This window comes from Schistocerca americana, chromosome 8, assembly GCF_021461395.2.
Source record: "Schistocerca americana isolate TAMUIC-IGC-003095 chromosome 8, iqSchAmer2.1, whole genome shotgun sequence".
Lineage (NCBI taxonomy): Eukaryota > Metazoa > Arthropoda > Insecta > Orthoptera > Acrididae > Schistocerca > Schistocerca americana.
The window spans coordinates 203,285,120-203,357,208 of NC_060126.1; the positions used below are offsets into that span (position 1 = coordinate 203,285,120).

General features: G+C 43.4%; 1 protein-coding gene across 1 annotated transcript; it reads right to left on the bottom strand.

Annotated features, from left to right (window-relative positions):
• Positions 1-16,333: 16,333 nt before the first annotated feature.
• On the bottom strand, positions 16,334-28,719 carry LOC124545367. The gene is made up of 3 exons (XM_047124278.1): positions 28,638-28,719; positions 19,847-19,946; positions 16,334-16,762 (listed from the first exon to the last, which is right to left on the bottom strand). Exons 1-3 carry the CDS (start codon positions 28,647-28,649, stop codon positions 16,452-16,454), a joined length of 423 nt encoding a protein of 140 aa, XP_046980234.1. The 5' UTR covers positions 28,650-28,719; the 3' UTR covers positions 16,334-16,451.
• Positions 28,720-72,089: the final 43,370 nt, after the last annotated feature.

A 72,089-nucleotide genomic window follows, 5' to 3' on the forward strand; every position in this document is an offset into this window, starting at 1 on the left:
GCTACGTTTTATATGTGACCTCACATGTGTAAAAATACAGCGGCAACGCTTTAACTAGTAGAACTGATGTGAACAAAACCCGTTTCTCATTTCTGTAAACCTTTTTTGCAAGAGAATAACAAACTCATATTAAAAAAAACTCCCTCAGTAGTGATTTGTATTTCTTAGAGAACGCCATTCTTTTGATGAGATGTTGCAAAATATACTACTGGCTCCATGTGATGGTTTTAAAGAACTGCCAATATCGAAACTGTTTAAATACATTAACATTTCTCCATTCTTATGTTTCGTAGTAATATTTTTTAATTGCTATTTGAGTTGGATGAATATAAGACATTTTGATAGTACTGCATTTGGTGATCTTCCACGCTTGCATTGATAACAATGTTTCAGCAGCACCTTTACAATGAAAGAACTCACCTGTATGCAGTGGAATTATATGGTACCGGATCGTAGCTTTAGCTGGCTCATTAATCTTGTCGAAATTTTGCAGAACAAAAACCGTGCCAACTTTACTTTGTTTCTGTTATTTCAAAATCTCTATCTCAGCTCATCAGGAGCTCGAGTGTTATATCTTCAAACAATCCCATGCTAAATGGGAGAGATCTAGGTGCGTAGCACTTGGAGCTCCAGAGGGAAGCACTGTTGACAGAATGACCAGGCATAGTCTAGTACTGAATATCTGAAACATTTTTTCCGTGATTTGACACTTGGAACAAGGCTAATGGCATGCAACCAACTACCAAGAACACAACAGCACTGAAAACTCGTTTTATGAAACAATAATACAACGTTTGACATTTCCATTCTTCGTTTAACTCGTGATGTAACCTACAATTTTACATACTGCCAGGCTATAAACGAAAAATTCATAACTGTTTTTTCACTGAATATTAGCAAACGTACAGGGCCTTGTAACGGAGATGCTTCCTGAAGTGGGCAAACGTCTTAACCATAGCAACACCAACGTATGTTCCATAACGTCTTCTACTGAACAGAGAGAAAGGGTACTTTATGTCCACCACAAAAGAAATTTAAAAATCAGATTTCATTGACTGTCATTAAGTGTTATTAAGAACACACGTTTCAAATGAACACTGGTGTGTAAGTAGAACCAGAAAATATCTTTCAAATAAATCTTAGCAATACCACTGCATTTTTCATAATCAAAGGGTGATACTTTATGACCACTGAAAAAAATACAGATTTCATTAACTGTCTTGACTTTTGTTCTCAACATACTTTTTACAGATATACAGATGTATAAGCAGTGTCCTGAACCTGAAAAATATGAATATGACATTCGTTGCGAATGGCGGAGCGGGTCCTTATCAGTTGAAGGGCCCAGGCAACAGACAAGCAAGGTGTGCTGCCGACCTCCCTTCAAGAGCACAGATCAAAACATCGCCAGTGGATGTAAACATCAACAGACTTTCCGCATAAACACGAAACTACTTCGTTAAAAGACATGTGAGAGAGATCCACCAATTGGAACTAATATGACTACGTGCAGCACTCTGCTGAATCGGCGTTATAAGCGCGCCAGCAGAGTCAGACCGGCATTGTGTACCTACAGCTAGGACAGCTCCGGCCAATACCTGCGCCAGCTCTAGCATAGCAGACACTCGCCGTAGGCTTTAGTAGAAAGTTATATTTTTGTAATTGTGTGCAGTGGTACTTTGGTTATTATTTTCTCCTCATTGTCTTGTACTCCTGTCTGGCTTTTGCCACCACAAGAATTGTTGTACCTTAACTTTTTAGCAACAGTCGGTCCACAGGTGTATCGTTTAATTCATCAATAACACCCTGAGCAGCCACCTCGCGATCTCTCATTTGACCGTATTAAAGGCTGCCTCTTTGAGTATTTTGACACGCTAATACACGTCACCTTCGTGAGTCAGACTTCCTTTTCTTGTCGAAAGTCCCCAGGTCAGACGTATCTGGAATGGATTACGAAGCTCCAGTGTCTCTCCGGCGATAACAAGTTCCCGTGCACCAACGTTGCCTGCAAGCAGTCTTAAGCCTCTTCGTTGATTCGGGTTATGGTCGTGTTTCATGGACCAAATGAGGGTGTTTGGGCTGATCTGTTGAAGTTACAGGACCCGTCCTTCGACACCTGTCTGCCGATCATTAGTGCGTTTGGACAGTCTCACTGGCTACATCCGCCGTGTCTTGATTAGGCTCTTTTTGCAGCTCGTCAGTTGCCTAGCGCCGAGCGGGAGTCTCGTCGGTCCGTTGGTACGTCTTGTGACATAAAGTCATTCGCAAGTTATCATGTCCGGACTGTTTCCGGGCTCACCAACGGCCGGTGTGCTCCTACCGGCGAGCAAGGTGCACGGCTTGCAGCTGAACGGGCCACATCGCTGTCGTGTGTCAGACTTCGCAGAAACTATGCGTAGGTGCCACACTTCCTGCGGAGGCACAGGCTCGTCACGAATCATCACCGCAGGACCTGGACTGCCAACATAATTTCCCTTGTCCCCACCGTCCCATTTCCCCTGTGTCAAACGGCCGGGCAGAACGTTTTGTGTGGACATACAAGATCCAGCTCGATAAGCTGCTGCGTCATCACCCACTGGAGAAGGCCCTGCTTCTTTCTTTGGCTATGTACCGCTCTGCTCCCCCATGCCGGTAAAAGTTCAGTGGAGATACTTCATGGTCGATCATAACGCCCTCCCTTATCTGTCCTTGTTCCCGAGACTTCCCACCGTTCCCCCCGCCCTGGGGGAGCTGCCAGTGCCTGTCAGCAGCTGCCCTCTGACGGAACCTCCGCTTCCGCCTCCGCCTCAGCCGCTGCCTCCGCTGCCAGCTGCCCCTGCTGCGACGCCGTCTCCTGCTCCTGCCGGCCACGAACCTATGAACGTCGACCAGGACGCCCCTACTTCTATGGTCGCTTGTGGTGCTGTGCATTCTTTTTCCAGGGTGAGAAATGTCGAAGCGGCCCCTTAACAGTGAGAGGTCCGGCACAACAGACAAGTAAGGTGTGCTGCCGATCTCCCTTCAAGAGCTCAGATCAAAACATCGCCAGTTGATTTAAACATCAACAGCTAGGACAGCTCCTGCCAATACCTAGGCCGGCTCTAGCGTTGCAGGCACTCGTCATAGCCTTCAGTAGAAAGTTATGTCCTTATGATTGTGTGCAGTAGTATTTTGGTTATTGTTTTCATTTCATTGTCTTGTACTCTTGTCTGGCTTTTGCCACCACAAGAATTGTTGTGCTTCTTGTTATTGTTGAGTTTGGAAATTGGTGCACGCCAAGAAGACGTTTTAGTTAAAATAAATTATGTTCAGACATAGTCGTTATTCCTTTCCTGACGACCGCACGGCACTAAAGTGAAAGTGACATCCACTACTTAGACCTTGGTACTGCTACATTTTAACGATACTTGCAAATAACTATCTGTCGATACACCATTAAAGAATGCGCCATGTGACAGAGTTGGGTGGCTGACCCCAAGGGCTTGTTCAGTCAGCTAAGCGGAAAGGACTGTCTTGTGCACCACAATAGCCCTTTCCTTCAATGTGTTCAAAAGTTGTCTTAAATTTGTCAGTTGAAATTAGTTCAATGCATAAATATTAGTCTGTTGTGATGTCATGTACCTCTTTTACGATTAGAGAAGGGAGAATGTGAAGCCCAGTGCCGGCACATAACCTACACATCTCAAAAAGCACCACGCTGACCGCCGAACTTAATGTGCATAACGATCACATCACTTTCAACAGGGTCTCATGCCATCATTCCTCGTGGCAGTTCAAAGAGGTATGGAATTTAATTCAGGTCACTGGCGCAAGGACTGATGATTAGCAAGTTTACAGCACCATCTATTCTCACCTTGTAGCCAAAAAATGACGGTGGAAATTTATTGCGCCATCATATTCGAACCGACGTATTTCCGAGGCGAGCGCCACTGCACAGGTATATGTTAGCGATCTTTTTTTATGCTAGATTAAGGGACAATGAAAAATCCGTGATCCGACCGGGATTCGATCCCGCGACGTTTTGATTTTCAGGCACCCGTTTTTGTAGCGCCATGAAAAGGAAAGACACAGCTTCAAGCTGGGTAGCGACAAGGGCTGCAGGTTTCGAATACCGCTGATTCCACACATGGTACGGGCCTTTATTATTTTTTATCTTTCTTTATTTATTTTTGTTGAAACCTTACAACTTTCAATTGAAAAAGTCAATAAACAAAATTTAATCCCACATGATTACTAATCAAACAAAAAAAAACTCTTGACAAATAGCGACGTAACACGATTTTGACAGAGAGATGACTGGGCAAGAATATTAACCCACAAATGACTGATATCAATAAAAAATTCCCGAATATGCCTTAATTTATTATTTATCCTCCCAACATCTATTGGAGGAGCTGAGTTCGCAGGTCGGAGACAGGCAAAAGGAGTGCTGTAAGTGACTGTGGGACGAGAAGGCACGTACAGTGCGTCAAAAAAATAAAGAGGAAGCCTTGGCCTGAACATCAGGGGGGCCAAATCTTATAGGACATCCGAAAAACAGAGTTTCGCCAGATGAACTTACCCGATAATTGTTGTACTTTTCGGGACATCACAGCAGGAAGGGGAATAATTTGTGTTAAAAGAGGCTTTACTCGACACATAAGTTTCAAAGGTCCGAACCTTATGAAGTAACGGGAGGGAGGGAGGCTCGTGTGCAAGGTTCGTTCCTTGAATCCTTTCAGTGTCGGACTTGCAGTTTTAACGCAGCCATCTTCATCGGACAAAGATTAATAAAAACACCTCAATAATCGGTGGTGGGCGGCTGTCCCAGTGCATGGAATCTCACGCGCGTCAAATCTCCTAAAATTGAGTAACCCACACCGCCTAACGTTAATCTGCGCACCCGTAAGACCACAGAACGCATCCAATACGTTCTTGTGCACCGGAATGTCGTCATGAATACGAAGAAGTACCGTAACGTCATCGGCATACGCGTGAACGATGAATCTTTCTCCCAATTTGACCAGCCACCCAGTCGAGCAGCTGTAGACAGTAATAAGTATTTCAAAAGTAGCACGAATTACGGCATAGATGTGCAACTCCCCTGCGTGACAGTTGGACACATTTCCATCGGGGCAGTAAGACGACCATTCACTTCAATAGACACCTAAATACCAGTAATTATAGAGGTGAATATTGGTTGTGCAGCTTCATTAAAACCAAAACTATCGACACTCTTAACAGAACATCATTATTAACTCGATCAAACGCATGTTTAAAATGAATATAAGGTAAAGTTCCCACACAGGAATAGTGGAAGCAACTGAGATGAGATCACGACATTCAGCAACGGCAGTCAGAAGCGTACGACACGGAGAAAAATTTGATAACGCTCGACAATGTCAGCAAGCGAAACTGACAAACGGTTGTTTATCGTCCACGCTGCGATTTCATAGTCAAAATTGAGTAACTTTATCTGGCTGACATGATAGACGGATAGAGGTCCCGTCTTTTTGGAAATTAAAAACTTACCACTTCGAAGGAGGGTTGGATGAGTATCCGTTGCAGCACTTCATTCACCACAGACGCTATCATATCTCCTATCAGAGGCTAAAACCGAATGTAAAATTGTCTAGAAAGCGTATTCAAACCCAGTGATTTGGAGAAAGGAGAGCGAACTACAATATCAGGTACTTCATCACGATGAAAGGCTGCCCAAAACTCTTCGTGGAGAGTTGGCGTAAGAACACTACTAGGAGGGAAGTAAAATCAGCATACAATATACTATCTGATGGCACTTCAGTGCAAAGATCGGAAAAGTACCGGGAAGTTCACGCACTATATCAGGTCCGGATGACCATATATAGAACGAATGGTACTGGGATACGTTCTTTGAGATCGCGTTCGAAGCTGAATTAGGTGATAGCAGATGAGTACTCACTGTGGAGAATCGAACGTGACTGTGAATGTAAACGAAGACCACCTAATTCTAGCTATTGAGTTGCAAAAATTTCACCTTCACGCGGTGAAGGGACATCTCGAGCACTATCATAAAGGTCACGAAGGATAGAATAGTAAAATTCCCGAGTCCTTTTCATTTGAGCCGTTTTACCAGCGTTAAAAGGTATGAGTGCAGCTAGAAATTGAGTTTTGGCAATGGCAACCACTCCATAACTGAAGGATAACGCACTTGGGAATGGCTTGTCCGCCACCACACATCACACAGAGAGGGATGCGCCAGATGTAACATATTTAGCTCCTCGACAGGACAAATGAGATGCACTCGCTCCGGGATTGGTTACGAGTAACTAAAACGGGGCAGTGGTCAGTGAAGCGAGCAGAAATTATATAAACTGACAAAAGTTGGTTACATAGGGAAGCAGACAGATAAAAACTTTCCAGTACATTACTAGAAGTAACTTTAAAACATTTAAAACACACTAATGTGCGATATCTGCAGATCCGTGCATCCTGCAGACTCAACGATGCCACCATATCATGAAGTTCACGACAATAGTTAAAACTGAGAGTCTAAAGCACAGGACGTAAGACGCAGCTGAAATCTCCACCCATCAAAAATTAAGCCGAGATCATAAAAACTACACCCTGTAGCCCGACCGTCGTCCCGAGTTTCAAAGACTGTCGACAACGGAATATCCTCCATATAATGCACGGCCATGCCAGTAGAACTTCCCGGCACAGCATTAAAACACGTAGAATATCCAGGGAGGCAAAACACATCAAATTATACTTCTTGCAAACACATAATATCAGCTTGGAACTCATAAATAAACTGTCGTAAAGCAGCAAGGCGTATTGGAGAGATTATCCTATTCACATTTAGGATAAGAAACGTATTCGCCTGCACATACAAGGTATGAAAGTGGAACTAAAAAATAATTAACCCATCAGGTCCCGTGCTAAATAATACCGGTAGACGGACACGAAGGTACAGATTTGAATCCTCTATACCGGAAGGTGTAGATTCCATATTTCGTTTTTTTCGCTGCACGCTCAGGTTGAAAACGTTTTTTCACACCACTCCGCGAAAACCTTACTTCTTGACGCGGAATGATAAGGAGCTCATCAAAGTCCACTTCGTGGAGGGAGGCATCCCCCTCCACTCAACGGAATGCGGAGAACACAACGGGGAGCGATGAACATCATCATCAGACAAAGAGGAAACGTACAATGCAGCGTCGGAAGATGTTTGCAACATCCGACTACCCGGAAGAGAATCGGTAGTAGTCTGTTGCTCCACCGTATCAGATTGGGAAAGGGATGGAATTACATTAGAACATTGTAAAGGCAGAACAGCAGACGATGTCCCCGTTAAATCAGCGGAACCCAACGGGACAGATGTTCCTACTAGTGGAGGGGAGGACGCAGATGTAACATTCATTTCAACATCAACAGAACCAGCCTCGTCGCATCTGGCGAGATAATAACCGTAGTTAGCGTGAATATTTAAAGTGTCACCATTGGAAGAAGCACCCTCCACCACTGACACGGCCACGTGGCACCACCGAGAAGCGGACCGTCATGTTCGACATACGGCTGTGGCGCAACGCACTGCAGCTGTATCAGCAATTCGAACAGCAGCTGGCACCACAGTGACACAACGAACTGTTACAAATCGGTTACTTCAAGGACAGCTCCGAGCCCAACACTCTGTGCATTCCACTGACCCTAGACCACCTTCGTTTCCTACTTAAGTGGTGTAAACCGGGAGCTCGTTGGAGGGCGGAGTTGAGGTCTCTTGTGTTTCCCGATGAATCTTTTACGAAAAATATTCCAGCGCCAAAGACAACAGTCTTTGGTTAGAAGGAAACCAAGTGAGCGCCCGCAAACAACGTGTCTATGGTCCAAACACACTGGACCCGCACCTGGAACTATAGTTCTTCCATTCCGTATGACATCAGTGGCTCTCTCGTTGTGTCCCACGCACCCTGACTCAAAATTTATAAGTCAGTCTGCCAATTCGATCTGTTGTGCTGCCATTCATGAACAGCACTTCAGGGGATGTTTTCCAACAGGATAACGCTTGCTCACATAGCGCTTTTGTATCCCAACATGCTCTGCAGCGTGTTGACATGTCGCCATGGCTTGGTCAATCACCACATCTGTCTCCAATCGCGCAGATATAGGACATCATCGATCTTCAGCGTCATCCACAGACAGCATTGACACTCCCTGTATCACCGACCAAGTGCAACAAGCATGGAACTCCATGCCACAAACTGACACCCGGCATATGTAAAAAACAATGCATTCACGTTTCCATTCAACATTCTGTTGGTTATTCCGGTTATTAACGTACCAGCATTTCACATTTGCAATGGTTTATCTCACGCTTACGTTCACCTTTGTTCTTGAAATGTTGTTCACTTAAATATGTTACCTATATGAATTATTCCAGAAATTTCATTAGACTATATTAATTACTTAACGTATTGGTGTTGAGATTTCTTTTCTGTGTATATAGGCAAAGAAGTGTGGCATGCACGTCCTGTTCGCTCTCACAGGAAACTGAAGAGAGCAGAGTTTTCTTTGCTCCTGTCCATAATAAAATCTGATTCTACATCTATACTTAAACTCCGCAATCTGTCTATTGGTGTGTGGCGGACGGTTCTTCTGGAACAACTATGTCTTCCCCCCTTTACTGCTCCATTCACGAAAGGCGCGTAGGAAAAATGAGTCGGTAAAGCTATTTATGACATATAATTTCTCAATTTTCCTGTGTGTGATCATTTCGCGAGTGATATGTGGATGAAGGTTATATTTTCTTCTATTGTTTCTGGAAGGTAAGCTCTCGAAATTTCAACAGTAGACCACTCAGTGATGCAAAAAGCCCCTGTCGTGGCATATGGCGCTACAGTTTGATGAGTAAACGATACCGAGACAAGGCACGCCCCATTTTTTGAAACTACTTTCTTCTGTTGATCCTACATGATGAGGCTCCCATAGCGATAAACGGTACTCAAGAGTCGGCCGAACAGCTAGTCTGTAAGCTATTTCCTACGTGGATGACTTACATTTTCTCACGATTCTCCCCCTGAATCTCAGACTGGTATCTGTTCTTCCCACTGTATGTTTTACATGGACGTTGCACTTTTGGTCGCTCTAGATGAATACTTCCCGGTATTTTTTGGTAGAGAATGCTTCCAGCTAGTGGTCCTCTTTGTGTATTTATAAGTGTCGTACCGCATATCTTTTTCGCTTAGGGTCAACTGCCAGTCCCTACGACAATGATCGACCCTCTGCAGGTCTTTCTGTGTTTCGCCACAGTGATCAGGCGTTTCAACCTTCCTTTATAAAACAACATCCTCCTCAACGTCTTCAAATAGTCTCATGGAGCCTCCAACGTCAACCACTACACTAACATAAATTATAAACGGTATCGGCTCTATGAAACTCACTGGAATACTCCGGATATTATATTTATATTTGTCGTTGTTTCCGTTATGAACGACTTTTGAAGTTCTACATCCAATCATAAAAGAGGGTTGTATACATGGAAGAAGCCTGGAGATACTGGCAGGTTTCACATAGATTATATAACGGTAAGACAGGGATCTAGGAACCAGGTTTTAAATTGTAAGACATTTCCAGGGGCAGATGTGGACTCTGACCACAATATATTGGTTATGAACTGTAGATTAAAACTGAAGAAACTGCAAAAAGTTGGGAATTTAAGGAGATGCGACCTGGATAAACTGACTAAACCAGAGGTTGTACAGGGTTTCAGGGAGAGTATAAGGGAAAAACTGACAGGAATGGGGGAAAGAAATACAGTAGAAGAAGAATGTGCGCCTTTGAGGGATGAAGTAGTGAAGGCAGCAGAGGATCAAGTAGATAAAAAGACGAAGGCTAGTAGAAATCCTTGGGTAACACAAGAAATATTGAACTTAATTGATGAAAGGAGAAAACATAAAAATGCAATAAATGAAACAGGCAAAAAGGAATACAAAGGTCTAAAAATGAGATCGACAGGAAGTGCAAAACGGCTAAGCAGGTATGGCTAGAGGACAAATGTAAGGATGTAGAGGTTTATCTCACTAGGGGTAAGATTGATGCTGCCTACAGGAAAATTAAAGAGACATTTCGAGAAAAGAGAACCACTTGTATGAATATCAAGATCTCAGATGGAAACCCAGTTCTAAGCAAAGAAGGGAAAGCAGAAAGGTGGGAGGAGTATATAGAGGGTCTATACAAGGGCGATGTACTTGAGGACAATATTATGGAAATGGAAGAGGATGTAGATGAAGATGAAATGGGAGATACGATACTGCGTGAAGATTTGACAGATCACTGATAGACCTGAGTCGAAACAAGGCCCCGGGAGTAGACAACATTCCATTAGAACTACTGACGGCCTTGGGAGACCAAGTCCTGACAGAACTCTACCATCTGGTGAGCAAGATGTATGAGACAGGCGAAATACCCTCAGACTTCAAGAAGAATATGATAATTCCAATCCCAAACAAAGCAGGTGTTGACAGATGTGCAAATTACCGAACTATCAGTTTAAAAAGTCACAGCTGCAAAATACTAACGCGAATTCTTTACAGACGAATGGAAAAACTGGTAGAAGCAGACGTCGGGGAAGATCAGTTTGGATTCCGTAGAAATATTGGAACACGGGAGGCAATACTGACCTTAAGACTCACCTTAGAAGAAAGATTAAGGAAAGGCAAACCTACGTTCCTAGCATCTGTAGACTTAGGGAAAGCTTTTGACAATGTTGACTGGAATACTGTCTTTCAAATTCTAAGGTGGCAGGGATAAAATACAGGGAATGAAAGGCTATTTACAATTTGTACAGAAACCAGATCGCAGTTATAAGAGTCGAGGGGCGTGAAAGGCAAGCAGTGGTTGGGAAGGGAGTGAGACCGGTTTGTAGCATCTCCCCGATGTTATTCAATCTGTATATTGAGAAACCAGTAAAGGAAAAAAAAGAAAGATTCGGGGTAGGTATTAAAATCCATGGAGAAGAAATAAAAATTTAGAGGTTCACCGATGACATTGTAATTCTGTCAGACACAGCAAAGGACTTGGAAGAGCAGTTGAACGGAATGGACAGTGTCTTGAAAGGACGATATAAGATGAACATCAACAAAAGCAAAACGAGGATAATGGAACGTAGTCGAATTAAGTCTGGTGATGCTGTGGGAATTTGATTATGAAATGAAGCACTTAAAGTAGTAAAGGGGAGCAAAATAACTGATGATGGTCGAAGTAGATGGGATATAAAATGTTGACTGGCAATGGGAAAGAAAGCGTTTCTGAAGATGAGAAATTTGTTGACATGGAGTATAGATTTAAGTGTCGGGAAGTCGTTTCTGAAAGTATTTGTGTGGAGTGTAGCCATGTATGGAAGTGAAACGTGGACGATAAATAGTTTGGACCAGAAGAGAATATAAGCTTTCGAAATTAGGTGCTACAGAAGAATGCTGAAGATTAGATGGGTAGATCACATAACTAATGAGGAGGTATTGAATAGAATTGGGGAGAAGAGGAGTTTGAGCCAGAACTTGACTAGAAGAATGGATCTGTTGGTAGGACATGTTCTGAGGCATCAAGGGATCACCAATTTAGTATTGGAGGGCAGCGTGGAGGGTAAAAATCGTAGAGGGAGACCAAGAGATGAATACACTAAGCAGATTCAAAAGGGTGTAGGCTGCAGTAGATACTCGGAGATGAAGAAGCTTGCTCAGGATGGAGTAGCATGGAGAACTGCATCAAACCAGTCTCAAGACTGAAGACCACAACAACAATAACAACAATATGCAATCAGAAACCTGGACCGATGCTCGGGAAACTCGCGTATTTTTTGCAAAATGACAGCGTGCGAACTGTTTTGAAAGCCTTCCCGAAGTCAAGGAACGCAGCATCAAACTCAGAGTCTTTGTCTAAGGCACTCTAGATTTCATAGACGAATAGAGCAAGCCGAGTTTCGCAAATCTCTGTTTGTGGAACACATACTGATTTTTGTAGACGAGACTTTCCAACTCCAAGAACATCATAAAGCGTGAGCAAAAACTTGCTTCATAATTCTACAACAAACTGACGTCGGTGATATTGCCCTATAGTTGTTCACCTCCGTCAAACGTCTTTCTTGAGAATAACCTGCACTGTCTTTCATTTGCTGCGCATCCTTCGTTGCTCCAGCGACCTTTGAGAAAGTACTGTTACCAGGGTGGCAATGTGTTTAGCATATTATCTGTAGGACATCACAGATATGTCTTCTGCCCCGTTTTCTTTCCACTCCCAAGTAGCTGTAGTTGATTTTTTATTCCGAGATGTTATCTCAATATCCGCCACATCGGCGTTCGTGCTACAGTTGAAAGGAGGAGCCGTATTAAGGACTTCCACTGTGAAACAATTTCGGGAAACTGAATTCAGTATTTTGGCCTACTCTCTGGCATAAGATCAAAACGTCTTAGGACTTTTAGTCAGACTGTTGGGCAACTGTGTTTTGAAATATTTTGAATGGTTCTCACATCGCTCTACTGACGCTCATTTTGACTTTATTCAAGTTCTGTTAGTCTGCCAGACTCTGATTTCATTTTAATAAGAGATGAAGTTCTCTTTGCTTTTACAGTAACTTTCTAACACTGCTATTGAACTAGGGTGTCGTCTTTTCCATCCCTCACAACCTCGCTCGGAACACACTCGTGTAAGAAATATTGCAATATTTTTTCGAATTTTATCCAATTGTGCTTCACACTTTCGTCCTCAGATCTGAGTAATGCTTACATAATCTGTGTTGTGGGCTGGTGGGAGTGTCAACTTTGATTAAAATCTCGCTCCTGGTAGGAGTTTGAAGAACACTTCCAAAATAAGAGTACTCAGCAAATCTCTAAGCAGGCAGTCTATATACGACAATTCTATTCACTGTTCTATTTCTACTGAAGACTAACCAGTGTTTATCTACCTGTCACTGTTTCTGTCTCACTCGAAGACTTTAAGAAACGAGGAACGTCGTACAGGAACTCCATAGAAAGATTCGGACTGACTTAACAACTTGCAGCTGACTAATTCTGTTCGTGCACTATTACTTAAGCGCACATTCTCTTTCCGGTGGCGATGCCTCTCCAGTGGACGCGATTCCGCGGATAGCGTGATTCGTTTGCGCGCAGCGATATTTCTGCTGCGGACGGACGTCCACGATACTTCTCGCACCAACTGTAGCAAACCCTGCTGGTGTGGTATCTCAGTCCACCACACTCTGCAATCATTCTCCTGTCTCTTTCTCTCTCTCTAGCGAATCAAAACATATTTTCCTCCTTTTTCTAACATTCCTTATATAGCCCGTGGTCATTGATGCTATAATGGCATCAAGATCACTGTTTGTATCCTCGGCGCTAACTTATTCGCAAAATTCGGGTCTGCTTGAAGAAATTTTCAGCAAGCACTCGTAACACTCTCACACTACTCCCTTTCTCTGGCGGCAGATGCGACTAGGGTCACAAGTTCAAATCTCCGTCGGGTCTATATTACAGTAGTATGATCAGGAAACATAAGCGGAATTTTCTCCAAGTTAACTCTGGAGTACTCTGTCAGTACAGTTCTGACGCTCGTGGTCTATAAAGGCATCCGATTATCTTGTTTAACACGTGTTTGATATTTACTTTTCCCCACATTATTTCACATTCGAAATCTGTAATAACCTCACTAGATATTATCGAATTCCTTACTGCAATAAATACGCCGCCAACACTGACGTCTAAACTATCCTTGCGAAAAACACGGTGTTCCACGAAATATGGTCAATATTCAGGGATATGGCAGGAGCGATCATTAGAAGCAGAAAAATCTACTACACATGGGTTCTGAAATGTATACCTTAAGACCCATAAGCATTTCGTCATCATCGATACTATGAGACAAATCTCTTTTGCTGCAAGCTCTTTGCTCTCCATATTTTGGGAGGAGGTAGTTGGACCAAACCAAGAAAAAATTGTCTATTAAAGACGGGCTCTAAAATGCATACCATAAGAGCTATAAATACTTGAGCGGCAGAGCTGTGTTTCACAGTAATGAACAAGTTCTCGTAGCTCTTAAAGTACGCATTTTAGCACCCATGTCTACCCCACTTTTTTTGCTTCTACCATTCGTCCTGGAATACCCTAGATAATTGAATCGGTACTTAAGATTTCATTGCTACTCACAGTTCAGCTTTCTAGTACTGCCTGGTCAGTATTACCTTTGATAAGCAGTACTAATTCTGGGACCTTTCACGAATACTTACGTAGTCCATATTATCACAATAACCTTTTCCATTACCCTCCTGTGAGAAAGAAAGTTCACTGAGAATAATCTGGCTAATGTATCTTCCTGTTCGGCTGACAGTATCACAGATCACAAAGAGGAGATCCTCAAAAAAAAAAAAATACGCCTCACGATTTGCGCTGACCTGATAACTGCTTCCAGCGCGTAAAAGGCGCATGACGTACTGACGGTCTGGGGAAGGGGATGGGGGATGGCGGGGAGTGGTGAGGGAGCGGGGGGAGGGGCAAGAATTCTCCACCCTATTGAGAACGTCGAGAACATCGCATTCCATATCGTCGCACGATCACCTGGATTCTGGATTAGACCTTCGACTCTGTTCCAAATAAAAACCAACTTTAACAGTACTTCGAGGCCTTACTCTACAGACCTTTATTAAAAAGGTAAACAATGTAGTCATGGAGACTACTTATAGAGCATTGTTTAGAAAACTATAAACTATATTACGTCACCACATCCCTCACTACTAGATTTCTTCAGCTGCTGTAGAGTTATGCCTCGTATGTTCTGTGTCCTTAGAGAGAGCTACATTGCTCAGCATTTCTCACATTGACCGAAAAAAATTAATTCCCTTGTAATAATAAATGTATGAGTCAGTAGACGAAACCTAAAATTTATCAGCATACCAATTTCTGACTTGTGATTACCAGGTTCGCCAGATAGCGTAACACTTATTTTAGCCCAAAACAGGCACGAAAAGACGTGACTAAGTCATAGAAGTATTCCGTTTATGAGTTAACTTGTTTCGCAGTTAATGTCAGCCAAGTTCACACAGTTCGTACTTACTTTCAGTTGTTATACATTAGTTTCCACAATGAGTAACATCAAATCCTTTGTTCGACATATACACCAATAATTGTGCTCCCGCCTTATATGTGTCTAAAAGGTATAGAACTTATACGACCTGTTATTGTTGTGATAGCGTGATAGCTGTGTTTACTTGACCAGAATTTACTCTGGACACGAATAATACAGTGGGTCATTTTTTTATTTGACTTTATTATTCCATATCATTCCTTTATTGACCAGCAAAGATGGTTTCACAACTTCCATTCAAGCAGTTCCAGTATCATTTCCACCAACTCTGCAAAGTTGTCAATGTTTTGTTAATATATATTACATTGGATTCGTCATACATTTTGCATAGGTATTTGTCTGTATGTACTTATTTTTATCACCCTCTTAACTGTAACAGACGACGAGGTGGCGCAGTTGTTAGCACACTGGACTCACGTTCGGAAAGACGGCAGTTCAGACCCACGTCCGGCCAGGCAAATTTATCTTTCCTGTGATTTCCCTACATCGCAGCAGGCAAATGCCGGGATGGTTCCTTCGAAAGGGCACTTTTTCTTCCACATCCTTGGCACAATCCGTGCTTCTGCTCCTTCTTTAATGACCTCCATGTCGACTGGACGTTTAACCCTATGCCCTCATCTCGTGGTCGTGCGGTAGCGTTCTCGCTTCCCACGCCGGGTTTCCCGGGTTCGATTCCCGGCGGGGTCAGGGATTTTCTCTGCCTCGTGATGGCTGGGTGTTGTGTCCTGTCCTTAGGTTAGTTAGGTTTAAGTAGTTCTAAGTTCTAGGGACTTATGACCACAGCAGTTGAGTCCCATAGTGCTCAGAGCCATTTGAACCATTTTTTTTAACCCAATCTGCTTTCTTCTGTAATTCTCGAAAACTTTTTTCTGTATCAGTGTCTGATGTCTGTAGTCAGAGCTATTTTTAATTTTCTTGCCTGCAGTATTTTATTGTTCTTTAACCTATACTAAGCCACTCTTTAAAAATTTCGAATATTGGTCACTCTTGTACATCTCCTCATTATTTTTATTAGATTGCTTCTTTTTTGGTACTGTTATCTGCAGTTTTTTTTAGTTCCAGCTCAGTTCTGTTTTATACATTATTACAGTGCCTGAAAAATTTTTTCTCTGTAGTACCACATTTTCCATTGTAGCCGAATTTTCAGATAAAGGCATCAATATTTGTGTGGAATACACAGTGCAAAAATAGACAGAAGAAACAATGTGTGTGGTGTGGATCAGGAATATAATGAGATATGGGGATATGAAGAAGATAGCATAAAAAATTTCTCCACAGTTATTTTTATTTGGCTAATCAAGTATGAAATGTTACACTAAAGGATATTGGTAATAGTTGTACAGAGCATTGATTGAATATGCAGAACGTTGTTCAAAAAGGCTTCCTTATCCAGCATAGGGGAGAACTCCAGCTGCAGCAGTATATGGGTAAACTCCAGCAGTGTACGGGTAACCTCTTAGCCCTGCACTGTAGGGGTAGGTCCCAGCTGTGTAGGGGTATGTCCCAGCTGTGTAGGGGTAAGTTCCAGCAGTGTAGGGATACGTTTTAGCTGTGTAAGGGTAAGATGCCGCACGGTAGGGATAGCCGTCAGCCAGGGTGTTGTAGGCTGCTGAATAGGGGTAGGCCCCTGTGTAGCCCAGGCCGGGGGTGGCGTAGCGGTCCGCAATGGCAGCGTAGTACGGGTTGTAGGCCGCCCCTGAAATAGAAGGTTTCGTTACTACCAGAGTAAATACGAATGAAGTGAATGGATAAGTATACCACTTAATGAGATACGTATTTTACTCCGTATGATCTGTCAGCAATGTATCAGAAATCTCCTATGTTGCTCTACAACTGGTGTAAATATTCTTTCTTTACAAGTCTTTCACTCAAATAACAAAAATCTAAATCTAATCTTCAGAAATTCTCAAGTTCGACATTTAAATTTATTCCGTTTCTGAAGAAAATATAAGTGAAATGTAGATAATAGAAATCGTAAATTTTTCGCTGGTGTTGTAAGCGTGACGGTTTATTCTAAGTGTAGATATATATATATATTGGTTTAATTGCCTTTGTTTCTACCATCTACTTTATAAGGCTGCCCTTTGAAACTCACTGTGCAATATTCATCATAAAAAATTGCATTGCACAGGTTACAATTTCACAAAATATTATAGGATGATGGCAAATTATCTCTGCATTAGATTCCTCCAATTATTATTGCTCTGCTAGCACCGATACTATAATTACAATGACGATTCTGTCTGCAGCCGGTGCCCTGACATAATAACCCAAAAAACATTCATTATCTAATACAATAACTGTGATCAGATTAAGCAAGAAAACAGAAAGAAGCTAAGGACAATCGTATTAGCTGTTGTTTCCAAAAGTGGTCCCTGACCTGACGCTGTACCGACAGCTGATGTATGCTGCTTCCCTGAAATAATTTCCTATACAGTCGTCAATATGCTTCATTATTCTTTTATTGGTATAAAAGATACTCCAAAATAATAGCTATGTGTTGAGCTGTGTAACATAAACCTATTTGAATCGTTAAGCCAAAAAATTCACCTGTTTGGATGTTTAACAGTATCTTACTTTTATAATCTCTCACTTCGTCACCCATTATGTATTAACACTAAAAACAGTATAAAATATTCCATTTCTCTGCTAAGACTTTATATTCTACTACAGATGCATTTCCTCGGTCAGCCCATTTTGAAATATAGTCGGTCTACAAATTTTCGACTCGCTGCTGAACATAAGGAAGAAAGTATTTTATTATTCTCAATCAATTACAGGAGGCTCACGAAATGCTAATGAAGTCACTTCATCTTCCCACATATTAACATTAAAAAAGAATAAAGGTTTAGCTTTTCTCCCTTGAGTTTGATATTATTAAGTATTCTATTCGCGAGAAGCCAATGACAGTTTTCCTCTTTCACTTAAACATCTAGTTATGTCTAGTCCTTTTGTTTTGCGTTAGTTGGCATCTAGATCGTTTTATGGCAGTTGTGTTTGAGAAATAATGCTATTCAACGTTATCTAAAGCCGCAAACAAACAGACAATTTATTATAGTTCTAACAATTGTGGTATGTCTAGTCTGTGTTGAGGAAATGAATGGGTTTTGACGTGTAAAGGGAAAAGAGTATTCAGGTTAGAAATATAATCTGAATCATTGATACATCTTTACAGCAAGAATCTTGTCTTGCTCAGGGACAAGTATACATCCACGCATGTCAGTTTTCGCTACTAGTTATGATACATCCTATGTACGAAATTTAGCAGTAGATCGTAATAGATGTCCAAAGAGGCCTCTTGTGCCGTTTATACCTTAAACCGGCCCTGGAGAAAAGGATACTGAATTTGATGGACTGATATGATACGAAATGAGGAGACTCTTCACAGAATCGGTAAGGGATGGCACCAACAATGTGCGACGGCCTCAGGGGGTACCTCCCGTGGTACTAAAAGAAGGTAAAGTTTTGGGGGATACACAGATGTAAGTATAGAGATCTAATGACTGAGAAATGAAATGAAATGATCGTACGGAACTGATGGCTAGGAGTCCCCATCTGGGGAAATTTAGTCACCGAGTTGCAAGTCTCTTCATCTGACGCCACACTGGGCGACTTGTGTGTCTGTGATGATGAAATGATGATGAGGGCAACAGAACACCCAGTCCCTGAGCGGAGAAAATATCCAATCCGGCCGGAAATCGAAACAGGGTACACTGCTTGGCTGTTAGACGTACTGACCATTCAGCAATGGAGGTGAACAATAATTGAGAACACTGTTTCTTTCGCTCTGACATGGAGGGATTCTACATATCTACATATATACTCCGGTAGCCACCAAGCGGTGTGTGGCGGAGGGCACAATTCGCGCCAAAGTCATATTTCCCCCTCTCTGTTCCACTCGCGGATCGCGCGAGGGAAATACGACTGTCTGAACGCCTCAGTACGAGCTCCAAATTCTCTTTGAATGGGGATCATTGCGCGATTTGAAAGTTGGTGGTAATAATATATGCTCTATATCCTCGGCGAAGATCGGATTTCGGAATTTAGTGAGCAGTCCCTTCCGTTTAGCGCGTCGTCTATCTGCAAGTGTGTCCCACTTCAAACTTTCAATGAGATTTTAAGCGTTCTCGTGATGGCTAAATGTACCAGTCACGAATCTTGCCGCTCTTATTTGGACCTTCTCAATCTCTTGAACCAGATCCAACTGGTAAGGGTCCCACACAGATGAACAATACTCTAAGACTGGACGAACTAACGTGTTGTAAGATTTCCTTTGTCGAAGGACAGCATCGCTTCAGGATTCTACCAATAAACCGCAGTTCGTCTTGCCCGTTACTTGTGTAATCTGATCATTCCATTTGAGATCATTTCCAATAGTCACACCCAGATACTTGACGGATGTTACCGCTTCCAAAGACAGGGCATTTATTTTGTACTCGTACATTGATGGGGATTTTCGCCTTATTATACGCAGTATTGGAGCAGTACATGAAATCATGGCGCGCAGCACCAAACTTGTCAGAAGACTGGTGACACACATATCAGAAAATACAACTGAAAATTAGAGTTAAGTAGATAATCTATGTTTAGGTACTGCGACTTCATATGCTAATAATGGTGCAATGCAAAAACACCGCTCAGTCAAAATGTTACATTGTAGCAATGACGAGGTTTAAAATAAAATAGCAAGATCCTACGGCACGCAAATGTTTGAGGCCGGAAAATAGCGCTTCTGAAGAAGTAACACACACACATAAGTCGATTTTGAGGAAGTTCTTACCTGTGACCAGAGGGTCGACCGCTTTCTTTGACCTCTGGACGCTGCTGTCATCGACAGAGGCGGCCAAGGCGGCGCCCGACACAGCTAAAATCACCAGCACCTGTAACATAAACTGCCAGGGTCACCTGCTGCTTCATGGATTATGCAACATGAAACTACTGTAACAGACGGATACAGAAGCAAGTGAGTTATCAGAAGAAAATTAGTAGTCGCCAGCATCCGGCATGAACTTTGTCACTAGTGTGGATATGAGGAGGGATTTCTTATCACAATCGGCCACAAAGCGCAGACAAACACTTCTCTGTAGATATGTTGTTTTGTGGTCTTCAGTCCTGAGACTGGTTTGATGCAGCTCTCCATGCTACTCTATCATGTGCAAGCTTCTTCATCTCCCAGTACCTACTGCAACCTACACCCTTCTGAATCTGCTTAGTGTATTCGTCTCTTGGTCTCCCTTTACGATTTTTATCCTCTACTCTGCCTTACAATGCTAAATTTGATGCCTCAAAAATGTCCTACCAACCGGTCCCTTCTTTTTCTCAAGTTGTGCCACACACTCCTCTTCTCCCCAATTCTATCCAATACCTCCTCATTAGTTATGTGATCTACCCATCTAATCGTCAGCATTCTTCTGTAACACCACGTTTCAAAAGCTTCTATTCTCTTCTTGTCCAAACTATTTATCGTCCATGTTTCACTTCCATACATGGCTACACTCCATACAAATACTTTCAGAAACGACTTCCTGATACTTAAATCTATACTCGATGTTAACAGATTTCTCTTCTTCAGAAACGCTTTCCTTCCCATTGCCAGTCTACATTTTATATCCTCTCTACTTCGACCATCATCAGTTACTCCCTAAACAGCAAAACTTCTTTACTACTTTAAGCGTCTCATTTCCTAATCTAATTCACTCAGTATCACACGATTTAATTTTACTACATTCCATTATCCTCGTTTTGCTTTTGTTGATGTTCGTCTTATATCCTCCTTTCAAGACACTGTCCATTCCGTTCAACTGCTCCTCCAAGTCCTTTGCTGTCTCTGACAGAATTACAATGTCATCGGCGAACCTCAAAGTTTTTATTTCTTTTTCATGAATTTTAATACCTACTCCGAATTTTTCTTTTGTTTCCTTTACTGCTTGCTCAATATACAGATTGAATAACACCGGGGAGAGGCTACAATCCTGTCTCACTCCCTTTCATGCCGCTCGACTCTCATAACTGCCATCTGGTTTCTGTACAAATTGTAAATCGCCTTTCGCTCCCTGTATTTCACCCCTGTCACCTTTAGAATTTGAAAGAGAGTATTCCAGTCAACATTGTCAAAAGCTTTCTCTAAGTCTACAAATGCTAGAAACGTGGGTTTGCCTTTCCTTAATCTTTCTTCTAAGATAAGTCGTAAGGTTGGTATTGCCTCTCGTGTTCCAATATTTCTACGGAATCCAAACTGATCTTCCCCGAGTTCCGCTTCTATCAGTTTTTCCATTCGCCTGTAAAGAATTCGCATTAGTATTTTGCAGCTGTGACTTATTAAACTGATTGCTCGGTAATTTTCACATCTGTCAACACCTGCTTTGTTTGGGATTGGAATTATTGTATTGTTCTCGAAGTCTGAGGGTATTTCGCCTGTCTCATACATCTTGCTCACCAGATGGTAGAGTTTTGTCATGACTGGCTCTCCCAAGGCCGTTAGTAGTTCTAATGGAATGTTGTCTACTCCCGGGGCCTTGTTTTGACTCAGGTCTTCCAGTGCCCTGTCAAACTCTTCACGCAGTATCGTATCTCCATTTCGTCTTCATCTACATCGTCTTCCATTTCCATAATATTGTCCTCAAGTACATCGCCCTTGTATAAACCCTCTATATACTCCTTCCACCTTTCTGCCTTCCCTTCTTTGCTTAGAACTAGGTTTCCATCTGAGCTCTTGATATTCATACAAGTGGTTCTCTTCTCTCCAAAGGTCTCTTTAATTTTCCTGTAGGCAGAACATATCTTACCCCTAGTGAGATAAGCCTCTACATCCTTACATTTGTCCTCTAGCCATACCTGCTTAGCCATTTTGCACTTCCTGTCGATCTCATTTTTGAGACGTTTGTATTCCTTTTTGCCTGCTTCTTTTACTGTCTTTTTATATTTTCTCCTTTCATCAATTAAATTCAATATTTCTTCTGTTACTCAATGATTTCTATTAGCCCTCGTATTTTTACCTACTTGATCGTCTGCTGCCTTCACTACGTCATCCCTCAGAGCTACCCATTCTTCTTCTATTGTATTTCTTTCCCCCATTCCTGTCAATTGTTCCCTTATGTTCTCCCTGAAACTCTGTACAACCTCTGGTTTAGTCAGTTTATCCAGGTCCCATCTCCTTAAATTAGCACCTGTTTGTAGTTTCTTCAGTTTTAATCTATAGCTCATAACCAATAGATTGTGGTCAGAGTCCACATCTGCCCCTGGAAATGTCTTACAATTTAAAACCTGGCTCCTAAATCTCTGTCTTACCATTATACAATCTATCTGATACCTTTTAGTATGTCCAGGTTTCTTCCATGTATACCACCTTCTTTTATGATTCTTGAACCAAGTGTTAGCTATGATTAAGTTATGCTCTGTGCAAAATTCCACCAGGCGGCTTCCTCTTTCATTTCTTCCCCCCAATCCATATTCACCTACTATGTTTCCTTCTCTCCCTTTTCCTACTGTCGAATTCCAGTCACCCATGACTATTAAGTTTTCGTCTCCCTTGAATACCTGAATAATTTCTTTTATCTCATCATACATTTCATTAATTTCTTCGCCATCTGCAGAGCTAGTTGGCATATAAACTTGTACTACTGTAGTAGCCGTGGGCTCCGTGTCTATCTTGGCCACAATAATGCGTTCACTATGCTGTTTGTAGTAGCTTACCCGTACTCCTATTTTTTATTCATTATTAAATATACTCCTGCATTACCCCTATTTGAATTTGTATTTATAACCCTGTATTCACCTGACCAGAAGTCTTGTTCCTCCTGCCACCGATCTTCAGTAATGTCTACTATATCTAACTTTAACCTATCCATTTCCCTTTTTAAATTTTCTAACCTACCAGCCCGATTAAGGGATCTGACATTCCACGCTCCGATCCGTAGAACGCCAGTTTTCTTTCTCCTGATAACGACGTCCTTTTGAGTAGTCCCCGCCCGGAGATCCGAATAGGGGACTCTGTAGATAGGGAAAACTTTTTGTGGCCACAGAGAAGATCTGGTGTAGCAAAATAATATTTAAATTTCAGACCTGTCCTACGTTGTAGCAATTCCCTACATCAAGCCAATTGAAAAGACCATTTTTAGGCCTGCAGGAGTAGGGAACCTCTAGGAGTAGGAAACATTTATGGCTGTGAACAGTAAGTAAACGAAAGAATTAACGCCTCTGGGCCCACTGGTCATTATTTCATAAAGTTAGTTAACGTAGACGTCGAAACCGGCGGAGAGGGCTCTTAGAAAAGGCAGGGTTTGTTTTATCCCGTTTGGCAGGTGGCATGTATCACAGTGAATATTCTGAATACAGGCCGTTCCACACTGATATGGAAAATTCCAAAGCAATATACGACGCTTCTCGAGAAACAAATGGTGAATAAGATGCTACATCTAGGAGACGTATTCATCGAAGACAAAGAGCAACGTACAAGAGGTAGTCGGCAAAGAAACAGGAACGAGAGAAGCAATTCTCAGATTCCGTGTTATAATGAAATGGAGTCTGAAGAAAGCTGTTGATTTAGAGAACACTTTCGGCACTGTAAGATGGAATAAGATTTTCACAGTCCTTAGAAGATGGTGGAACAGTTATGAATTCTTTATTTATTTCTTGGCTCCTTTGTCCCGCTTTCAACGCGTGGTCAGTCGTGTTACTATTGATTTGGCAATGTTAGTTGCAGAGGATACCCTTGCTGTCGCCACCCCGAATCCCCTGGGACGGAATAAGTGTACCCCAGCTGTCTCAATCTAGTGTAAGCCATGTAAGAATTCAAACATTTTCAAATGTCTGCGAGTCGTGTAAATGAGGCGTGACGTGGGGACCAGCCCAGTATTCATCTAGTGGGATGTGGAAAACCGCCTAAAAACTACAAAAACAACACACCCTGGCACATGACGTTCACCAGGCGCTCGTCATATCCACACCCTGCCATCGGAACGCCACATTGTGTACCGTGATTCGTCACTACACACAACGTTTTTCCACTGTTCAATAAGCCAATGTTTACGCTCCTTACACCAACCGAGGCGTCGTTTGGTATTTACTGGCTTGATGTGTGGCTTATGAGCAGCTGCTCGACCATGAAATCCAAGTTTTCTCACCTCCCGCCTAACTGACATAGTACTTGCAGTGGATCCTGATGCAGTTTGAAATTCCTGTGTGATGGTCTGGATAGATCTCTGCCTATTACACATTACGACTCTCTTCAACTGTCAGCGGTCTCTGTCAGTCAACAGACGAGGTCGGCCTGCACGCTTTTCTGCTGCACGTATCCCTTCACGTTTCCACTTCACTATCACATGGGAAACAGTGGACCTAGAGACATTTAGGAGTGCGGAAATCTCGCGTACAGATGTATGACACAAGTGACACCCAATCACCTGACCACGTTCGAAGTCCGTGAGTTCCGCGGAGCGCCCCATTCTACTCTCTCACGATATCTAATGACTACTGATGTCGCTGATATGGAGTACCTGGCAGTAAGTGCTAGCACAATGCAAGTAATACGAAAAACGTATGTTTTTGGGGGTGTCCGGATACTTTTGATCACATAGTGTACCTCAGTGCCGTTACGGAAAGAGGACCTCTCCGTATTTCGTTAACGTGTCGATATTCAGGATGAGAAGCAATGCTATTGCCGTTGTTTTGATGGGGCTCTGATCGGCTTGTCCAAACCCATTTTGACTGTCAGCAGCTTTAATGCGCACAGATGCTTGTGTTCCAACTCTACGTCGTCGTCGCCGGCCGCGGTGGTCTCGCGGTTCTAGGCGCGCAGTTCGGAACCGTGCGACTGCTGCGGTCGCAGGTTCGAATCCTGCCTCGGGTATGGATGTGTGTGATGTGCTTAGGTTAGTTAGGTTTAAGTAGTTCTAAGTTCTAGGGGACTGATGACCACAGCAGTTGAGTCCCATAGTGCTCAGAGCCATTTGAACCATTTCTACGTCGTCGTACCGGAACTGGCGCCTAAGCACTAGTCATTAGACTAACACTGCTTCCAAAGTTAGTTCTACAGCGGACAGTCTGAACATCATTCCTATACAGTTGGTTACTCATACGGTAAATAGTTTTTCGTCTCCGCTGGCTCGAGTAACGAAAGTTTAATTACAGTCACCCTGAATATGTAGCAGGAAGAAATATGTTAGTTGGCTCTTCTGAGAGCGTATAGTCTCGGAATTTTACAACCGCTCCCTTGACGAAAGGTCTGTACCTAAAGACTGGAAAGTAGCACAGGTCATACCAATATTCAAGAAAGGAAATTGGAGTAACCCACTGAATTACAGACGCATATCACTGACCTTCATTTGCAGTAGGATTTTGGAGCTTACACTGTATTAGAACATCATGAATCACCTTGAAAAAATGACTTATTGATATATAACCAACACGGATTCAGAAAATACACAGCTATCTCTGTATACCCATGAAGTAATGAGTACTGTTGACAAGGGATCTCAGATCGATTCCATATTCCTAGGTTTCCACAAGGCTTTTGATACCGTTCCTCACAAGCTACTTTTAATCAAATGGCGTGCATATGGAGTATCGTCTCAGTTGTGTGACTGGATTCGTGATTTCCTCTCAGAGAGGTCACAGTTCGTAGTAATAGACGGTAAATCATCGAGTAGAACAGAAGTGATATCTGGCGTCCCACAAGGTGGTGTCATAGGCCCTCTTGCTGTTCCTGATTTGCATAAAGGATCTAGATGATAATCCGAGCAGCCCCCTTAGATTGTTTGCAGATAACGCTGTAATTTACCGTCTAGTAAAATCATCAGACGATCAGTTCCAATTACAAAATGTTCTAGAGAAAATTTCTCTATGGTGCGAAAAGTGGCAAGTGGCACTAAACAAAGAAAAGTGCGAGGTCACCCACATGGATACTAAAAGAAATCCGATGAATTTTGGGTATACGATACATCGAACAAATCTAAAGGCTGTCAATTCGACTAAATACCTAGGAATTACAATCACGAGCAACTTAAATTGCAAAGACCACATAGATAATATTGCGGGGAAGGCGAAACAGAGACTACGCTTTGTTGGCAGAACACTTAGAAGATGCGACAAATCAACTAAAGAGACAGCCTACATTACACTTGTCCGTCCTCTGCTGGAATACTGCTGCGCGGAATGGGGTCCTTACCGGGTAGGATTGACAGAGGACATCGAAAAAGTGCAAAGAAGGGCAGCTCGTTTCGTGTTATCGCGCAATAGGGGTGAGAGTGTCACTGATATGATACGCCAGTTGGGGTGGCAGTCATTGGAAAAAAAGGCGGTTTTCTTTGAGGCGAGATCTATTTATGAAATTTCAATCACCAAGTTTCTCTTCTGAATGCGAAAATATTTTGTTGATACCCAACTACGTAGGGAGAAATGATCATCATAATAAAATAAGAGAAATCAGAGCTCGAACGGAAAGATTTAGGTTTTCCTTTTTCCCACGCGCCATTATAGAGTTGAATGGTGGAGAAGTAATATGAAAATGGTTCGATGAACCCTCTGACAGGCACTTAAGTGTGAATTGCAGAGTAACCATGTAGATGTAGATGTAGATGTATAGTACTGCTAAACGTGGTGTGTAACGCCTCTCTTGTGTCGTCAGCCACTATAGTTGAGTGAGCTTCTCCGCAACGACTTCGCGCTTTTAAACGAACCTGGACGAAACACGCTTCTATTATTCGAATCTTCTTTATTTCCTCCATCAATCGATTCTGGTACGGGTTCGAGACTAACGAGTAATATTCAAATACTGGTGGAATGTGATTTTTGTAAGCTACTTCCTTAGTGAGTAGACTTAACATCCTGATTATTTTACCTTCTATTTTGAACCACTCTATACTCATACTCCAAGAACAACGGACGTGACCGCTTCCAGTAACTGTTGTGCACTAGTATAATCACAAAATAATGGTTCTTCCCACTTTTTATGCACAGTGGGTTACATTTAGTAAGTGCCAAAACCTGGCGCCGATTCCTCGTGATCTTCCTGTATTACCCTATTTGTAACAACACCATCCGCGTGTCCGTAGCTCATGCTCTAGTGGCTAGTGTTGCTGCCTCTGGAACAAGGAGTCCCGGGTTCGATTCCTAGCCGGGTCGGGGATTTTCTCTGTCCGTGGACTGGGTGTTTGTGTTGTCTTCATTAATTCATCTTCATCATTCGTGACAGAGGCGAGATTGCGCTGTGTAAATAAAATGGTGTGAAAATTTGGACTTTGTAACGGCGCTGGTGACACTGCAGTTGAGCGCCCCACAAACCAAACATCATCAATATCATCCGCAAACATTCTCTTGGTGGTTTCAGTGGTATCTACTAGAACGTTCACACATATTGTGAACTGTAATGATCCTATAACAAATCCTCTGAGTGCACTCAAAGTTACCTTTACGTTTGAAAATTTCTCTACGTTAAGAATGGAATGTTATCTTTTGTTTGGCAGGAACTTTATAATCCATTCATAAGGGTAGTCCGATACTTCACGTACAAGTTGATCTAATCAGAATGAGATCCAGAATGAGATTTTCACTCTGCAGCGGAGTGTTCGCTGATATGAAACTTCCTGGCAGATTAAAACTGTGTGCCGGACCGAGACTGGAACTCGGGACCTTTGCCTTTCGCGGGAAAGTGCTCTGCCAACTGAGCTACCCAAGCAAGACTCACGCCCCGTCCTCACAGCTTTACTTCTGCCAGTACCTCGTCTTCTACCTTCCAAACTTTACAGAAGCTCTCCTGCGAACCTTACAGAACTAGCACTCCTGAGAGAAAGGATATTGGTGAGACATGGCTTAGCCACAGCCTGGGGGATGTTTCCAGAACGAGATTTTCACTCTGCAGCGGAGTGTTCGCTGATATGAAACTTCCTGGCAGATTAAAACTGTGTGCCGGACCGAGACTGGAATTCGGGACGTTTGCCTTTCGCGCGCAAATGCTTTACCAACTGAGCTACCCAAGCACGACTCACGCCCCGTCCTCACAGCTTTACTTCTGCCAGTACCTCGTCTCCTACCTTCCAAACTTTACAGAAGCTCTCCTGCGAAACTTGCAGAACTAGCACTCCTGAAAGAAAGGATATTGGTGAGACATGGCTTGGCAACAGCCTGGGGCATGTTTCCAGAGTGAGATTTTCACTCTGCAGCGGAGTGTGCGCTGATATGAAACTTGCTGGCAGATTAAAACTGAGTGCCGGACCGAGACTGGAATTCGGGACGTTTGCCTTTCGCGCGCAAATGCTCTACCAACTGAGCTACCCAAGCACGACTCACGCCCCGTCCTCACAGCTTTACTTGTAGCAGTACCTCGTCTCCTACCTTCCAAACTTTACAGAAGCTCTCCTTGATCTAATCAATTAACATGTATGTGCGTCTAGACGCAGTCAGCCTATCTACGGACGTTAGTGTAAAGAATAAGGGGTGACGTAAGTACTTTGATACATTGTAACGAGCGGATACCTCTGTCAGCTGTTTTGCGGAGCATTCCTACAGCAATATAGTTGCTAAAGGCATCTTTGTGTTAGAAGAAAATGTGTGAGCCGCGAAAATCTGCTACTCACCAGCTTCAGCATTTTGATGAACGACGTGCCTGCGGACTACAGCGACGTGGGTGTGGGATTCTGCGGTCGGTCGACTGCGTGTGAGGATCGGCAAGCGGCGAGGCCTTTTATACGCAGCAGCCGAAGCAGACGCACGGCCACAATCCCCCCACCAGCGCCCGCTCTGGCCGTTAATTACCCGCGTGTTGGTCCTGGTAACTTACCCGATGGGAGGAGCCAAAGGAACGAACATGTGCTGATTTCTCAGTTTCGTAGCAGCCCATGTAGGATGCGCACAGGCTTATTCGTTCTCTTTCTTCGTGACCAAAATATTCTCTGTCGATATCGCGTCTCACGAATATAACGGTCGATAAGAAGAGTGACATTGTGTTTCAGGGTGCAAAACTAGTTAAGATATAATCTTCTCAACCTAAACAAGGTTTACATCTACATCTACATTTATACTCCGCAAGCCACCCAACGGTGTGTGGCGGAGGGCACTTTACGTGCCACTGTCATTACCTCCCTTTCCTTTTCCACTCCCGTATGGTTCGCGGGAAGACGACTGCCGGAAAACCTCCGTGCGCGCTCGAATCTCTCTAATTTTACGTTCGTGATTTCCTCGGGAGGTATAAGAAGGGGGAAGCAATATATTCGATACCTCATCCAGAAACGCACCCTCTCGAAACCTGGACAGCAAGCTACACCGCGATGCAGAGCGCCTCTCTTGAAGACTCTGCCACTTGAGTTTGCTAAACATCTCCGTAACGCTATCATGCTTGCCAAATAACCCTGTGACGAAACGCACCGCTCTTCTTTGGATCTTCTCTATCTCCTCTGTCAACCCGACCTGGTACGGATCCCACACTGATGAGCAATACTCAAGTATAGGCCGAACGAGTGTTTTGTAAGCCACCTCCTTTGTTGATGGACTACATTTTCTAAGGACTCTCCCAATCAATCTCAACCTGGCACCCGCCTTACCAACACTTAATTTTATATGATCATTCCACTTCAAATCGTTCCGTACGCATACTCCCAGATATTTTACAGAAGTAACTGCGCTATCATATAATCATACAGAAAAGGATCCTTCTTTATATGTATTCGCAATACATAACATTTGTCTATGTTGAGGGTCAGTTGCCACTCCCTGTACCAAGTGCCTATCCGCTACAGATCTTCCTGCATTTCGCTACAATTTTCTAATGCGAAATGCCGCATGGAACTTTCGACACTATCTACTAGATCATTTATATATATTGTGAAAAGCAATGGTCCCATAACACTCCCCTGTGGTACGGCAGAGGTTACTTTAACGTCTGTAGACATCTCTCTATTGAGAACAACATGCTGTGAGCTGTTTGCTAAAAACTCTTCAATCCAGCCACACAGCTGGTCTGATATTCCGTAGGCTCTTACTTTGTTTATCAGGTGACAGAGCGGAACTGTATCAAACGCCTTCCGGAAGTCAAGGAAAATGGCATCTACTTGGGAGCCTGTATCTAATATTTTCTGAGTCTCATGGACAAATAAAGCTAGTTGGGTCTTACACGATCGCTGTTTCCGGAATCCACGTTGATTCCTACAGAGTAGATTCTGGGTTTCCAGAAATGACATGATGCGCGAGTAAAACACATGTTCTAAAATTCTACAACAGATCGATGTCAGAGATATAGGCCTATAGTTTTGCGCATCTGCTCGACGACCCTTCTTGAAAACTGGGACTACTTGTGCTCTTTTCCAATCATTTGCAACCTTCCTCTAGAGACTTGCGGTACACGGCTGTTAGAAAGTGGGCAAGTTCTTTCACGTACTCTATGTAGAATCGAATTGGTATCCCGTCAGGTCCAGTGGACTTCCTCTGTTGAGTGATTTCAGTTGATTTTCTATTCCTTGGACACTTATTTCAATGTCAGCCATTTTTTCGTTGGTGCGAGGATTTTGAGAAGGAACTGCAGTGCGGTCTTCCTCTGTGAAACAGCTTTGGAAAAAGGTGTTTAGTATTTCGGCTTTACGCGTGTCATCCTCTGTTTCAACGCCATCATCATCCCAGAGCGTCTGCCTTAGAACCATAATAAACATCGTTACTATAGTAAAAAAGTTATTCTATAGGTACAGATCTTTGAGTACCATAATTACAAATGGTGGACACGGAAAGAGGCAATGAAACGAGGAAATAGTTCCAACAATAGTGGGTCAGAAAACAAAGTTTACCCGAAACATCGCATGCACATGTAGAGTGACACTAACGTTACAACACTGTTAACCTGCAAGACCATGCTTTAGATGATGTTTCCTGATGGTGAACAGATGCGTGTGTGATACATGTGCGTTGCTGGACCGACACACTTTCATGTGCTGTTGGCAGTACGTAGCACGAATCTTCGACAGCTAGTGTATCGACTGTGACTCGCCAATACTATGTCCTCCTAGGTCCCCCGCCTTCACTCCGCTGGATTTTTTTGTGAAGGGATATTTGTAAGCTTTGGGGAATTTCGGTCCTGTGGATGGTCAATAAACTGCAGGAAGCCAGCGTGGATGACAGTCAGTGCATTCGGAAAACTCCTGGGAGGTTTGAAAGTGTACAGGAATCGATGTGCAGATGTGCTGAAACCTACCTTCAGATGAACCGTGGTCACGTGGAACACTTTTTGTACTCAAGTACATATCTACAGTTTGGATCTTCAAGTATTCTGATATACGTGCGGTTCTAGGCGCTACAGTCTGGAGCCGGGCGACCGCTACGGTCGCAGGTTCGAATCCTGCCTCGGGCATGGATGTGTGTGATGTCCTTAGGTTAGTTAGGTTTAATTAGTTCTAAGTTCTAGGCGACTGATGTCCTCAGAAGTTAAGTCGCATAGTGCTCAGAGCCATTTGAACCATTTTTATTCTGTTATAACGTGTTCATGGACTGGGCCCTAATAAGTCGTTTTAGGGAAAATAATGGTTTCCGAGAGCTATGTTTATTGGGATATTTACTTGTATCATTGCCCTCCGCTCGTCCCCTTCAAATCTTCCGTATACCTCAACTTCTACCGGCCGGAGTGGCTGCGCGGTTCTAGGCGCTACAGTCTGGAACCGCGCTACCGCTGCGGTCGCAGGTTCGAATCCTGTCTCGGGCATGGATGTGTGTGATGTCCTTATGTTAGTTAGGTTTAAGTAGTTCTGACTTCTAGGGGACTGATGACCTCGGAAGTTAAATCCCATAGTGCTCAGAGCCATTTGAACCAATTTTTTGAACCTGAATTTCTGATCATGCGTGTCGTAGCATTGTGAGTGCCTCGCGGTGATTCTTCAGTTGATGAGTTACTGTGTAACGTATTGACGTACATGTGGTTGTGGGTTGAATTTAATTCGATTTGTGGTTTACTCTCTAAGTATTTTACTATTCGATTTTCTTTCATTTAAACAGAGCATCTAACGATGACTTGGTAATAAGTCTGATCCATTAATAATGACACTTGGGTGATCTGCCGCTGGGATACACAACAAAAAAACTTAACAGTATAATCAGTTGCAGATAGGAAGCAGTTTTAAGAATGATACACAACCGCTTAAATGTCAAACTTCCAGGTTCTGAACTATACAGAAAATATCATGTCTCCTCAATTTTTTTTCCTGTTTGGAAACCAAGTTTTTTGAGACACTCGTACACAAAATATTCTCGGACTGCTTCCTGCGTCAATTCTGGATCGAAAACTCTAGGCAAGTAATCAGAGAATATTTTAGTCCTTGTTTCCAAATTCTCCTTTATTGTTTTGGATGTAATGGAGACTTGCTGGATTTGTGAAAACTCTACCTGAACATATTCATATGTAGATGTATATATCAAACGCTTAAAAAATAGGTTTATCTGATAATGGGTCTCAATGTGGGGATCGTGACACGAGTTTAGCGAATATCAGGAACTTTGAGCAACGCTTTTAATTACGTGATGGCTCTGCTGCCTAAAAATTTTAAAGGCTCTTCCGTTGAGTCGCTATCATTGTGTGTAGAACGTCTTAATGTATTCTCATGCACGCATGTAACATACCATTCAGTTTTCGTCGCCCGCTATCCATCGTTCTGCAGGACTTTATGTTTCGATACACTTAAGAACCAATTACACTGTCAGAGAAGCACTAAGATTAATATGTCGGTAACACTGATGAAAATTATAAGTGAATAAAAAAGAGGCGACGGTAGTCCACAAGGTACTCTTTTCAAGGTAATGGACATGATTCAAATGGTTCAAATGGCTCTGAGCACTATGGGACTTAACATCTGTGGTCATCAGTCCCCTAGAACTTAGAACTATTTCAACCTAACTAACCTAAGGACATCACACACATCCATGCCCGAGGCAGGATTCGAACTTGCGACCGTAGCAGTCGCGCGGTTCCGGACTGCGCGCTTAGAACCGCTAGACCACCGCGGCAGGCTAATGAAGCACGTCAATCAGATATATGGAAGCGTGCCTCAGAATTTTTTGTGTGAAAATAATAAAGCATTTTGAGTAAAACAGCCTTTATTGGCAATCTATACCTTTATTATTTGTGTTAACATATTAATTTCTTAACATGGCCACGCGGTTCTAGGCGCTGCAGTCCGGAACCGCCCGACTGCTACGGTCGCAGGTTCGAATCCTGCCTCGGGCATTGATGTGTGTGATGTCCTTAGGTTAGTTAGGTTTAAGTAGCTCTAAGTTCTAGGGGACTGATGACCTCAGATGTTAAGTCCTATAGTGCTCAGAGCCATTTTTTTCTTAACATAGTCACACTGGTGAGGGGCACAGTTCTCGAAACGTGAGATCCGTTTGTTGACATCGTCACTGTAGGATGTATGACTTTGTTGACGATGCCACAACCTCACTCCTGCCTGCACCGTTTCATCACTACCAAAGTGAATCCGTCGAAAGTGTTCTATAAGTTTCGGAAACATCGGATGGAGCCAAGCCGGGACTCTATCTGGGACGATCGATGACAGTGAACCCGAGGCGTCGGATTGTTGCGGATGTGGTAACACTCGTGTGTGGTCCGCAATTCTCATTCTGAAGGAGAAGGCGCTCCATGTGGAAAGAAATCTTCGAATTCGAGACTCGATTGCAGCACGCCACACACAGACGCAGTTACATTATACAGGGGCATGTTACACGTTATTCATGTTTGTTTCATCTAAAAAGCTTTAAGAGTTTTAACATAATAAGTTCGTAGGTATTACTTTACATCACTCCGTCGTACAGCCTCTACGGTTTGGTTACTAAAATCTTTCTTCATTCTTTTGTAGGGCTTCGAATATTCATTCCGTTCGATGATAAGTGTGGTATCCAATTAAGTAAAGCTTTACCAGTGAAAGATGGATAATATACATTCATTACTAACATAAACTCATTTTCTTTACTTTTGAGGTTAGTTGTCCATGTGCTTTTGCTGACACTCATCGAATAGAGCTGTTTAGAAATGCAAAATAATAGTTCCATTCCTGCGGTTTCTTCTAACAAGGCAAGTACACCATGTCGAATGTTTGAAATCAATAAAAATTCTTTTAAAAACAGAGCTGCCTGCTCCACCTTCCATCAAAGTCATTTACACTACTGACCATTAAAATTGCTACACCACGAAGATGACGTGCTACAGACGCGAAATTCAATCGACAGGAAGAAGATGCTGCGATATGCAAATGATTAGCTTTTCAGAGCATTCACACAAGGTTGGTGCCGGTGGCGACACCTACAACTTGCTGACATGAGGAAAGTTTCCAACATATGTCTCATACACAAACAGCAGTTGACCGGCGTTGCCTGGTGAAACGTTGTTGTGATTCCTCGTGTAAGGAGGAGAAATGCGTACCATCACATTTCCGACTTTGATAAAGGTCGGATTGTAGTCTATCGCGATTGCGGTTTATCGTATCGCGACATTACTGCTCGCGTTGGTCGATATCCAATGACTGTTAGCAGAATATGGAATCGGAGGGTTCAGGAGGGTAATACGGAACGCCGTGCTGGATCTCAACGGCCTCGCATCGCTAGTAGTCGAGATGACAGTCGTCTTATCCGCATGGCTGTAACGGATCGTGCAGCCACGTCTCGATCCCTGAGTCAACAGATGGGGACGTTTGCAAGACAACAACCATCAGCATGAACAGTTCTACGACGTTTGCAGCAGATTGGAGTATTAGCTCGGAGACCATGGCTGCGGTTACCCTTGACGCTGCATCACAGACAGGAACGCCTGCCATGGTGTACTCAACGACGAACCTGGGTGCACGAATGGCAAAATGTCATTTTTTCGGATGAATCCAGGTTCTGTTTACAGCATCATGATGGTCGCATCCGTGTTTGGCGACATCGCGGTGAACGGACATTGGAAGCGTGTATTCGTCATCGCCATACTGGCGTATCACCCGGCGTGATGGTATGGGGTGCCACTGGTTACACGTCTCGGTCACCTCTTGTTAGCATTGACGGCACTTTGAACAGTGGACATTACATTTCATATGTGTTACGACCCATGGCTCTACCCTTCATTCGATCCCTGCGAAACCCTACATTTCAGCAGGATAATGCACGAGCGCATGTTGCAGGTCCTGTACGGGCCTTTCTCGATACAGAAAATGTTCGACTGCTGCCCTGGCCAGCACATTCTCGAGATCTCTCACCAATTGAATACGTCTGGTCAATGGTGGCCGAGCAACTGGCTCGTCACAACACGCCAGTTCAAAAAATGGTTCAGATGGCTCTGAGCACTATGGGACTTAACAGCTGTGGTCATCAGTCCCCTAGAACTTAGAACTACTTAAACCTAACTAACCTAAGGACATCACACACATCCATGCCCGAGGCAGGATTCGAACCTGCGACCGTAGCAGTCGCGCGGTTCCGGACTGCGCGCCTAGAACCGCGAGACCACCACGGCCGGCAATACGCCAGTCACTACTCTTGATGAATTGTGGTGTCGTGTTGAAACTGCATGGGCAGCTGTGCCTGTACGCGCCATCGAAGCTGTGACTAAATGCCCAGGCGTATCAAGGCCGTTATTAAGGCCAGAGGTGGTTGTTCTGGGTACTGATTTCTCAGGATCTATGCACCCATATTGCATGAAAATGTAATCACATGTCTGTGCTAGTATAATATATTTGTACAATGAATACCCGTTTATCATGTGCATTTCTTCTTGGTGTAGCAATTTTAATGGCCGATAGTGAATCTGTAAAACTTGGCGTTAATGTATGGTTGACATGTAATGAATGTAAAGACTGCACATATGAACGACGCTGAACAGACAACACCGTTCAGCGGCTGTTCTGACGCCAATGAAGATTATTTTGCCTTTTCGTAAATCCTTGCATTATTTGTCATCGAAGTGAACGTGAATTGCCTAAAACACAGCGGAGTGGAACAGTGCGCACTTGGTAGTGTTGCCATGCAGACATGGCACATCATTTTCGGTGCTTCCTCACTGCAGTAGTCTATTTTGCAAAGCCACAAAAATCACTTTATCCACCTTTCTAACCAAAACTTTTTCCGTTCTAATGTGTGATAATGACTTCTATGCGCTACATGTTTGCACATCAACAATGATTGAAGGAAAAACTACTACTTTGCGAAATATTTCCACATTGAAAAGATATTTCTCTTCTATTTACTTGCGATGAGCATAACTGCCAATTATTGAAATAGAGGATGAGCAAGCGGAGACGAATTGTGTTGTTCAAATGGCTCTGAGCACTATGGGACTCAACTGCTGAGGTCATTAGTCCCCTAGAACTTAGAACTAGTGAAACCTAACTAACCTAAGGACATCACAAACATCCATGCCCGAGGCAGGATTCGAACCTGCGACCGTAGCGGTCTTGCGGTTCCAGACTGCAGCACCTTTAACCGCACGGCCACTTCGGCCGGCAGGAATTGTGTCTCACAACTGTAAGCAACAGGTTAAATATAAAAACAGAGAAGACTTTCTTCCACTTCAAGCCCCTTCGTAAGGTGATTGTTTTATCAGAATGTCTTCTTCTTCTTGATTTTCACATCTAGGGTACAAAGGAGAGCCCAAGACTGCAATCCACAGATATCGATGTCGTTTAATGACTAATAAAGTCATCAGAAGATCAAACAAACTGCAAAACGATTTAGAAAAGATATCTGAATTCTGTGTGAAGTGGCAGTTGACCCTAAATAACGAAAAGTGTGAGTTCATCCACATGAGTTCTAAAAGGAACTCGTTACACTTCGGTTACACGATAAATCAGTCTTATCTAAAAGCCGTAAATTCAACTATATACCTAGGTATTACAATTACGAACAACTTAAATTGGAAGGAACACACAGAAAATGTTGTGGGGAAGGCTAACCAAAGACTGCGCTTTATTAGCAGGACACTTAGAAAATGTAACAGACCTCCTAAGGAGACTTTCTACACTACGCTTGTCCGTCCTCTTTTAGAATACTGCTGCGTGGTGTGGTATCCTTACCAGATAAGGCTGACGGAGTACATCGAAAAAGTTCAAAGGAAGGCCGCACGTTTTGTACTATCGATAAATATGGGAGAGAGTGTCACAGAAATGATACAGGATTTGGGCTGGAAATCATTAAAAGAAAGGCGTTTTTCGTTGCGACGGAATCTTCTCATGAAATTCCATTCACCAACTTTCTCTTACGAATGCGAAAATATTTTGTTGACACCGACCTACGTAATGAGGAACGACCACCACGATGAAATAAGGGAAATCAGAGCTCGTACGGAAAGATATAGGTGTTTATTCTTTCCCCGCACTATACGAGATTGGAATAATAGAGAATTGTGAAGGTGGTTCGATGAACCCTCTGCCAGGCGTTTAAATGTGATTTGCAGAGTATCCGTGTAGATGTAGTCGATAGTAACACGGAACTACCGTGGAAGGATTCAGGTTACTAGGCCTTCAAGTTCGACAAAAACGAAGGTCAATGGTCATTATGCATGATCCGTTTCGGACGAGTCGAAGTAGTTTTGAATTTAGGGAACTAATATATTAATATCAGCTTCGATCGTAGTGGTTGTAATTCTTGAGGTGTTCTCAAGTTGCTCACCCGAGATTTTGGTTCTATTTTTACTTTTACTGTGCTTTTCTCTTGTAAACAACTGTTCACAAAGGTACGTGCCGCCAAACCTAGATGAAATATATAACACATACTCTGCAGCAACGGATATTTGTTTCTAGACAGGTTGTTGTTGTTGTTGTGGTCTTCAGTCCTGAGACTGGTTTGATGCAGCTCTCCATGCTACTCTATCCTGTGAAAGCTTCTTCATCTCCCAGTACCTACTGCAACCTACATCCTTCTGAATCTGCTTAGTGTATTCATCACTTGGTCTCCCTCTACGATTTTTACCCTCCACGCTGCCCTCCAATGCTAAATTTGTGATCCCTTGATGCCTCAAAACATGTCCTACCTACCGATTCTAGACAGGTATGATTTGTAAAAGTCCAACAAAGATAGATGATCGAATCTTCCTTTTAATTGGATGTCAGACTGCAACTCTATACATTCCATCTGAAAATCTCCTGCAACGTATCTATATTGTTAGTAATGGTGTCGCATAAATACAAAAGTTTTATTTTTTCGAAAATCCTGGAATCGATTTTCACATTCTTGCATCAGATCGAAACGTGTGCCTACGTATTTGATCCCGTCTTTATGCTTGTGTTTGGCAACGTGTTCAAAAAAGCTGCATTTGTTTGTGCTTGCCACAACTTCAGTTTCATTTAGAACGCATTTATTGCTTGAAACATTGAACTTATAAGAAAATTTCTACATTGAAGACGTCCGTTCAAGCCACGTAAATGAGCAGTCAAATTTACCAAAGAGGCCAAATCTGCCACCCAGGTGGCGTCGTCACGTTCTGGCGAAGATTTTGCTTTTAATATCATGACTGATTTGATTTGATTAATGATGCTAGAATATCTTTTTAACATCTGCCCTCCACACAGTCACTTAACCACTGTAAAGTAAACAGTATCACCATACTCAGCCTCTAAATTTCTGAAAAATTCTTGGAATTGGGGATGAATGTCCCATTATCGTACAGACAGAATTTCCGTGTGTTTCCATAAATTAATTTTATTGTACGTCTCTGAATCTCTAGTTTTGTAGTTGCAATGGAAATACCTGTACGATAACAGAATAGCGCGTTTGACTGATTGACCCGTTGTAAGAATGAGGCTCTGGGGGTTGTATTGTTAGGATGCTGTTAGGATGGAGCAATGAGAGAATAGTTTCAAACTGAAAATACTCCATTTATCAAGCCCTTACATAAGTAGAATTTTATGGATTTTTTCCGGTCGTGTGATATATATGCACATTTCTTGGCCTCTATTTATATACGCTTTGGGCCGGCTACGGCCTGTAGGTCGTGAGTTGGACATCCTTGCTCTAGAACGTTTGACACTAAGGAAATTTGGTAGTTTGACGATGCCACACGGTTCGCACGAATTATGTGTGATGGCCTTGGAGATTCAATTTTTAAAATTTTTTTGATTTTCGTTTTTTTTTTTTAAACTGAAGCTTAGTGATATATATTACTTTACAAGCGTTACTTTCGAACAGAGCCCGACTAGTATGCTGAAGCTTGTCGAAAGCCATGGATCACAAAGTCTGACCCCCTCGTGTAATGTAAGCACGTCTGTTAGTCATACCAAACCGAAATGTTACATCTGCACCGAGAACAATGACATACAGTAATTAATATGATGCGGGTTTTAACACCGTACCGTAAAGTTTTACTGTGGAATATTCGTAGGATTCACTCTACAAAACGATAGCTGATGGCTTCCATAAACTTGTTCGCCAAAGCAAACTTTTAGTTTCAAATGATATTTAAAGCGACGTCAGGGTGTGCCATAATTGGAGGAACACTACTGGAGAATGCTATACTATGTGCTTTGTGGATATAGTGGCATGTGCGACACTCTTGTGTATTGCTACTGTATGTACATAACACCCGAATGCGTGTATATTAGGCTTTACAGCATACCCTAATGATATCATGTGACTGAAACTCTCAGTTCGGTATGGAGACAACTGTAACAGAATCTACAGTATAAATTTTACATGAAATAGCACTATAAATAAAAAATAATAACTCTCAGTGCATATCCAACACTAATGACCGATATTTCAAAATCTGAAATATTTTACACACATCAAGAAAGTCTTACATCACCTCGGTTCTGAGAATTCGCAACATAAACATTTCTGCCCTTTTTATTGCTCATGAAACCACACATTGCATGTTGTACCACCATACAGCGAGACATTCAGACTGGTGGTCCATATTGCTGTACACACTGGTACCTCTACTATCAAGTAGCACGTCCCTTTGTATTGATGCATGCCTGTATTCGTCCTGGCATACTATCCCCAAATTCATCAAGGCACCGTTTGTCCAGATTTCCCACTCCTCAATGGCGAATCGGCGTAATCCCTCAGAGTGGTTGGTGGGTCACGTCGTCCATAAACAGCCCTTTTCAATCTATGTCCGATAGGGATCATGTCTGGAGAGCATGCTGGCCACTCTAGTCGAGGGATCTCATTATCCTGAAGGAAGTCATCACAAGATGTGCACAATGGGGGCGCAAATTGTCTTCCATGAAGACGAATACCTTGCCAATATGCTGCCGATATGGTTGCATTATCGGTCGGAGAATGGCATTCACGTATCGTACAGCCGTTACGGCGCCTTCCATGACCACCAGGGGCATACGTCGGCCCCACATAATGCCACCCCAAAACAGCAGGGAACCTCCACCTTGCTGCACTCACTGGGCAGTGTGTCTAAGACGTTCAGCCTGACCGGGTTGCCTCCAAACACGTCTCCGACGATTGTCTGGTTGAAGGTATACGCGACACTCGTCGGTGAAGAGAACGTGATGCCAATCCTGAGCGGCCCATTCGGAATGTTGCTGGGCTCGTCTGTACCGCGCTGCATGGTGTAGTGGTTACAAAGATGGACCTCGCCATTGACGTCGGGAGTGAAGTTGCGCATCATGCAGCCTATTGCGCACATTTTGAGTCGTAACACGACGTCCTTTGGCTGCGTAAAAAGCATTATTCAACATGGTGGCGTTGCTGTCACGCTTTCTCCAGCCCATAATCCATAGGTAGCGATCATCCGCAGTAGTTGTACCCCTTGGGCGGCATGAGCGAGGCATGTCATCAACAGTTCCTGTCTCTCTGTATCTTCTCCATGTCCTAACAACATCGTTTTGTTCACTCCGAGACGCCTGGACACTTCCCTTTGTTGAGAGCCCTTCCTGGCACAAAGTAACAATGCGGACGCGATCGAACCGTGGTATTGACCATCTAGGCATGGTTGAACTAGAGACAACAAGAGCCGTGTACCTCCTTCGTGATGGAATGACTGGAACTGATCGGTTGTCGGACCCCCTCCGTCTAATAGGCGCTGCTCATGCATTGTTGTTTACATATTTCGGCGGGTTTAGTGACATCTCTGAACAATCAAAGGGAGTGTATCTGTGATACAATATCCACAGTCTTCTGGGGTTCTGGGTGCTAGGTTGATGGAAAATTTTTTGGATGTGTGTATTTTGTTGTCTTATTGGGGTTGAAGAAGTATCAATTGTTATTGTAGCTATCTCCATCAAAAAATTGTTTGCTTGAAATATTCCATTATATTTGTCATTATTATGCGCTTTCCTGAAATGGATTTATTGCGGGGTAGTTAATAACAGCCTGAAAACGTAGTTACAGTTGCTTAATTACAGTTTGCTTGTTTCTCAGCTCGCCTTAGTTATTTTTTATGTCCGACACCTAATGTGGCTAGCGTCTTTTAAGAGGAAATAAAAGAAAACTGACATCTGTAAAAGCTACAGTACAATTTACAGTCCCCTCTAAACAGTGGCTCGACATATGTCTACATCTATACTTCGTATGGTGCTTTACAGTGTGGGGCGTTGCGTACCTGTGGCGTTACTAATATTTTCCCCTCTCCCTGATCCATTCGCGGCAGTCTATGTATTTCTGTATGAGCTCTAGTTTCTCGAATTTTTCCCTCGTGGTTTGGATGAAAGTAATAAGTTTTGTTTAGTATATATTACATTCGATTCTTCATACCTTTTGCATAGGTATTTGTCAGAGTGTACTTCTTTTTATCAGTATCTTAACTGTAACTAACGAGCGAAGTGGCGAACTGGTTAGCACACTTCGGGAGGACGACGGTTCAAATCCGCGTCCGGCCATCCTAATTTAGATTTTCCGTGATTTCTCTAAATTTCTACTGGCAAATGCCGGGATGGTTCCTTTGAAAGGGTACGGGCGACTTCCTTCCCCATCCTTCCGTAATCTGATGGGACCGATGAATTAACTATTTGGTCCATCGTTCAGGAAGTATTGTTGGGGGTACAATAGAGGAGTGTGCCTTGCCTGCTTTGTGTATCTAGTGTAATATGTGATACGATTGTGTTTTTGTGCTTCTTTGCCAATGCCGAAGTCTATAATAGTTGTCTGCTGTACTGATATGACATGTTTAATATATATAGTGGGTTTTACAGTGACCGTTTTCGTATTGTGTGGATAAAGCCCTGCGTTCTGATATGGAACCAACTACATCATATCGGTTTATTTTAGATAAAATACTACTATAGAAATGTCGTGTGACTCGGGCCTCCTGCCGGGTACACCGTTCACCGGGTGCAAATCTTTCGATTTCACGCCACTTCGGCGACTTGCTCGTCGATTGGGATGAAATGAAGATGATTACGACAACACAACATCCAGTTCCTGAGCGGAGAAAATCTCCGACCCAGCAGGGAATCGAACCCGGGCCCTTAGGATTGACATTCTGTAGCGCCGACCACGCAGCTACCGGGGGCGGACAATACTACTGTTAATTAAAAATAGTAATTTTTGGAGGGAATCCAATAGATAAGAGCGGTATTTCAGTACCTGAAATACTTTATTTTGATCTTTGATTCTAGTTGAAGAAGAACTGGTTGTTCACGTAGCTTTCTGTGTCTAAAAATTACAGCAAACCAATCCGTATGAGGGGTTCCCACAGCTGTGATGATGCATTTTAAATGATGAAAACGTTAAAAGCTGCGTCAAAATGATTTATTAATCACGATTAGTTTTATGACATTACAGTAGTATCTTCAGGTAACATACTGCTGATCTAAAGATGATAAAAAAACCGCAGTTAGAACTATGTTAAAAGAGGAACTACCAGATTAATATAAATTTGATTAGCAAGTGAGCTACACTGTCCCTTCAGTACATAATGTCCTCAAGATCTCCGTATGGGCAAAGAACTGAAGTTCCGTCTCTTCCTGCACAAAACTGGCGTCTCTGTGCAGGAAAATGAGGCCTTTTAATATTTGGCTTTACAGAGTTCCTAAGGACGTTATGTACTGAATGGTCCATATACCTCACTTTCTAATCAATATCATATTCATTCGGTAGTTTCTGTTTCTTCTAATTAGGCCAACAATTTGCTATCTTAAGATGTGGCTGTCATGAATCTAGCCCTGATTAATAAAATTTATTGAGGCAGATTTGCAGTTTTCATCATTAAAAATTAAATGGTAATCGGGATTTTCATTATTAGCATAATGATGGCGCACTTCCTTCAAATTAATTTATTATTGATTAGTTAATACGAATGTAAAAACTTAGTTACAGCTTTGAGCGTAGCAACAACTGAGCTTTGGAGGTGTCTGATGTCATTCTTTTTGCCCGTGTCACAACTCATCTTAGTCAGTTCCTTCGATCCGAAACCTACTGTGGCCAATGTGTTTTAAGAGGACATAAAAGGGAACAAACAACAGGTAAAGCTACGTCACAATTTACAGTACCCTGTAAAATCTGCCTCACCACATATCTACATCTACATTTCCCACGCTGCCATGTGGTGTGTGGCGGAGGATACCTGTGGCATCATTTTCACTTTCCCCCTTCCCTCATCGTGAAGGTTGCATAGGAAGACCTAATGTCTATTTCTTTCCGTTTGAGCAGCAACTTTTCTAATTTTCTCCTTGTAGTCATTTAGGGAGACGTATGTCGGAGAAAGTAATATGTTGCTAGTGCGCTCTCGGAATAATTTCAACACTAATCCTCTCCGTAGTACACAACAGTTGTCTGGTCTGGTGTTGCTACCATTCCGTTGTTCCGGCCGCTGTGGTCTAGAGTTTGTTTTGCATCTCTAGAATGCTTTCGCGCCTATTAAATGATCCCGAGATGCTCTTAGTTGAATCTTCTCTGTCTTTAACTGATCCTACTCGTTAAGGCTGACAGACAGATGAACTATACTCAAGAATTGGTCGACCAATTGCTTTGTAAGTCACTTCTCTCCTAAATTCATCCAATGAATATCAGCCTGGGATTTCACTAACAACGTGGCCATTCCACCTTACGTCGCCCCACGCTATTATTCCTGGGTATTTTTCAGTCGTTACTGTTTGTACTAATTTTTCACCTATAGCGCAATCGAATGGCAATGGATTTGTTCGCCCATTCGGACTCAATAGATTTCGTTTACCTACGTTCAGTTTCAGCTGCAGTTTCTGCACCAGTTCTCCATTTTGCCGAAGTATTCTGGTGTTGGTACCATTCCGTTGTTCCGGCCGCTGTGACCGAGCGGTTCTAGCCGCTTCAGTCCGGAACCGCGCTGCTGCTACGGTCGGAGGTTCGAGTCCTGCCTCGGGCATGGATGTATGTGATGTCCTTAGGTTAGTTAGGTTTAACTAGTTCTAAGTTCTAGGGGACTGATGACCTTCGATGTTAAGTCCCATAGTGCTTACAGTCATTTGAACCATTCCGCTGCCAACAGCGTAAGGAACTTGGAATTCAAACTAAAAAGAACTATGACCTTAAAATTTGGTACTTGGTGTTAATGTAGGTACGTAACTTTAACTATAAACGTTATCAGTCGAACCTCACATAAATTTATAACAGCATTCGCTGATATAGACCTTACTGTAACCCGGGTTCCCGGGTTCGATTCCCGGCGGGGTCAGGGATTTTCTCTGCCTCGTGATGACTGGGTGTTGTGTGCTGTCCTTAGCTTAGTTAGGTTTAAGTAGTTCTAAGTTCTAGGGGACTGATGACCATAGATGTTAAGTCCCATAGTGCTCAGAGCCATTTGAAGCCCTTACTGTAAAATAAATGAACTCAAGGACACTCTACGAGAACAACATTGCAAATTTACTTGTAATTTTACTTACTGCTCTTGATAAACTGAAATTTGACAAAAGTGTGCAACAATATATGTACACTATTGTCAGGATAATTGAATTAAAATGATTCAGCTATGTTATTGCTTATCTCTTTTATGTTATTTATTTTCTTGTTTAATCGTGTATGTACATTGTTAAACAAGGACACACCTTCTTTGTGTAGAATCTGTGCTTTCGAACATATGGTATAGTTCCTGTCGTGACAGCAATCTCGTCGAATATTGCTGTGCTTATCTACATAGTACTTCCGATATTAGCTGTCACATTTGTGTAGTGAAGCAAATATACAGCTGTATTCAGGATGTCTAGGTACGATAATTAGTTGGAAACGTTATATCGTAAGATTTAGGCATTCCTCTTGGCCTTGTACGTCGAACAGGTGCGTGGCGTCCATATATTTCAGCTTTGGGCGTCACGCAGACGCTGCCGGGATATTGCAGGAGCCAGACGAGTTACGACCTGCGGTTTTTCGTTTACCACGCTGGGCCACGTCACTTGATATATACGCTGCTGTAAAATCTTAGCTATTGCTTCCTAATCTGAGAAAGGAGGAGAACTCTTGTACCAGACAACACAAATTTACGTATCATAATCTATATGATGGCTATATTTCCTGTCTGATTACAGTAAATAGTTTAATCGGTTGACTATACATTCTGCTTGTTTCACCTCGGCGTGTGTCCGATGTAATAGATTTTACCATGAACTTGAATGTCTTTGTCCACAGAAGAGACATTGATGGCTTGTGTCCGCGAAATAATTTTGTGTATGAACTTCACAGAAAAGACGCTAAAATGCTTTGCGAACGGTATGTTTATGCTATCAATAAATATGGAATCTTCTACGGTTCCTTTCAGAACTCTTTCTTGGTTTTCTCGTACTTTTGTGTCCTAGAAATTATAAAAAGGAAAAAATTGTTACACGAGTATCTGCATTGGGCACAGAGTGCCTTTGTCAATCTCCATTTCCCCACACTACATTTTCTACAAAAGAACGCAGGGTACCTCGACGACTTATGTAGATATAATATTTTTAATTTAATACGATTTATTACACCACTTTTCGAGTGACTCCAAGCTCCTCGTCAGGTGGAGGTAGCACAGGAAGATTACTTTCTCGAAAATGTGCGGTTAGATGCCAGTATCATGCTCCTCGTGAAAATACTAAAATTTAGGCGTGAGTAGTAAGTAGTTCTGCAAGTTTCGCAGGAGAGCTTCCATGAAGTTTGGAAGGTAGTAGACGAGGTACCGGCGGAATTAAAGTTGTGAGGACGGGTCATGGGTCGAGCTTGGGTAGCTCAGTCCCTACAGCACTTGCCCGTGACAGGCAAAGGTCCCGGCCCATCAGATGCCGATCCCACACCGCACAGCAGTACTCCAGAAGAGGGCGGACAAGTCATGGCGTACGCAGTCTCTTTAGTCGATCTGTTGCATGTCCTAGAATGTTCTACCAATAAAACTCAGTCTCTGGTTCGCCTCACCCAGAACACTATGTGATAGTTCCAATAGAAGTCATTTGTAATTTTAAGCACTAAGTATTTGGTTGAAATTACAGACTTAAGATTTGTGTGATTTATCGTGTAACTGAAATTTAGGGGATTTCTTTCAGACTCGTGTGGATAACTTCACACTTTTCATTGTTCACAGGCAATTTTTACACCATAAAAATATCTAGTCTAAATCATTTTGCAGTTGGTTTTGATCATATGATGACTTACAAGCCGGTAAGTGACAGTATCATCTGCAAGCGTTCTAAGAGGGCTGCTCGGAGTGCCTCCTATGTCGTTTATGTAGGTCAGAAAGCAGAGGGCCTATAACACGTCCTTGGGGAACGTCAGTTATTGCTTATGCTTTACTCGATGACTTTCCGTCAGTTACTGCGAACAGTGACCTTCCTGACAGGATATCACGAATACAGTCGTACAATTGCTCCACAGGCACTCAGTTTGATTAGAAGACGCTTTTGAGGAACGGTGCCGAAAGCCTTCTGGAAATCTAAAAACGCAGGATCAATTTGACAGCTCCTGTCGATAGCATTCATTTCAAGCTATAGGTTGTCCATATGACGGCACTGTATGTATAACATAGATCAAAATATTTGCACATAAACAATTGGAGCGAAATATTTTGCACAAAAAAGTGCGAATGAGTTGTTAATGTATGCGGCAGGCACGAAGACTTCTTAAGTAACAGGGTTCAGTACGTTTTCCTCGACGGCAGGTGTTCATCTGAGAGGAGGGAGTAGTCAGCAGTATCCCAGGGAAGTGTGACAGGACCGCTCTTCTCTGTATATATAAGTAATCTGAGGTACGCGGTGAGCAGCAATCTGTGGCTGTTTGCTGATGATGCTGTGGTGTACGGGGAGATGATGTCGTTGCACGATTGTAGGAGAACAAGACGACTTAGACAAAATTTCTGGTTGGTGTGCTTATTGGCAGCTTGTTTTAAATGCAGATAAATGCTCATAAATAGGAAAAACAATCCCGTAATGTTCTAATACAGAATTAGTACTGTCTACTTGAAACAGTCAAATTGATTAAATATATAAGTGTAATGCTGGAAAGCGATATTAAATGGAACGAAAGTGAAAGGATCGAAGTGGAGAAGGCGAATTGTTTCTTGAGAGTTTTAGGAAAGTGCAGTTTATTTGTCAAGGAGAACGCCTACAGAACACTAGTGCGACCCATTCTTCAGTACTCTCGTGTGTTTTGGATCCGAATCAGGTCGGATTAAAGGAAGATGTCGAAACAATTCCGATGCGGGCTGTTAGGGTTTTTACAGGTAGGTTCGATTACCACGCAAGTATTACGGAGATGCTTCAGGAAATCAAACAGTGCGTGGAGAGAAGGAGACGTTCTCTTACAGGAGCGCTATTCAGAAAATTTAAAGAACCGTCATTTGAAGCTGACTGCAGAATGATCCCACTGCCGCCAATGTACATGTCGCATAAGAACCACGGACATAAGGTACAAGAAATCAGTGCTCGTACAGAGGTATACAGACAGAGGCTTTTTATTTGATGAACTAAAGTGTTCATGAGGGAGAGATTGTATTTATTATTTCTCCCTACAGATTTAAGTGTGTTTGTCATCCGAGAATCTGCTTCACTGACTGTGGTGTGCATACTGTAAGACCTTCGGTACACACATCATTAGATTTTTTGACTTGTCGCTCTAACGAAGTAGGCGAGTGTCAGCAATATGTCTCGTGGTCTTATCGTGGCGTGTTTATCTTCTGCCGTTAGGTCAGGCGATAGAAATGCCACTTGCACGCTTAGAGTAGCACATTGACGGTGACCAACTTTAAACAGAACTTGATTAATTTTCATACACATTTATTAAAATAATAACAATCATAAAATTACTTAACTTGATTCTGGATGCTATTTACAATTGACAATCTGTAGTTCCTTTGCTCTTGGTACGTTAATCTTATTCTCACATATCTCTGATACTTGACAAAGTGTCTATACATTTCTCTTCATGACTATGTACAGGAATATGATAATCTTATTAGGCGCAGAGTGAAACTTGACTATAGACTGGTACAGACAACGCAGACAAATGCAGACTAATGCAGACTGACTAATCGGAGGTCTGTACACTCGTTATAATACCTCGCGCGTTCAGGTATCACTGCGCGGGTGTGATCCGCGAGGAGAAAAGGTTCTACGTTAGCAGCAATATCATTGGCTGCGTTACATATTAATACGCGGTTCGGCGGAAGCAGAATTTGGTCTGTCTCTAAGACAGCGCCATCTCGTAGTGCGGAGACGGACGAGCGCTGCGCCTGCGCTGTTGTGCTTAGCGGGGCGCGCTCTAGTGGGAAATTTGTGTACGCGCTGACTACGCGGAACTATGTACACAACACTGATTGAGATGCGGAGCACACTGTTCGGAGATTACCAGAAGGAAACGATTTTGTTCTCAACTCTTATTCCAATCAGTGAACTGAAGCATCCGCCATCATTATTGGGCGCCAAGAATTTCCAGTCTTCCATTTCTCAGTAAAGTGCCATACCAATTTGTAGAGCTTTCAGATGAGATATGAAAATATTCCTCTATACACACCGCATTTCATCTAAGAAAAACGAATGCCAGGGTTCGCTGAAGATCAGATTACCACCCATTACAAGCTTTTTATGAACATTCGCTTCCAAATATTACGTATTTTCAGTTTTTTCTTTCTAAAATCAGCTTTCAGCACAGAAATAGCATCGGAGTAATAACCGCATATAGCAACGTCTATCACGAATATCCCATGTACGCGCACGTTACTCACCTCTGGAGGCTGAACTGCTGAGATAAATAACTTTTATTGTTCCAGACTGTACCAAAACATAAGTGTGGCACAGTGTTACTGTATTTGTGGATTAGATAATGACCTATTACGCTGATTTGTGGGCGTTTAATTGTCAAGTCAGTCGAATTTGTGTTGCTGCAAGTCACTCTCGACGGTGATGAAACGGCTCATATCTTTTACTCAGTTGAGTATTATCGCGAACACACTCTTTTAACTCCGTAAGCGCATGGAAACGTCGTATGTATATCACGAGCATTGCTTCAAATGGAGCGATTATGTTGTAGTAATGGCAAGGCAAATACACGATGTTCGAAAACTTCTAGAACTTGTAGAGGGGAGTGGGTAGCTAATGTTGAATTAGAACCCATGTCGGGAAACGTAGCTTTTCCGGGCTACGACCATTTGAAAGCACATTGGTATCGGAAGAACTTTTGCATGTAAATGATTAGGCATGACGCGGAACATCACTTGTTTTACAGTTCTACTCATTAACGTTGTTCGCCCCCGGCAGCTGTGTGGTCAGCGCGACAGAATCTCAATCCTAAGGGCCCGGGTTCGATTCCCGGCTGGGTAGGTGATTTTCGCCACTCAGGGACTGGGTGTTGTGTTGTCCTAATCATCATCATTTCATCCCCATCGACGCGCAAGTTTTGCGAAGTGGCGTCAATCGAAAGACTTGCACCCGGCAAATTGTCTACCCGACTCGAGGTCCCAGTCACACGACATTTACATTTTACATTAACAGTCAAAGAAATTGTACCCGTTGACGGGTTCTCGTCAACGCGATGCAGTGCGACCTCCTCCAATGTGGGTGTGCGGCGTCTCCTAGGAGCACTACAGCCACACCTATTGACGGCGAAGATACCGTTTCTTGAAGCCGTTGTGTAACTGTGGCGAAAAGGGTACGTGAGGAAGTCGGACGTTGTGGAGAACGATCTTAATGAAGACGACGAGCAGCTTTTCCATTAGGTGAGATTCGCCATTCGGAAGGATGATGTCGGTGTGTTCTGTAAACGTGTTCTCAGCCACGTTGCTCCAACACTCACAGGCATACGAATGAGGCTCCAGCCAGGTCAAAGAGGTAGGATGGGCGTCAAATGACCATAGCCGATCCGACGTAACCATCCCCAACCGTCACTGCCCTGTTGCATACCTACCTAGCGAACGGCTGTAACACGGAAAGGGTTAGTTTCTGAACGTGGGTACTATTCAAAATATTATGTACTCACTCCGTTCTACAAGCCGTAGAAGTTTGTAACGGGAGTTTCCGAACACCTTGTGTACGTACAGCCGTGACACGGCCATAACTGAAAGCCTATTTCTCCTTGTCTGATGACAGTTCACTATTTAATAGTACAGGGTTATTACAAATCATTGAAGCGATTTCACAGCTCTACAATAACTTTATTATTTGAGATATTTTCACAATGCTTTGCACACACATACAAAAACTCAAAAAGTTTTTTTAGGCATTCACAAATGTTCGATATGTGCCCCTTTAGTGATTCGGCAGACATCAAGCTGATAATCAAGTTCTTCCCACACTCGGCACAGCATGTCCCCATCAATGAGTTCGAAAGCATCGTTGATGCGAGCTCGCAGTTCTGGCACGTTTCTTGGTAGAGGAGGTTTAAACACTGAATCTTTCACATAACCCCACAGAAAGAAATCGCATGGGGTTAAGACGGAAGAGCGTGGAGGCCATGACATGAATTGCTGATCATGATCTCCACCACGACCGATCCATCGGTTTTCCAATCTCCTTTTTTAAGAAATGCCGAACATCATGATGGAAGTGCGGTGGAGCACCATCCTGTTGAAAGATGAAGCCGGCGCTGTCGGTCTCCAGTCGTAGCATGAGCCAATTTTCCAGCATGTCCAGATACACGTGTCCTGTAACGTTTTTTTCGCAGAAGAAAAAGGGGCCGTAAACTTTAAACGGTGAGATTGCACAAAACACGTTAACTTTTGGTGAATTGCGAATTTGCTGCACGAATGCGTGAGGATTCTCTACCGCCCAGATTCGCACATTGTGTCTGTTCACTTCACCATTAAGAAAAAATGTTGCTTCACCACTGAAAACAAGTTTCGCACTGAACGCATCCTCTTCCATGAGCTGTTGCAACCGCGCCGAAAATTCAAAGCGTTTGACTTTGTCATCGGGTGTCAGAGCTTGTAGCAATTGTAAACGGTAAGGCTACTGCTTTAGCCTTTTCCGTAAGATTTTCGAAACCGTCGGCTGTGGTTCGTTTAGCTCCTGCTTGCTTTATTCGTCGACTTCCGCGGGCTACGCGTGAAACTTGCCCGCACGCGTTCAACCGTTTCTTCGCTCACTGCAGGTCATCCCGTTGATTTCCCCATACAGAGGCGTCCAGAAGCTTTAAACTGCGCATACCATCGCCGAATGGAGTTAGCAGTTGGTGGATCTTTGTTGAACTTCGTCCTGAAGTGTCGTTGCACTGTTATGACTGACTGATGTGAGTGCACTTCAAGCACGACATACGCTTTCTCGGCTCCTGTCGCCAATTTGTCTCACTGCGCTCTCGAGCGCTCTGGCGGCAGAAACCTGAAGTGCGATTTCAGCCGAACAAAACTTAATGAGTTTTTCTACGTATCTGTAGTGTGTCGTGACCATATGTCAATGACTGGAGCTACAGCGAATTTATGAAATCGCTTCAATCATTTGTAATAGCCCTGTATAACTGTACACTGCATCGCTATGAACAATCTCTGTGAAGTTAAAGAAATATTCCTAAGAAATTAAGATATGTTGAATAACATTCACCATCAACTGCAGTGAAGTATCAGGTAACAAATCCATGTATAAATAAACACAATATTGGTTCAATGGAATGAAGATACAGAACCCAACAGATTCAAAACAAGCAGATTAATGCTCCACACACAAGTCGCCGAAGATTCGCCAGAAGACTTGCACCAGGGGACCGGTCTACCCGACGGGAGGCCCTCGCCATAAGACATTTCATTTCAATGGTTGATTGGGAACCTAACTCGGAAGTTCCACATTCGATTACTTATTTGTATCAAACACTTTCCAAGCATATATTTAGGTATTCAACCACATGAAAATATCTTTGACAACATACAGTAAATCCAATACTACTATCAATGAATACAACTTGACTACATTTGGCATAAAACATACTTGTGACATTGAAACTTGACTTCCAAACATTGCGCTGATCCGTTTCGTAGGACTAGGGTTATTAAAAGACTAAAAGAATAAGTGAAATGCCTGACACCTGTAGGCTGATGGCAGTAGTTACCTCAAGAAAAGTTTAGTCGTTGACGCTTTGTGACTCTGACCTCGTTGGCTACATGCGTTTTTGTTATGTCTTGTGGTTTCAAACATTTTCTTACAGGGCTTTCTTCTTGGATATATTTATCAAATAATGTTTCTCCAATATTTACGATTATTCGCGAGTGTAGTTTTCATAGTTAAGCCAATGTTTCTTTGAGATTGCTTGCACCTGGCAACTGACACCGTTTCATGTAGCTCATGGTGTTAAATAGATTACCAAAGAGATTTTTTCTAGCATAAACTAATTAGACATTGATCTAATATTATTTCCATCCATTTTCGAGTGTAATTTCAGGCTTTATCAACGTTTTCTTGTCAACCACCATGTGTGGTAGTAAGTAGACTTTAGAACGTTGTGTGGCTTTTGAATAGGGACCTGCTGCGTTCCCTTTTTTTGTTCTTCAACTTCGTTTCAATAGCATTCCAACGTCACTGGTAGCAATTAGCGAGCGAAGCTAACGCAATTTAACTGGCGTTCCCTTGTCAGTTCAGCCACGCGGCGAAATGTATGCAGGTTGCTGGCCAATCCTATACTCGTAGGGTACTCTCGTTTGTCTTGCACACTTACCTCATCTACGTAACACTACAAAACCGTTCTTTTCTCCCTTAATACGATTCGGCATGTAATGATCATTATGCTTTTCCACGTGTCCCGCATTTGTGTGATGTGCTGAAGTTACTGTACAAAGTATGATGTTTCCTTATGTTCAGCGACTTTATGGCTTCAGAACTATAATTCAGTGAATAATACTAATGCCTGCGTTATAATCTGAATAAATAGTAAGATGATTTGACCTCCACTCTTTTATTGAATGCTTATTGATAACGTTCTCCATTCTAAATTGATCCTAATGAACAAACTGAATATGCATGGTGGCTGATCCGCTACTTTTGTGCTTCAAGGCATATAAGTTAAAGTAAATATTCTTCGTAGTTACGTACACGAATAACGGTGGAGCGAAATTGTCTTTCCATTGACACACACAAAGTGCAGATACCCTCATATTTTTTTAAACGCCTCTTACAACAACTGAAATAAAATGAAACTTTCGATCATTGCAAAATTGAGACATTACAAGACAGTCATGCGCCTTGAAGGCTTATAAGCGGCAGAGATTCTGAACCTTATAAGAACAGGGTTATTTAAAACGCTAGAGCTTGTGGAATGAAGGATTCTCAGGGCATTCGGATCTCGGCGAAAAAGAGACTGTCAATGCAGAGCACGACCGAGGCAAGAAATGTATGTTCATGTAGAGACCATCTAAAACACTGTAAGGAAAAGGACTATGCTCTTCGGGTACATACATTGAATGTAACGTGGGAGGTTGACACATTAGTTAATGCAGTTTCTTTTGAATAAGAGAACAAAACTATGCTGGGTTCTAAAGGTAGAAATGAAATACAGGAAACCGACATTTAAAACAGTGTGAATTTCACATAAAAAATTCAGATTGTCAATTATTGCAAGGACAGAAGTAGACCCAGGGGCGACAGCAGGTGATGAGTATGGGAATCCAAGTATACTGCGAGCGACGTATGGGTGCTATTCTGTCATTCTGCGCAACGAATTAATCTGAGATGTACCCTTTACCCTGCGGATCCTGCAAGAAGCAATTTCCACCCCCACACTACTACAGAAGACAGACAGGCGCTACTAACGTTCTAAATAGAAATGCCTGAAAAACTTTCAGCAATAAATATCTTCTGGAGTCGTACTGTTGTGGAGGAAATATGGGGCTCGCAAGAGCTGTAGCGCACAATACCGTAAGCTGCGATGACTGCTGTCTGCACCACTCGCTGCTGACAAATAAGATAACTCTCGTTCTATCTGGATTGACCTTCGGCAATGAAACTCTCCGTACTGCTTGATGAAGTCAACGACATTCGTCCCTAGTCTAACTATAGGCGTGGTACACCAGTCAGATAATCAGTGCACAGCGATGCCACTCAAAATTTCGCTCGCAGGCGTTTAACTACAACTCTGTCCGTTCACACTGCACAATAAGTGTGTCGGCCAACACAGTGAACAACGCTTAATCGCAAGGACTCAATATAGAGTCGCACTCCGATTCGCTATCGACAGAGGTGCTCTCCCAGTGAAGTACTGAGGAGAAACTTGTTCCTCGCTCTTTGAGTACTCGTTACGTGTTCTCGCTCCAAGAGCGACAACGGAACGGCCCCTCTCCTCGCCAGACGTGAAGGGATATATCTTTCAGTCTCTTCCTTTACTCCTTCAGCTCCAGGCGTCAAGAATATCGTCTGCCAATCAGTATTGCTCTTCTAAAACGGGAGAGTGACGTTTCGTTTAAGGTGACCAATCCGTAAATCTGCAGCATCGGCGTTTGGCGTTTGCTGCCTCCCTGTGAAAACCTCTGAAACTGCGTGCTATGTTTGTAAAGAAAGCGTAGGCTGGGCGTTCCCACACAATGTAGCGGAATTTACTTTTAAGCCGAACATGGGGTCGCTCTCCCCTTCACTCGGCAAACGCCATCTGCTCTACGGACGGTCGCCGGCCGACACAGATAGGTTGACTCGTCCTCTGGAGGGACTGGCCTCCTGGTGTGCGGTTTACCTCTCCCAAACTAAAAGATTTTGTGACGGTCGTGTCTTGAATGTATGTGTGTACGCCAGCCTTCAGTATTTCAACCTCAGTACGCACTTGATTCGCGATTTACTTGTTATTTGCATATCGTTTACATGAATTCATACAACATTGACTTTATCTTATCGAATTTGGGTTCGAATGAAGCGTCTTGATGTGCGGAATATGATTGTGATGGCGGAATATGTAAGCAATGAAGGTCAGGAGACCACGACGTCCTACAATACTGCGAAATGATAATGTCCAGAAGAAACGAAGCTGATACGAAATTCCTCACATGCCCAAAGTGAAAAGAAAAATATTCACTAATGATGTGACTACTGTTGTACGATGTGTCTGTTCAGAAAAACGTTCCTAGACAGTGCTGAAGAGCACTTATAGTGAGTTCACTGTGGCCCTAGACGCACTCACGTAACTTCTCGTTAATATAACAAAAAATTACAGGCTTTGATGATTACAATACCTGAGCTTATGAAATGCGGATCTTCACAGCAGAATGTCCATCAAATATGCGTGGATGTCTGAAGGACATTTTGCTGTGAAGATACAAACACCCATCCTTTCCCTTTCTTTCAGTATCCTCTATTTCATATAAGCGAGATACACACACTGTATAAAGGCAGATATTGTAGCCATCAGTGATGTATCCATGCCTCGATGGGCTAAAATGACGATACAATGTTTGTCTCACAGTGCAGGAATCACGAACTGTGTGGGTTTAAAATGGTTCAAATGGCTCTGAGCACTATGTGACTTAACTTCTGAGGTCATTAGTCGCCTAGAACTTAGAACTAATTAAACCTAACTAACCTAAGGACATCACACACATGCATGCCCGAGGCAGGATTCGAACCTGCGACCGTAGCGGTCGCTCGGCTCCAGAATATAGCGCCTAGAACCGCACGGCCCAACTGTGTGGGCATATGGGATGTGAGTAGGTCACACAAACTGTGGTGTCACCGCCAGACACCACACTTGCTAGGTGGTAGCCTTTAAATCGGCCGCGGTCCGTTAGTATACGTCGGACCCGCGTGTTGCCACTGTCAGTGATTGCAGACCGAGCGCCACCACACGGCAGGTGTAGAGAGACTTACTAGCACTCGTCCCAGTTGTACAGCCGACTTTGCCAGAGATAGATCACTGACAACTACGCTCTCATTTGCCGAGACGATAGTTAGCATAGCCTTCAGCTACGTCATTTGCTACGACCTAGCATTTGATATTATTTTATAGTGTGGTTATAACATGTACCGTAAAGAGAGATGTTCTACAATTGTGGATTAAAGTTAAGTATTACATCAACTACGTACTTTATTTGCTACTATTAATTCCTTTAACTGTTCCAGACCTCACGCCAATCTGCGTGAGCTTAACGCGTGCCTTTCGGCTTCCTCTCATTGTGACTTGGCTGTCTTGCCAAGTCACAACACAAACAACTTTGGATCTATTCTGGAGGCGTGCTTGGATAGCCGAAGTGGTTATCTCTCGTGGTAAACGGGAAATACGGATTCGAGTCCCAGGCCGGCACAAATTTTCGTGTGTCACGAACAGCTGACATCAATGAATAGTTCTAGAGTACGAGTCTCTTCCGTAGATTTTTACAGGCGTTAATACACTTAGACTAAAAAAAACTTAGCTCCCGAGAGCATGCAGAAGTGATGAAACACAACATTGCATGGACTCGACTAATGTCTGAGGTAGTGTTGGAGGGAACCGACGCCATGACTCATGCGGTGCTGTCCATAAATCTGTAAGAGTAGGAGAGGGTGGAGATCAGTTCTGAACAGTTGCAAGGCATCGCAGATATGGTCAATGATGTTCATGTCTGTGGAGTTTAGTGGCCAGCGGAAGAGTTTCAACTCAGAAGAGTGTTCCTGGGGCCACTCTGTAGAAGTTCTGGACGTGTGGGGTGTCGCATCGTCCTGCTGGCACTGCCGAAGCTCGTCGGAATACACAATGGACATGAATGGATACAGGTGATCAGACAGGATGCTTACGTACGTGTCAGCTGTCAGAGTCGTATCTAGACTCATCGGGGGTCCCAAATCACTCCAACTAGTCACGTCTCACATCATTACAGAGCCTCCACCAGCCTGAACAGTCCGCAGCCGACATGCAGCTTCCATGGATTCATGTGATTGTCTCGATACCCGTACACGTCCATCCGCTCAATACAATACCAGGCAACATGTTTCCAGTCATCAACAGTCCAATGTTGGTGCTGACGGTCCCAGGCGGGGCGTAAACCTTTGTGTCGTGCAGTCAACAAGGGTACACGGGCGGGCCTTCAGCTCCGAAAGCCCATATCGATGAAGTTTTGTTGAGTGGTTTGCACGCTGACACTTGTTGGCCCAGCATTGAATCTGCAGCAATTTGTGGAAGGGTTGCACTTCTGTCACGTTGAATGATTCTCTTCGGTCGTCGTTGGTCCCATTCTTGCAGGATCTTTTTCCGGCAGCAGCGATGTCAGAGATCTGATTTTTATCGGATTCCTGATATTCGCAGGGCACTCGTGAATTGGTCGTACGGGAAATTCCCCTCTTCGTTGCCACATCGGAGATGCTGTGTCCCATAGTTCGTGCGCCGACTGTAGCACCACGCTGAATCTCACTTAAATCTTGATAACTTGCCATTGTAGCAGCAGTAGCCGATCTAACAACCGCGCCAGACAGTTGTCTTACGTAGACGCTTCAGTGTATAATATGCGGGAAAACGGCTTATCAAATCCTTTAAAGCTGGTCCTGGTCCTGAGAACCAAAGGCATAGTCGACATGTAATACGATGAAGCCTTATCTCTGTTGTAAACTTCACAAATCTGAAATGTCCGATAAGCGATGACATGAGTCAGATCACCAACGAGTGCGGTCTTTTTACTGTTGTCAATACCTTTCACCCACACTGAGACAGATTCCGATTCATTTATTTTACGATGATTCCTGGTACTGAGAACGAAAGGCATAGTCGTCATGTAATACTATGAACCCTTATCTCTGATGTAAACTTCACAAATCTGAAATGTCCGATAAGCTTTTAATTTCGACACTGTAGGCAAATGGTCCAAATTCACCAGATGCTCTTTTATCTTCCACAAGATGTTTCAAATCAGTAGTAAGTTCACAATACGACCTCATTCGTACTTATACCGCAATGCCAACCACTTCGTTTTACGCAAGTGATAATAATAATATTGACAGCGTTTGTGATTTTGAAGACGATGAAGAAGATTGTAGAATTCTAAGAACAATTCTATAAGTTCTTCTCTATTAGGCTCAAATGACCGGACCAACTCAAATACAAGTTCAGCAGCAGATCCAGCAGTCCTGTTACCATAAAACAATAAAGCGATATCTGCAATTGACCTTTCAATGTTCTCGTGCGACTCTCTGAAGGCCTCAACAAGACGGAGAGGAAGGTCATCACTACGCCAATAATTACTCTCAAAGAAGTCAAGTGCAGTCATTTATTTCTGAAAAGACAAAAAAAAAAACTCTTTACAACCATCTCCATTATTAAGCAAACAACATGTAGCTTCATACTTAACTCTAACTTTAAAGGAGACATATTTTTTAATATTAAATCTGCATCATTAGCTGGAGACTCGGAATCTGTCTCAGTGTGGGTGAACGGTGTTTACAACTGTAAAAAGATCACACTCGTTGGTGATCTGACTCATTATTACAGACATTAAATAAAGTTCCCTTCCTTATCCTTAATCCTTATCTATTAAAAAAACTACACGTTGATCTTGCCAAAAGTCGAGAAGCGATTCTTCTTGGTGTTGTAGCTCTCTGGGGCACCCTGGGATGCTCTCTGGGGCACCCTGGGATGCTAAATGCTCATTAATATTTGTTCATATGGGCTAAAACCTCGGCTCGAAAGGGTTGTAGCTGGTTGCCTATCTGCGGCGCCGGCCGCCTCTAGTTTCAATAAGGCGGCCGGCCGCGAAAAAAACGGAAGTTATGGTTTGATAACTGGCAGCTGTACAAGTAATGAATCTGGAAAGACAGCGTCAGTCGTCGAGCAGCCGCACGTGCAGCAGCATCGAGACAGATTAGTTACCCCACGCTATTTCAGGAGGAGTAGGCGTTCTCGTCTTACAGTTTTTAAAGCAGTAGACAACATTTCTATTACTACTAGGATCAATTCCTACAGATGGCAGAGCCATACCGAATTGTAAAAAAATGGCGTCTATGGGAGACGCTCGTTACAAGCAACATATTGGAAGCGAATTCTTGGTGACGAAAAAATAATCCACCGTGAGCATACAAGAACTTTGGTCTTCAGTGTACGTTAACGTTGCCACTGGTTGGTGTACTGTTGTGCGATAGAATTGAAGTGTCAGAAAGTGCAGAAACTGGACTCTATGATCGGCTACTTTCGAGACGTCCTGTCATAGCCACTGCTCCCGACGTAGTGAATTACGAGGATTATTCGAGCTGACTAGCGCATCACAGTTAGAAAGCTGTCTACTTCTGTCAGTGAGCATTGAAAATGCGTATTCTATTAAATGAGAGGCATGTTTGAACACACTGAACAAATTCCAGAACCGTCTCCGACGTGTTCAGTGTAACAAGAATCCAAAAGAAATCTTGTTTCAACACGCCAATGCACGTCCACCCCACAAATTTTAGAACTTGGCGTTACATAGCCAAATTGGGCTGGGTGTGAATTCCACATGGACAATCGCACTTCCATCAGTTTGGGTCAATTAAGAATTTTCTACGTGGAGTACACTTTTCGAATATGATGTGAGAGTAATTCGTGGCAGAAAACATATCTACGAGCACAGGACACGAGCTTTTACCATCAAGGAATATATTCTTTTACACACCAGTGCCGTAATGCCAAGAATGTGATGCAGACTATGTCGAAAAACTGTAGGTGGGAAACACATGTTAGCTGATATTGCCATCCTAAGAAAAAAATATGTTACGAAAAAAATGGTGGTTCATTATATACTGAACGAGCCTCCCGCCGCATACCTACACTGATCGCTTTCTCAGACATTACTGCATTTAAATTTCAAGCATCTGTCCAAGTCTGCACGAAGATGGAATTTACAACAAGGTACAAGTTAATTTCAGAAAGAGACGTCCACCTAAGCTCAGAATCAGATATATGGTTGAGAATACTTTTGGAGCGCTTAATGTCCTGCTTAAAACGTTTTCTTCACAGAGAATTGATAGTGGTGATTGATCCGGTCTCACAGCACATGACTATAGGTTGACCCACGAGAAGGGATCATATGCCGTCTTTAGCAGCACGGTCGGTGTGTCAATCGGAGAAAGTTGATAGAACTACTGCGGAAAGAAAGAAAAGTAAGTTTAGCAGTGGGCAGTCAATATGTGTTGTAGGAGACTGGTGAAAACTCCCAGACAAACGACACTGCAGAATCACGCGGAGTACTCTATTCCTAACGGATTAAGGATGTAGAGGCTTATCTCACTAGGGGCAAGATAGATACTGCCTTCAGGAAAATTAAAAAGACCTTTGGAGGAAAGAGAGCCACTTGTATGAATATCAAGAGCTCAGATGGAAACCCAGTTCTAAGCAAAGAAGGGAAAGCAGAGAGGTGGAAGTAGTATATAGAGGATATATACAAGGGCGATGTACTTGAGGACAATATTATGGAAATGGAAGAGGATGTAGATGAAGATGAAATGGGTGATACGATACTGCGTGAAGAGTTTGACAGAGCACTGATAGATCTGAGTCAAAACAAGGCCTCGGGAGTAGACAACATTCCATAAGAACTACTGACGGCCTTGGGAGACCCAGTCCAGACAAAACTCTACCATCTGCTGAGCAATATGTATGAGACAGGCGAAATACCCTCAGGCTTCCAGAAGAATGTAATAATAATTCCAATCCCAAAGAAAGAAGGTGTTGACAGATGTGAAAATTACATCAGTTTAATAAGTCACAGCTGCAAAATACTAATGCGAATTCTTTACAGACGAACGGAATAACCGGTACAAGCCGACCTCGTAGAAGATCAGTTTGGATTCTGTAGAAATGTTGGAACACGTGAGGTAATACTGACCTTACGACTTATCTTAGAAGAAAGATTAAGGAAAGGCGAACCTACGTTTCTAGCATTTGTAGACTTAGAGAAAGCTTTTGACAATATTGACTGGAATACTCTCTTTCAAATTCTAAAGGTGGCAGGGGTAAAATACAGGGAGCGAAAGGCTATTTACAATTTGTATAGAAACCAGATGGCAGTTATAAGAGTCGAGGGGCAAGAAAGGGAAGCAGTGGTTGAGAAGGGAGTGAGAGAGGGTTGTAGCCTCTTCCCGATTGAGCAAGCAGTAAAGGAAACAAAAGAAAAATTCGGAGTGGGTATTAAAATCCATGGAGAAGAAATAAAAACTCTGAGGCTCGCCGATGACATTGTAATTCTGTCAGGTACAGCAAAGGACTTGGAAGAGCAGTTGAACGGAATGGATAATGTCTTGAAAGGAGGATATAAGATGAACATCAACAAGAGCAAAACGAGGATAATGAAATGTAGTCGAATTAAATCGGGTGATGCTGAGGGAATTAGATTAGGAAATGAGACACTTAAAGTAGTAAATGAATTTTGCTATTTGGGGAGCAAAATAACTGATGATGGTCGAAGTAGAGAGGCTATAAAATGTAGACTGGCAATGGCAAGGACAGCGTTTCTGAAGAAGAGAAATTTGTTAACATCGAGTATAGATTTAAGTGTCAGGAAGTCGTTTCTGAAAGTATTTGTATGGAGTGTAGAAGAGAATAGAAGCTTTCGAAATGTGGTGCTACAGAAGAATGCTGAAGATTAGATGGGTAGATCACATAACTAATGTGGAGATATTGAATAGAATTGGGGAGAAGAGGAGTTTGAGGCACAACTTGACAAGAAGAAGGGACCGCTTGGTAGGACATGTTCTGAGGCATCAAGGGATCACAAATTTAGCATTGGAGGGCAGCGTGGAGGGTAAAAATCATAGAGGGAGACCAAGAGATGAATACACTAAACAGATTCAGAAGGAAGTAGGTTGCAGTAGGTACTGGGAGATGAAGAAGCTTGCACAGGATAAAGTAGCATGGAGAGCTGCATCAAACCAGTCTCAGGACTGAAGACCACAACAACAACAACAACAACAACGGAGTCACACAGTACTCAGCATCCGCGACGAAACGCAGCAGTAGTTCTTCAAAGACTGAACACTCCCGATCACAGTTAGCGTGAGGTGATGTTGTCCACAGGTCACTCAGAGCCTTAAATCCACGTCCGATGCGAACACCATCCACCCTGGTCAAGCTAATCTCGGAGTACTGTCTCCATAGCTCGTGCTTTTTATTTGATTTTGTAATAACTGACAATGTAAATTTTGACGTTTCATATCACACTCGTTCAAGATGTTGACGGTGTGACATTTTCCTTTCCCATCAGCGTATTCTCAGTGCTATTTTGCCGTATTTGACATTCCAGCGAAGGTGGCAATTATAAATGAATGCTATAGCACTTACAGATTATTTATGAAAAGGAAACGGTGAATTGCAGTTTACCAGAGTTCTGTGAAATACGAGGGTTGTCCAGAAAGTAAGTTTCGATCGGTGGCGAAATGGAAACCACAGTGAAAACCAGAAACGTTTTACCTGCAACAATTAGGTACACCTTCCACTTACTTCTCTACATAGTCGCCGCTCCAACTTCGAGTTTTGTCGTAGTGTTGTATCAGCTTTCCAATATCCTGGTCATAGGAAGCAGCCTTCTGTGTTTTCGGACAGTTATCTGTGAGAGTTGGCAATACTCTCTTAGGATTTAAAGGTTGGCTACAGAGCGCATACACAAGCTCTGGAATCTAAGATATTGTAGTCGCGCTTCGCAGCGCACGGAATAATTAGCGGCAGTTTAGAAGCCAGTGTATGAGCCCGCCTGCTGTGGTGCGCACGTGTGTTGGGCAAGGGGTCGTCGCCGAGTTGCCGTACTGCCGTGTCCGCCAGCAGCGACACAGGATTTGGTACTGAGTTGATATTTTTTATAATTTGCAGCGCGCTTATTAATTTAGAGATAAGGGTTTGTGCATGTGCGTAGTAGCAGACGGTAATTTTGATAATGACAGGAGTTGAATTCTTAAGGGAAACCATTGTTAGCCGAATAGATTAAAAACTGATCTTCGTCATTGATTTCTTTTTGTCAGGAAATTGTTTCACTATATATTTATTTGAGAAGTATTTCAGTCTGTCTCAAGAGTTTGATTAATTTGTAATATTGCTTTAATGCCACTGGAGGCAGATTCGCATATGAAGCGATTGTTCAAAGAGCTTCTAGCGTTTTGTTAATTGAATGAGAAAGAATCACTTTCAGAATATAGTTTTTGAAAAAAGGAATTACTTGTTTGCGTTATCATTTATCGAGTTTAGATTTGACCAAACCCTTTCTCTTGAATTATATGTAGTTGTAGTAAGCAGCAGCAGCCGGAGCAACAGCAGGAGCCGCCATACAGAACATGCATTGCACTCAGCATGAATAATAGGTTTTTTGTGTTTTTGTTAAATAATAGAATGCAGCAGATCAAGCAGTGGCAACAGAAAGACCAAGTAAGTTATTTGTTGCGCACAGGACCAATTAAAAAAAAGTTCAAGCGATCTCTGTAATAGTAAAATTAACGAGAGTACAAGCACGAGATTTTCAGCAGAAAACACGAGATAAGAAGATAGAGCTCGCGACATTCATCTGCACTGGTCTGCAGCTCGTTGTCTGTGGAAAAATTTTGTCTTCATAGCCAGCGGTTGTCGTGAGCAGAGATGAGACTCAGGGGGATCCAATTACGGACTGTATTGTGGGTGATCAAACACTTCTCATCGGAAACGCCGCAGGAGCGTCTTCATTGCCCTTGCAGTGTGCGCCCGAGAATTGGCATGAAGAAGGAACTGCACGACAGTTGTGTTATGTGGGCTGCATGACACAGGCGAAATATCTAACCAGGCCCTCATACACTCCTGGAAATGGAAAAAAGAACACATTGACACCGGTGTGTCAGACCCACCATACTTGCTCCGGACACTGCGAGAGGGCTGTACAAGCAATGATCACACGCACGGCACAGCGGACACACCAGGAACCGCGGTGTTGGCCGTCGAATGGCGCTAGCTGCGCAGCGTTTGTGCACCGCCGCCGTCAGTGTCAGCCAGTTTGCCGTGGCATACGGAGCTCCATTGCAGTCTTTAACACTGGTAGCATGCCGCGACAGCGTGGACGTGAACCGTATGTGCAGTTGACGGACTTTGAGCGAGGGCGTATAGTGGGCATGCGGGAGGCCGGGTGGACGTACCGCCGAATTGCTCAACACGTGGGGCGTGAGGTCTCCACAGTACATCGATGTTGTCGCCAGTGGTCGGCGGAAGGTGCACGTGCCCGTCGACCTGGGACCGGACCGCAGCGACGCACGGATGCACGCCAAGACCGTAGGATCCTACGCAGTGCCGTAGGGGACCGCACCGCCACTTCCCAGCAAATTAGGGACACTGTTGCTCCTGGGGTATCGGCGAGGACCATTCGCAACCGTCTCCATGAAGCTGGGCTACGGTCCCGCACACCGTTAGGCCGTCTTCCGCTCACGCCCCAACATCGTGCAGCCCGCCTCCAGTGGTGTCGCGACAGGCGTGAATGGAGGGACGAATGGAGACGTGTCGTCTTCAGCGATGAGAGTCGCTTCTGCCTTGGTGCCAATGATGGTCGTATGCGTGTTTGGCGCCGTGCAGGTGAGCGCCACAATCAGAACTGCATACGACCGAGGCACACAGGGCCAACACCCGGCATCATGGTGTGGGGAGCGATCTCCTACACTGGCCGTACACCACTGGTGATCGTCGAGGGGACACTGAATAGTGCACGGTACATCCAAACCGTCATCGAACCCATCGTTCTACCATTCCTAGACCGGCAAGGGAACTTGCTGTTCCAACAGGACAATGCACGTCCGCATGTATCCCGTGCCCCCCAACGTGCTCTAGAAGGTGTAAGTCAACTACCCTGGCCAGCAAGATCTCCGGATCTGTCCCCCATCGAGCATGTTTGGGACTGGATGAAGCGTCGTCTCACGCGGTCTGCACGTCCAGCACGAACGCTGGTCCAACTGAGGCGCCAGGTGGAAATGGCATGGCAAGCCGTTCCACAGGACTACATCCAGCATCTCTACGATCGTCTCCATGGGAGAATAGCAGCCTGCATTGCTGCGAAAGGTGGATATACACTGTACTAGTGCCGACATTGTGCATGCTCTGTTGCCTGTGTCTATGTGCCTGTGGTTCTGTCAGTGTGATCATGTGATGTATCTGACCCCAGGAATGTGTCAATAAAGTTTCCCCTTCCTGGGACAATGAATTCACGGTGTTCTTATTTCAGTTTCCAAGAGTGTATTTGGCGGAGACATTATTTCCTACGCATCTTTACGTGCTCACTTTTGTTGTTGTTGTTGTAGTCTTCAGTCCTGAGACTGGTTTGATGCAGCTCTCCATACTACTCTATCCTGTGCAAGCTTCTTCATCTCCCAGTACCTACTGCAGCCTATATCCTACTGAATATGTTTAGTGTATTCATCTCTTGGTCTCAATGTACGATTTTTACCCTCCCCGCTGCCCTCCAGTACCAAATTGGTGATCCCTTGATGCCTCAGAACATGTCCTACCAACCGATCCCTTCTTCTCCCCAATTCTATTCAATACCTGTTTCTGTACAAATTGTAAATAGCCTTTCCCTCCCTATATTTTAGCCTTGCCACCTTCCGAGTTTGAAAGAGAGTATTCCAATCAACATTGTCAAAAGCTTTCTCTAAGTCTACAAATGCTAGAAACGTGGGTTTGCCTTTCCTTAATCTAGCTTTTATGATAAGACTTAGGGTCAGTATTGCCTCACGTGTTCCAATATTTCTACGGAATCCAAACTGATCTTCACCGAGGTCGGCTTGTACCCGTTTTTCCATTCGTCTGTAAAGAATTCGCATTAGTATTTTGGAGCTGTGACTTATTAAACTGATAGTTCGATAATTTTCACTTCTGTCAACAACTGTTTTCTTTGGGATTGGAATTATTGTATTCTTCTTGAAGTCTGAGGGCATTTCGCCTGTCTCATACATCTTGCTCACCAGATGTTAGAGTTTTGTCAGGACTGGGTCTCCCAAGGCCGTCAATAGTTCTAATGGAATGTTGTTTACTGCTGGGGCCTTGTTTCAACAGGTCTTTCAGTGCTCTGTCAAACTCTTCACGCAGTATCGTATCTCCTATTTCATCTTCATTTACCTCCTCTTCCATTTCCATAATATTGTCCTCAAGAACATCGCCCTTGTGTAGACCCTCTATATACTCCTTCCACCTTTCTGCTTTCCCTTCTTGGCTTAGGACTGGGTTTCCATCTGAGCTCTTGATATTCATGCAAGTGGTTCTCTTTTCTCCAAAGGTCTCTTTAATTTTCCTGTAGGCATTATCTATCTTACCCCCTCGTGAGATAAGCCTCTACATCTTTATATTTGTCCTCTAGCCATCCCTGCTTAGCCATTTTGCACTTCCTGTCGATCTCATTTTTGAGACGTTTGCATTCCTTTTTGCCTGCTTCACTTACTGCATTTTTGTATTTTCTCCTTTCATCAATTAAATTCAGTATCTCTTCTGTTACGCAAGGATTTCTACTAGCCCTCGTCTTTTTACGTACTTGATCCTTTGTTGCCTTTACTATTTCATTCCTCAAAGCTACCCATTATTCTTCTACTATATTTCTTTTCCCCATTCCTGCCAATTGTTCCCTTATGCTCTCACTGAAACTCTGTACAACCCCTGGTTCTTTCAGTGCTCAGTGTTCAGTCAACACTGAAAAGAGCGCCGCGACACGATCGACGGGCATACTAGACACACTGCCCAACAAATCTGTGCAAACCTTTACCGTTCCCAGTGGTTTCCATTTCGCGACCGATCGTAACTTACTTTATGGACAACCCTCTTATTTAGATTTACAACGCAACCTGTTTTCGGGACTGGATAAACTTAAGCTATTGATTTCTGATACCTTCATATGCTCCACAGAAACATTTTCAAACAGTGCACATATTATCATCACCTAGTCTAAACGTTCCATTGACTCTAAACCCTTATTGCTTTAGATTAGACATTTACAGTGAGCCTGGATCAACTGCAGCAATTGTCATGAGATAGGGGGGAGTAGGATAGTGGATTAATACAATAAATTGCTGAATACTCAGCAATAAATGTCGTTTGAGTAAAATATAAGATCAAAAGTAACCGTACTTCACTGTGTAGTGTGGAGCTGACCACGAAACGTGTGTAACGAGACGCAGGTTCCGCCAGTATAAAAGGAGAGGGGAAGTTTTGCGTTGTCAGACGAAAAGCAGTAGCAGCAGGGTGTGTCGATCAGATCCAGTAACGACATTTGACGCTTTCTAAAGCTGCGGACTGATGGTGATGTGAATGCAAAACAGAAATGCGAGGGAACACCCGCAGCTAAACCAAGACCAGGAAGATCTCATATACTGATGCGTGAGGACCGTCGAGCAGTGTGGATGATGAATGTAGAATTTCTCATGAAATCAGCGGAAGGAGTCAGTAGTTATTTCCAAAGTGCCACTAGCAGTTAGGCTACAAGAATGTCTTTGCTTAGGGAGTTATAAAGTATGGGATACATTGGTCGATCAGCTTATCATAAACTGTACATATGGTGATTTAAGGAGAGATGCTAGTGAACAGTGGATGGGTGGAAAGCACAGAGTTGGCGTGATGAATCGCGCTCTATACTTTGGCAGTCAGATGGAAGGGCTTAACTTTGGTGATATTGCAGTATGGAGAGCTATGTTGTCTCCAGTGCCATTGGTCAATGGTATTGGTGATAACACGTTGTCGAGGAGAGACTCCTGGAAAAAGTTAGCCCACAAGAACAAGGACTCCAAAATAACTGCGCCAAATAATTCTAATACTGTCTTGGCAGTGGCCTGAGCATGGCGAGAATATGCTGCCGAAACTAGTCATGTGATACAACGCAGGCGTTCTCAAGATACATGTGTGGTGGTGCTTTTTCTCATCTATGTCGTCAGCTGAAGTCCCTCGTTCGTGCAATTGGGTGGACATCTATAAATATCACTCATTTACCTCGTGTTGTTTCCTGGACCTCCGAGGTTCCTTAATTTCATAAGTGACCTGGCGCCGTAACCTTTTATCATATACACTACTGGCCATTGAAACTCCTACACCAAGAAGAAATGCAGATGATAAACGGGTATTCATTGGACAAATATTTTATACTAGAACTGACATGTGATTACATTTTTACGCAGTTTGGATGCATAGATCCTGAGAAATCAGTACCCAGAACAACCACCTCTGGCAGTAATAACGGCCTTGATACGCCTGGGCATTGAGTCAAACAGAGCTTGGATGGCGTGCACAGGTACAGCTGCCCATGCAGCTTCAACACGATACCACAGTTCATCAAGAGTAGTGACTGGCATATTGTGACGAGGCAGTTGCTCGGCCACCATTGATCAGACGTTTTCAGTTGGTCAAAGAAATGGAGAACGTGCTGGCCAGGGCAGCAGTCGAACATTTTCTGTATCGAGAAAGGCCCGTACAGGACCTGCAACATGCGCTCGTGCATTATCCTGTTGAAATGCAGGGTTTCGCAGGGATCGAATGAAGGGTAGAGCCACGGGTCGTAACACATCTGAAATGTAACGTCCACTGTTCAGAGTGCCGTCAATGCGAACGAGAGGTGACAGAGATGTATAACCAATGGCACCCCATACCATCAAGCCGGGTGATACGCCAGTATGGCGATGATGATACACGCTTCCAATGTGCGTTCACCGCGATGTCGCCAAATACGGATGCGACCATCATGATTCTGTAAACAGAACCTGGATTCATCCGAAGAAAAAGACGTTTAGCCATTCGTGCACCCAGGTTCGTCGTTGAGTACACCATCGCAGGCGCTCCTGTCTGTGATGCAGCGTCAAGGATAACCGCAGCTGATAGTGCATGCTGCTGCAAACGTCGTCGACCTGTTCGTGCACATGGTTGTTGTCTTGCAAACGTCCCCATCTGTTGACTCAGGGATCGAGACGTGGCTGCACGATCCGTTACAGCCATGCGGATAAGATGCTTGCTAGTGATACGAGGCCATTGGTATCCAGCACGGCGTTCCGTATTACCCTTCTGAATCCACCTATTCGATATTCTGCTAGCAGTCATTGGATCTCGACCAACGCTAGCAGCAATGTCGCCATATGATAAACCGCAATCTTGATAGGCTACAATCCGACCATTATCAAAGTCGGAAACGTGATGGTACGCATTTCTCCTCCTTACACGAGGCATCACAACAACGTTTCACCAGGCAACGCCGGTCAACTTCTGTTTGTGTATGAGAAATCCGTTGGAAACTTTCCTCGTGTGAGCACGTTGTAGGTGTCGCCATCGGCGCCAACCTTGTGTGAATGCTCTGAAAAGCTAATCATTTGCATATCACAGCGTCTTCTTCCTGTCGGTTAAATTTCGCGTCTGTAGCAGGTCATCCTCGTGGTGTAGCAATTTTAATGGCCAGTAGTGTAGTTTCGGGAAAATCTACTAAGTTCACAAGACACTCTAGTTTTAAACGAATTGCTAGTAATAATAAATGAAAAGCACCAGTTTGCTTTTGTTCTAGAATATTACTTTCATTGCTAACAGGTTTTCGGCTTACAACCCCTTCTTCAGACATTTACGGAAGATTCTGTTAATTCTGTTAATATGAATTGCTAGCAATTTCCGTGACTAATTTTTGCTCTTATCAGTAGTTTATGGAAAAGAGTACGTAGTCAATAACGTAGCTGTAGTGTAGTAGTTAATGTTTCCAAATTTCACGGAAGTTCTCTTGCACACCTTACGGGCCTAGTTGTTCCTCGAAGAAAGGAGAGCTTCTGGAAGGTTTGGAAATGTGTGGGAGGGGTATCGACAGAACTGTGAGGACGGATCTTGAGCCGTGCCTGGATGCCTCACTAGCCGTGACAGACTTAGTTATGGGTTAGCGATCCGATCTGGATATCAGTTTTAATCTGTTATTTAATTTAATGGAAGTTAATGGAAATTGTGGATTACAATTTTCTTGTATAACTTAGAACATATATGCAGAAATTATTGGTAATACCATGCCTGGTGTATCAGCTATCTACCTCCCTACATCTAGATGCATACTCCACAAGCCACCATACGGTGCGTGACGTGGGGTACCCTTTACCACAACTGGTAGTTTCCTTTCTTGCTCCACTCGCAGATGGAGCGAGCGAAAAATGACTGCTATATGCCAGTGTATGAGCCCTAGTTTTTCGTGTCTTACCTTCGTGGTCCCTGCGCGAAATGTATGTTGGCAGCAGTGGGATCGTTCTGCAGTCAGCTTCAAACGCCGGTTCTCTAAACTTTCTCGTAGTTGTTCTTCGAAATGCATGCCTTCTTCCCTCCAGGGATTCTCACTTGACCTCCCGAAGCAGGCCCGTAACACTTGTATGACGATCGAACGTACCGGAAACAAATCTAGCAGCTCGCCTCTGAATTGCTTTGATGTCTTCTTTCATTTCGACCTGGTGCGGATCCCAGACACCCGAGAAGCACTCAAGAATAGGTCGCACCAGCGTCCAATAAGCGGTCAACTTTACAGATGAACCACACTTTCCTAAAATTCTCCCAATATACCGATGTAGACCATTCACCTTCTCCACTACAACCCTCACACTCTTGTTCCATGTCATATGGCTTTGCAGCGTTACGCCCATGTATTTAAACGACGTGACTGTGTCAAGCAGGACGGTACTACTGCAGTATCCGAGTATTTCCTAATCATTCTCATTAACTTACATTATTCTATATTAAGAGCCAGCTGCCCTTCATCACACTAATTAGAGACTTTGTCTAGGTCATCACCGCAGCATCATCAGCGAACAACCGCAGATTACTGCCCACCCCCTCTGTCAGATCATTTACTTACGTAGAAAACAGCAACGGTCGTATCACAATTTCCTGCCGCACTCCTGTGTTGCCCCTGCCTCCGATAAATCTATCTTGAGATAGACACGTCACTATTTAAACAACTCGTATTAAGCAAACTGCATAACAGGACTGAATTCATTTCTAATAAACATGTTACATTCATCTTTTCAGTCGACGTTGCTTACCAGCGTAAAAAGTGTTGTGTCTGAGATATGAAAGCCCGCCCGGTTAGCCGGTCGAGGTGGCCGAGCGGTTCTAGTCGCTGCAGTCTGGAACCGCGCGACCGCTACGGTCGCAGGTTCGAATCCTGCCTCGGGCATGGATGTTTAAGTAGTTCTAAGTTCTAGGGGACTGATGATCTCGGATGTTAAGTCCCATAGTGCTCAGAGTAATTTGATCCCGCCCGTATGGTCTAACGCACGGCTTTTCGTATTGGGAAGGAGCACCTGGTTCCTGGCACGAATCCGCCCGGCGGACTTATGTCGAGGTCCGGTGAGCCGGCCAGTCTGTGGATGGTTTTTAGGCGGTTTTCCATCTGCCTCGGCGAATGCGGGCTGGTTCCCCTTATTCCGCCTCAGCTACACTATGTCGGCGATTGCTGCGCAAACAAGCTGTCCACGTACGCGTACGCCACCATTACTCCATTACTCTACCACGCAAACATAGGAGTTACACTCGTCTGATGTGTGACGTTCCCCGGGGGGGGGGGGGGGGGCTGCCCTCCGGGGGCCGAACCGCACAATAACCCTGAAATAGTGGGTTCGGTGTGGGGCAGTGAAAAGGTGAAGTGGACTGCGGTAGTCATCCTGGGGGATTGTGGACCACTGCGATGCGGCGGGGACGGAGCCTCTCCGTCGTTTCTAGCCCTCAGTTAACATACAGTACGATACAATACAAGATATGAAATAGAAGTTTTATTGGAAACAGGACGTAAGTTTGATCCGCTGAAGCCGATGCCGCGAGTTGGGCTACACGGTCTGCGCTGTCAGTAGCGCCAGAGAACAGGCCGACTCCCGCAGCGATGAACATCGATGCGGGTCAAGAGGACGTTA

Bases quoted from the DNA above. Each gene is read 5' to 3' on its own strand.
- LOC124545367 (XM_047124278.1), bottom strand. The intron at 16,763-19,846 runs GTAAGAACTTCC...CTTCTATTTCAG, and splicing joins GGTCGACCCTCTGGTCACAG to GGGCGGCCTACAACCCGTAC.